The 72,089-nt window shown below is 48.5% G+C and overlaps 1 protein-coding gene and 1 long non-coding RNA gene across 2 annotated transcripts; one reads left to right on the top strand and one right to left on the bottom strand.

Moving 5' to 3' along the window:
- Window positions 1-21,945: 21,945 nt before the first annotated feature.
- On the bottom strand, window positions 21,946-51,442 carry ENC1 (ectodermal-neural cortex 1). The gene is made up of 3 exons (XM_085632323.1): window positions 51,145-51,442; window positions 36,186-37,985; window positions 21,946-24,975 (listed from the first exon to the last, which is right to left on the bottom strand). The coding sequence occupies exon 2, from the start codon at window positions 37,971-37,973 to the stop codon at window positions 36,204-36,206; it is 1,770 nt and encodes a 589-aa protein (XP_085488449.1). The 5' UTR covers window positions 37,974-37,985; window positions 51,145-51,442; the 3' UTR covers window positions 21,946-24,975; window positions 36,186-36,203.
- Window positions 31,678-32,224, top strand: LOC146865511 (uncharacterized). The gene is made up of 3 exons (XR_014970321.1): window positions 31,678-31,733; window positions 31,819-31,878; window positions 32,188-32,224. It is a non-coding gene; the product is annotated as an uncharacterized LOC146865511 (long non-coding RNA).
- Window positions 51,443-72,089: the final 20,647 nt, after the last annotated feature.

Here is a 72,089-nt window from a genome sequence, read left to right as displayed (position 1 = left end):
GGGGTGTGTGCAGAGTCCTCCCAGCAGTGCCCTGAGACAGGAGGGGTGGGTGCCTATCACTCCCAGCAGTGCCCTGAGACAGGAGGGGTGTGTGCAGAGTCCTCCCAGCAGTGCCCTGAGACAGGAGGGGTGGGTGCCTATCACTCCCAGCAGTGCCCTGAGACAGGAGGGGTGTGTGCAGAGTCCTCCCAGCAGTGCCCTGAGACAGGAGGGGTGGGTGCCTATCACTCCCAGCAGTGCCCTGAGACAGGAGGGGTGGGTGTGGAGTCCTCCCAGCAGTGCCCTGAGACAGGAGGGGTGGGTGTGGAGTCCTCCCAGCAGTGCCCTGAGACAGGAGGGGTGGGTGCCTATCACTCCCAGCAGTGCCCTGAGACAGGAGGGGTGTGTGCAGAGTCCTCCCAGCAGTGCCCTGAGACAGGAGGGGTGGGTGCCTATCACTCCCAGCAGTGCCCTGAGACAGGAGGGGTGGGTGTGGAGTCCTCCCACCAGTGCCCTGAGACAGGAGGGGTGTAACACATGTGTGTGAGGCCAGAATTATCCACATGCATACTGGCTACAAGGGAACATGTCCCCATGAACTCATGTCAACAGACTCCACACACAAGTACAGTGATCATCAAGGATGCCACGATTGTTGCAGGTGGAGACATGGCCCTGCATGCATGGCCAAAGTAGAAGGGCTCCGTCACACACACAGCTCATGTAGACACAGCTCTGCGCTAAACATTGGGAACACCCTGCAGGGAAGAAAGCTGGGTACACAGAGGAAGGAATACACCCTGGGACAAGTGCACCATGCAGTAACTGCTTACATGAACAAAGAAAGTTAGCCAACACCTTGTGATGGCACACAGATCCCAGGGTCCCACCAATGAGCAGTACACTACTACATATCCCACACACCCAAACCCTTACACACCACCAAAAACCATGTAGCAGCCCCACCAACACCAATACCAGCATAGCAGTAGTGTGATAATGAAAACAAAATTAAGCTTTATTCAGCATGAGCACAATGTCCGTGGATCGCAGGCAGTTCAATCTTCACAAAGCCCATAGGGCAGTCAATGATTCTCAGCTGGATGGGGGACACAGTGGGATGCGTGTCCCCTACCTTGCCTGCACAGTCAAATGGCATCGTCTTCCACACTGGTGAGGGCATCAGGGGGGGGGAAGCAACAGGCACCGCAGGGACATCAGGGCAAAGGGGCGGCGTTGTGGGTGCAGGGATGGAGGACTCCACCACAGGGGGTGGGTCAGTGCCAAAGGCGGAGGCCAGGATGGCACTACACACCTTTGCAAGGTCCTCCAGGGAGTCCCCTGCACCCGAAGGGACCTCAGGCCCCAAGGAGGGGGGGGGGTCAGAGGGATGGGTCGCAGCGCCACCGGGGGAGGGTGGAGACAGGGGGGGAGACTCAACCACCCTGACCGGGGACCTCCTTGACTGCTTGCGTGGTGGTGTAACTGTGGGGCTCAGGGACAGAGCGGCCATGAAGGAGTCCTTGGGGGAGATGTGGCCAGGAGAGCTGAGGGGAGGGGATTTGGAGGGAGTGGACTGGGTGGAATGCGGACTCCCACTATGGCTGCGTGTCACACGTTTGCCCCCCGACCCAGTGGGTGTGCCTACCTCACCCTGTGTGTGCGTGTCAGGAGGAGTGCGGTGGACCTTCCCTGCTGGTGTGGTGCCCGTGTCCGTTGATGTGGGTGCATGCCGACGTCTGGGTGTACGTGGGACAGGCATGGGAGTGGGAAGTGTGGATGGGGCAGGGGTAGGTGGGGGGAGGTCGCGCTGCAGGAGACCCACTGCTGCAGTCAGTGTGGAGTCGATGGACCTCAGCAAGTTGCGTTGGTCAGCCTGCGATGAATGAATGCCCTCCAAGAAAGCCTCGATGTTGGTGAGGGTTTTGCCGTGGGCATGGAGGACATTAAGGATCGCAGCCTGACCAACCTGCAGTTGCCGCTGGATGTCCACAGACTCTGCATTGGCGGCAGCAGTGGAGACAGGGGCAGGGGGTGCGGTGCCTGGCAGGAAGGAGACATGCTGTGACCGGGCACGCTGGGAAGGGACACGAGCAAGTGGGAGGCGGCTGGTGGGAATTGAGGGGGCGGTGCGAGGTGTTGTTCCGCTGTCAGCTGCTGGTGCAGCCACCGCCCACTTGGAGACATCCTCCTCGGACCTGTCAGCTTCGTATTCTGACGTGCCAGTCGACAGGTCCTCGGCCGCACTATCCTCCACCTCTGTCCCACTCGATGTGCCAGCCCCGATGTCACGGCTGGCACTGGTGCTCGGTCCCTCCGCCTTGCCTGTGTCCATGTCTCCCTCTGTGTCCCCCGACGATGCTGTGGGCAGGGTGGAGAGACAGAAATTAATCAGACAGCTGTACACATCAGTCACATGAGTCCAATCGACATAGGTAACACTGCATAGCCTGAAAAGGAAGATCCCTAACATCTACTAAACAAGGTACCGATGTAGGGCATGAAACACACAGTTGGTTGAGCCACCATGCCACTGAAATACCATGGAGAGCATGAGACAATAGCTAAACACAGGAAACGGAGTCTGACATAGCACCCAGGCCCTGGGGACAATCCAGCACTGCATCTGCACCACACAGCGTTGGCGAAAATACCGATGACCAGGGACCATATCCATGAACTTGAGACACATGCTGCATAGGTAATGCTGAAAACATGCCCAACATGACTCGGTCACTGCACATTGCGTGTGTGTCCAGACACATCACACACTGCCCAGACCCAGCAAGTAGAAATCAGGATTTGACACATAGGCATTGCCCGCACCAACAAGACCCTACACGAGGCAAATTGTTGAGACACAGGTGGCACCAACATCTCATAGTCTGGCTGATACACACAGGGGCAGGCAAAAAGCAAGAGTGTACGCCAAACAGCCAAGGTGCGCCTGTACAAATAATGAGGTACCAGTGCCCATCCTCAGATGAGTATAACAAGACACACAGGCACTGGCAACTGTGAGTATGAAGAAGGACAATCAGGTCAGGCTGCACAGTGGACACCTGTACAAAATAGCACGTCTATATACATGGTGACAGGGGACAATGGCACAGAGCACAACCTACGCTGTAGACACTGAGATTGTCCACGTTTATGATGACACATACACCACTGAGGAAAAGGTGCCCCAGGGGACAGTAGTGGGCACGCAACTACATGCTACTGAATGGTAATGACTGCAACACACGTCACCATCCCTGCACTATGTGTATCGCACACTCATGCACATCATGTCACAGGCCACTACATAGGACATGCGCGCTGTAAGGCATGACACATGAGAGACCAACTCCCATGTCTGGAGTCAGCATCAGTGCCAACTGACATGGAACCCACATGCAGTGAACTTGACAGTGCACAGGCAAGGTCCCACAACCTGTTACACACCACCCCCACACATGATGCTACAGTCATTGTTCTCGTGGACAAAGCGCCAGCCTACATCACCTTGTGAAGGAGTGACTACACACAGACCAGGGAACACATTGCAAGGAGGGGAAGGGTGGCAGGGGCACAGCGCTATACTGGGGCAAACAGGATCTGCACAGCACCTTTAAACCCTGCCAGTGAATTCATGCTACTGTGCCCTTACAAATGCCGGTGACACACAACAAACACACATGTACCTACCCCCTTCCGGCTGCTGCATCGCCTGTAAGCGCCTCTCCAGGTCTGGAAAGACCACCGGCAGCACACGCCTGTGGAGGTGGCTCAGACGGCGGCGGCCGCGGTTCTTGTGGCTCTCAGGTGAGTCCCCCAGCAGGAGCCGTGCAATCCTCCGCGTCCAGCACCGGATATCCTGCCAGCGTTTTCTCACCTGGGGCAGGCTCCGCCTCCGACCATCCACACCCCTCACGGCACTGACGGCGGTCAGCCAGATCTGCTCCTTGGCAGTGGCGCCTACCTGTGAGGAGGAACAAGTGACACCACATCAATACACCAGCCACATGTCACAGAGAGACATATGGGTACAAATTAGCTGGTTACAACAAGGCATGTCATGCAGCCAACGCATTGCACCTTTGTCATAGGGACATCATCCCCTGGTGAGGGAAAAAGCAGTACGTGCCACAGTGGGTACACAGGTGGAATGATGGCAATGTCACAATCAATGATCAAGGCTCACACTGTGCATCACACCCACCCCTCCTGTCTCAGGGCACTGCGGTGAGTGATAGGCCCCCACCCCTCCTGTCTCAGGGCACTGCTGTGAGTGATAGGCCCCCACCCCTCCTGTCTCAGGGCACTGCTGTGAGTGATAGTCCTCCACCCCTCCTGTCTCAGGGCACTGCTGGGAGGACTCTGCACACACCCCTCCTGTCTCAGGGCACTGCTGTGAGTGATAGGCCCCCACCCCTCCTGTCTCAGGGCACTGCTGTGAGTGATAGGCCCCCACCCCTCCTGTCTCAGGGCACTGCTGGGAGACATCTGGCACCCCCCCCTGGGATCCCCCCGACAGTACATGGCATGTGTGTTACACCTGGACGCAATGGCAGAAGTCACAGTCACAACATAGGGACAGTCTGTGGCAGTGGCCTATGCACTCACCTGATACCCTGGTCGCCCATACAGCATGGAGTACTGTGGGAGGATCACATCCAGCAGAGCCATGTTCTCCTCCAGGGTGAATGGCTGTGTCCTCTCCACAGCCCTTGACATGGTGCCAGGGAATCAGTAGCAGCAGCTGGGTCGACGAATGCAAAGATGTGCAGGCAAGTGCTCCCTCATGGGACCTGGCTGCCTTATATGTGCCCTTCTGCCCAGTCTCATGCACAGGAGTACAGAGTGATTGGTCACTCACATTTGCATCCTATGTTTCCACCAATCCCTTCAAACCTAGCAGTCTGTGGGTTCTCTATCGGTTTCATTCTCCTGCATGATGTCAGCCCCACAAACACATTGCAACAAAGTAGAAGAATTCCAACTGACTTCTGCTGTGCACCTTCCAGAACAATTTCGAAATTTGAACTTGGTCTCCATGACAACCAGCATGCATGTAGGCCTTAATACTTGTCCCCTATGTAATTTGGAGCATCACACACAGGTACGGTGCGTTTCGGGGCCCTAGGGCACCCCAAATGCATGGCAACGGCCCGTACATGCATGCCTACGTTCACTATCACTATGGGTCTGCACGCGTATGCGTACCCGTAGTGTTACGGACCGTACACACGCATGTACGCTCTCTATCACTATGGGTCTGCACGCGTATGCGTACTCGTAGTGATAGTGAGCGTACATGCGAGTGTACGGTCCGTACCACTACGGGTACGCATACGCGTGCAGACCCATAGTGATAGTGAGCGTAGATGCGAGTGTACGGTCCGTACCACTACGGGTACGCATACGCGTGCAGACCCATAGTGATAGGGCCGTACACACGCATCTACGCTCACTATCACTATGGGTCTGCACGCGTATGCGTACCCGTAGTGGTACGGAACGTACACACGCATCTACGCTCACTATCACTATGGGTCTGCACGCGTATGCGTACCCGTAGTGTTACGGACCGTACACACGCATCTACGCTCACTATCACTATGGGTCTGCACGCGTATGCGTACCCGTAGTGCTACGGACCGTACAAATGCCTGTACGCTCGCCATCACGATGGGTACACATACGGCAGCACTCCCACAGTGATTTGGGAACATGCACAGGCCCTCTCAGCAGCAGTACGGCGGTTTTTACACATCACTGTGGTGATAGGCGACACACATGTAGGAATAGGGCGGACATACTTGTCCATGGATGGACATACTTGTCCAGGAATGGACATCAAGGCATCGTCTGTGCATTACTACATGTGTGGGGCACAGGTGTCACAGGCTGTGATGTGGAACATGCCTCCTGAGTGGAGAAGGCACCAGATGTATGATGAGATGTGTACATGTGTACTGTGTGAGGGTGCAATGTGTGCCAGGCATGCCCTTGACTCCTTTGACATGTGTGCATGTGGGACTGCGCACTTGGGGTGAGCGTCACTGGCATGGCACGGACACCAACACACGGAAGTGTCCCATGATGCCCGGTACAGGGGTCATGACACATGACTTGTCACTACCCACAGTGCACAATGTGACTATGTCATATATGTGTCCGGGATTTACATCAGGTTGATGTTGTAGCACCCTCAAAAGCTGCAGCCGTTGCAGCAACCAACATGTGGCTGTGTGTAGATTGTCATTGCACACTGTTCCGCACACCATGCCACATGTGTTATCGGATGTGAGGTGCACATGTATGCATGGGACACGGAGTAGCGTGACAAGGCCATGTCAGCATCCTCACAAGGAATGTGTGGTGAGTCATGACATGTGCACCTTCATGGCAAGGTGTGTGGGCTGGACTAGTGTAATGTCATGTGACCTGTGGCTCCAGTGTTCCACTACCAGTCTCTGCAATCGACATCCCACTTCTGCTGATGTGTGGGTGTATGTCACTCCTGTCTTGCGTTGGGCTGTGCACTTGCACTGGGACACAGCTATTTCCATGGCGTGGCATGGGGAGGTTCTCAATCACCGTGTGTAGCTGGGTCTTGGAAGGAGTGTCACCTTGCATCCATACGTGTCCTGGGCATGTAGCACATGCCTGACTCCCTATGTGGCATGTGTGTATTGCCAGATTTACATGTGCTCAGTAGACATGAGTTGTTCTCGTAGTGCACTCACTCTTCCTTGTCACTTCCAAATTACTGCAGAGCGCCTCCTGTTGCCCGAAGAATTCCAGACTTGGCTACCATGCAGGAGAATGACAGGATCCGGCTCTACCGCTCCACCCAACCGCTGATTCTGGAGCTGACGGCGAGACTGGCACCACACCTGCAACCGCAGCACAGGTATCCTACGGCACTGACACCCCAGCTGAAGGTAATGGCTGCCCTACATTTTCTTGCCACGGGTACCTTCCAAAATACCATAGCTCATGTTGGTGGCATGTCCCAGAGCATGTTCAGCGGTGTGCTGCATGATTTCTTGGAGGCCATGTTGATTCACCTGGATGACTTCATCAAGTTCCCAACCCCTGAACAGATGACTGAGGTCAAGCGTGGATTCTATGCCCTGGGAGGGATGCCCCATGTCATTGGGTCCATAGATGGGACACATGTAGGTTTGGTACCACCACACGCACGGGAGGTGGCGTACTGCAATCGGAAGCACTACCACTCCATCAATGCCCTTGTGGTGTGTCTGTCCAATATGGTGATTTCACATGTCTGTGCTCGTTTCCCAGGATCAGCACACGATGCCTACATCATGAGGCGTAGCGGGATGCCTGATATGATGATGCAGCTGCGCAACGAACGGGCATGTGTTGTTGGTGGGTACAGTCTGTCTGTCCTGTATTCTGTATAGCCGACCAGCACGACCGCTACACCAGTTCTAACGATGTCCATGTGCTTCCCATGTAGGGGACGCTGGCTATCCCAACATGCCTTGGCTGCTGACACCTCTCCGCAACCCCATCACGCCGGCCCAGCTCCGCTATAACACCGCCCATGGCCGGACAAGGCGAGTGATAGAGAGGACGTTTGGCATGCTGAAGAGCCGATTCCGGTGCCTCCACAAGACCGGCGGTGCACTCCCTTATGCCCCGGCGAAGGTCTGCAAGATCTTCATGGTCTGCTGCATGCTGCACAACATGGCAGTTGAAAGAGCTGTGCCACTCATCCTGAATCAACATGACGAGGACCATCCACCCGTGGAGGACGAAGGGCTTGGCAATGGGGCTAGTGATGTGGAGGATGTGGAGCCGCAAGAGGACATCCGGACTCGGCTCATACGCGACTTCTTTGCTTAGTGGTGAGTACCAGGATCTGAGTGTGCACGCATTGGTCCCCGTGTGGCATGCGTTGTGATGTGTGTCTCCACCTGCATGTATGGCACGTGGGTCAGAGGTGTGTGTGGGTGTGTCACTGGAGTGATGGTGGCAGTGATGGTAGTATTTCCCCAGTTATAATTGTGACCTAGCATGTTGTCATCCATACATGTGTCGAGTAACTGCACATGCAAGTGGCTGTGCTTTTTGTGGCTGACTTCTTGTGTGTCTCTCTTCCCCAGGTACCTGCGCATGCCGTTTGCTGGTTGCATTGTTGTGGCACTGCTATTCCTCATGGACATGACATCGTGGGCTGACTCAGCGTTACAGGCACGGACACGTTTGGAAGTCTCCATGGGGTAAGGGATGCATCTGGGGTGTATTGGGTGTGGCAGTTGTTCACGATGTGTGCACACTGCCCCGGTCGGGGTTTGGTTCCTCTGCAGACATGTGGCATCCCCATGGGACACGACATGCAGCTGGGTACACCTGAATAGATGGGCTGCCTGGTTGTCAGTCATCAGTGATGGGATAGTGGATTGTGATGATGGCATCAATGTGTGTGACACTGCCCTCGGACACATACGGTTAACATTGTCTTGACATGGCGTGGGACTTCCACATCAGCGGATCTATGGTGTATGGCAGGCTCTCCGTGAGCAGCTGTGGGTGTTTAGCTGTTAGCCGACGCTTGTGTGCCAGTTCCATGGCTATCACGCATTTGTGCTGCAGAAGGGGGGTGCCAGTGTTGGAGCCACATGTTACTCCACATGATGTGTTCATGTGTCCTTCAAGTTGCCTCTGCAATCCCAAAAACATGACTAATAAAGGTGTCCCTATGCCTCCAAGGTGCCTCTTCTCAGTCAATGCTGGTGTGTTGGCATGGTGCATCCTGCATGTCTGGCATGGTATTCCCTGATTGTGGCTATGTGTCAATGTGTCGAGTGGCAAGATGCAAGCTGTGTGTGTGTGCTGAGACTGTGTATTGGGCATGATGTCCATGACTGTGTGGGTATTGTGACATGTGCCATCCCCATGCATCCAACGTTGTCCATGACCCCATTCTCTGCATCCACCGGACTCAAGCTTGCAGGACATGGTTCTGCCACCTGTCTACACATACCTGGGTGCCCCCCAGGACACTGGCCAGGATCCCTGACCTCTGCGCATGACTGTTGCTGTACTCAATGTGTCTGTCAGCACGGTTGTTCGGCCACCCCCTCAGCTGGTTCTGACCATCACGGGTGTGTATGGTGCTCCATGTCTGTCTTGCCTAATAAACTGTGACCCATGTGTCCTGTGCCAGACTCAGGCCCCAGGGTGTGGATGGTTGAAGTGAACAGATGACTCAGGCATGTTTAGACTGTACAAGACACATATTAGGTAATAATGCTACCAGCAGGCATCTACTCTTAATAGTGTGATTTATTATTGGGGGGGGGGGGGACAAAGTGAGGGGCTTTCCGGGATTAGGGAATCCAAAGTTCAGTAGGGGAGTTGGTGTCCTTGCCATTGGAAATCCTCAGAGTCCATGCCACAGTCTTTGTCAACATTGGTCAGCCAGTGACCAGCAGGGCCATGTGGCAGAGAATGTCTCTTGATGCTGTGATGCTGTTGCTCCAGTGGGCCAGGTGCCAGGCCAGGTGTCCTGGGAGATGGTGATGTAGCAGCCACCCTCACGGTCCTTTCCGTGGACGACCCGGCTTCCTGCGGGGAACCTCAGCAGCAGGCCGTGACGACGTCTGGGATGCTCCGTCGGATGTTTCCTCCTCCTCCTCCTGATCCCTCCCTGTGGGTGGTGATGTTCTCCGCCTTCTGGCACAGGGAGGGTCGGCCATGGTGTCGGCCATCCGACGGAGTGTAGCGTGAATCCCCTGGGACGCCGTCACTTGCTCAGCCTGTCTGTCCTCCATCCTCCGTTGGTGTACCTGTAGACAGGCTATTAGCTCCGCATGTTGCTGGGCCTGCTGGACCTTGATCCCCTCGAGGACGGACACAACCTGGGCCATGCCCGTGGTGTCCTGCCGGTATGAGTCCAGGATGTTACGGACATGGGAAAATACCGGATCCCCAGCCAACTGGTCAGGCTCGCGCCTCCGCCGTCCTCCACTCCCACCACCCCTGCCCACTTGCGTCTGGCCTGCACTTGTGGGCACATCGGGTCTCCGGGACCCCTGAGGGGTGGCATTGGCGTTGTCGCCTGCCTCCTCCTGGGTGCCCGGGACACCGTGTCCCTCCTGGCGAGCCTGGCTGCATTGTGGTGTTGGGGCAGGGATCCTGGGTGTCTCCTGGGATGTGGCAGGAGTGGGGGTGGTGGTTGGCACGGTTGTACCTGACGCAGGTGCTGCAGGTGGTTGGACACCAGAGGGGCCAGGTCGGTCGGGGTCGTCCGCAGAGGGGTGAGAGTGGTCGCTGCCGGTGGGATCGGTCTCCTGCAGATCCGGGTCCTGTGAGTGTTCCCCCCCAGTGTTGGGGGGTGCAGCACGACGTTGACCTGTGTGTGAGAGAGAAAATGTTAATTTTGGTCCATGCAACATCCATGTTTCATCCGTTTCAAAGTTGGCACATTTCCTCTTGGAATTAGGATCTGTCTTGCATTCCACTCACAGTGCACTTGTGCATGGGTGTGTCCCTTGGGCACCAATTTGGCCCCTTTAACTATGTGTGGCACAGTCTTACTTGCTGCGTCAAGTGTGACTGCAGTCAGCAGTGGAGTGTGCAGGTGTGGCGAGCCATGCATTTGCGCCTTCCTTGTAGCACTGTACATGTGCACATGGAGTGGATCCACACACTTATATGATGCAGGTGGCTGTCCTTGTGCTCGTGTACAGGTTGTGACATGGCCCTGCGTTTTGCCATGATGAAGAGGGGGGGTTCTGGCACTGGCCACCCTTGTCTACATGCACGCAGTCCACCTGCTGACGAGCAGACATTCCCACACACCAAAGGACTGATTTGCTCTCCCTGTGTCTCCCTCCTTCTCTGTCCCCCTCTCCCTCCCTCTCTGTCCCCTTCTCCCTCCCTCTCTGTCCCCCTCTCCCTCCCTCTCTGTCCCCCTCTCCCTCCCTCGCTGTCCCCCTCTCCCTCCCTCTCTGTCCCCCTCTCCCTCCCTCTCTGTCCCCCTCTCCCTCCCTCTCTGTCCCCCTCTCCCTTCCTCTCTGTCCCCCCTCTGTCCCCCTCTCCCTCCCTCTCTGTCCCCCTCTCCCTCCCTCGCTGTCCCCCTCTCCCTCCCTCTCTGTCCCCCTCTCCCTCCCTCTCTGTCCCCCTCTCCCTCCCTCTCTGTCCCCCTCTCCCTTCCTCTCTGTCCCCCTCTCCCTCCCTCTCTGTCCCCCTCTCCCTCCCTCTCTGTCCCCCTCTCCCTCCCTCTCTGTCCCCCTCTCCCTCCCTCTGTGTGTCAGCCTCCTCCCTCTGTCCGTCTTCCTGTGTCTCCCTCCTTCTCTGTCCCCCTCTCCCTCCCTCTCTGTCCCCCTCTCCCTCCCTCCGTGTGTCACCCTCTGTCACCTTGGCCCAGCTTCCTGGGCACACACTGTTGGCAGATCTTTGAGTGGCCCTTGGCCTGTTGATGTGAGTTTGTTTCTGATCTCCAGGCACCCATTTTGTCTGCTGTGTGTCTGTGCGCTGCTGCTGTGGTGGTGTGTGCTGCCACTCTTTCACAATGTTGGCTGTTCATTAGCTGCTGTCATGTGCAAAACAGTGCCTTCACCCCCATGTGTTGATGCAAGGCGTCCGCCATTTGCTGGCAAGTCATTCCTGTGTTGGGACACAGTGTTTGTCTGGCTGTGACCTAGGCCATATGGGCAGAGGGCATTGTTGTCTGCTTTGGAGTCGCACTATGTGATTTTTGGTGCCCAGCCTCCCGCCATCCGGGTTACCGTGTCATGTGTTGTTGTCTTCTGTGGCCTGTGACTTGACATTGTCCAGCTGGGTGCATGGGGCATGGTGGCAGCAGTGGCATGTGCCTGCTCATGGAGTGTGGTTGAGTCATGCGATGGCTTGTGGTGGTTGCGTGCCTGTTAGTAATTTTGGTTGTGGTTGCAGTACCCCCATGTGAGGTGCGTTGTTTGTGTACTCACCCGGGTCTCGGAGTCCTTCTACTCCTTCAACTGCCTCCACCGGCAGTATGGCCATCACCCTCTCCTCCCAGGGATGGTACTGTACGGCTCTGCGGGAGGGCCCTCCTCCGGTGGCGTTGGCCTGGTCGTGTTCCTCCTGCCTCTTGGCTCTGACCCTCCTCCGCAGATCGTACCACCTGTTCTGGCAATCCTGCTTGGTCCTCCTGGTGTCCGCAACGGCATTCACAGCATCGACGATGGTCTGCCACATGGCTGTTTTGGCTGCCTGGCTGGTGCTTCTGACCAATGTTCCAAAGATCTGTGGCTCGACTCTGAGGATTTGATCAACAAGGACCTCCAACTCTCGGTGACTGAACTTTGGATTCTTGGTAGTGGGCATGGTGAGGGGTGTGGGTGGGGATGGTGTGGGTGTGGGGGGTGTGTGGATGTTGGGGGGGGTGTGGATGGTTGTGTGTGTGTGTGAATGTGATGAGAGGGTGTTTGTGAGGGTGGTCGTGTGAAGGTGTGCAAGTGTAAGGTGTGGTGTAGCTTGTAGTCTGGTTCTGTGGTGTCTGGCAGCAGTGAGTCTGTTGCAAAGGCTCATGGTTTGTGTGTGTGGGCCCTTTTCATTGGTCCATGGGTGGGTGTGGCAGTGTTTGAATTTTGGGTGGGTGTGTTATAAGGAGTGGTGGTGTATTGGGCCTCTGTTTGTTTTTGACAGTTGCAGGTCAGTGATTATGTTATTTTAGTGGTTGTTGGCCATGTTTAGTGGCTGTGTGCCTTTCGAATGGTGTATTCTTGTGTTGTTTTGTTTTGTCCTTGTTGTGTACGTGCGTTTTGAGCGTGTGTACGGTGTGTACATGGGCCATTTGGTTGTACGATTATGTCCTTGTGTGTGGCTTTGTACGACTCGTACATGCGGTTGTGATGTTGGGGCATGGGGTGCGCTCCGTACTTAGGAGGTTGTGTTGGGGGTGCGCCAGGAACTACTGGGGTGTACATGGACGGTGGTACGACACGTACAGGGGTGGGGGGGTGTACATTGACGTTGGTACGACACGTACAGGGGTGGGGGGGTGTACATTGACGGTGGTACGACACGTACAGGGGTGGGGGGGTGTACATTGACGGTGGTACGACACGTACTGGGGTGGGGGTGGGGCTCGAACGTACTGGGGTGTAGGTTCACGGTGGTACGACACGTACTGGGGTGGGGGTACGACTGGAACGTACTGGGGTGTGGGTAGACGGGGCTATGACACGTACTGGGGTGGGGGTGTGGCTCGAACGTACTGGGGTGTAGGTACACGGGGGGTACGACACGTACTGGGGTGGGGGTACGACTGGAACGTACTGGGGTGTGGGTAGACGGGGCTATGACACGTACTGGGGTGGGGGTGTGGCTCGAACGTACTGGGGTGTAGGTACACGGGGGGTACGACACGTACTGGGGTGGGGGTACGACTGGAACGTACTGGGGTGTGGGTAGACGGGGCTATGACACGTACTTAAGTGGGGGTGTGGCTCGAACGTACTGGGGTGTAGGTTCACGGTGGTACGACACGTACTGGGGTGGGGGTACGACTGGAACGTACTGGGGTGTACATGGACGGTGGTACGACACGTACAGGGGTGGGGGGGTGTACATTGACGGTGGTACGACACGTACAGGGGTGGGGGGGTGTACATTGACGGTGGTACGACACGTACTGGGGTGGGGGTACGACTGGAACGTACTGGGGTGTAGGTACACGGTGGTACGACACGTACTGGGGTGGGGGTACGACTGGAACGTACTGGGGTGTGGGTAGACGGGGCTATGACATGTACTGGGGTGGGGGTGTGGCTCGAACGTACTGGGGTGTAGGTTCACGGTGGTACGACACGTACTGGGGTGGGGGTACGACTGGAACGTACTGGGGTGTACATGGACGGTGGTACGACACGTACAGGGGTGGGGGGGTGTACATTGACGGTGGTACGACACGTACAGGGGTGGGGGGGTGTACATTGACGGTGGTACGACACGTACTGGGGTGGGGGTACGACTGGAACGTACTGGGGTGTAGGTACACGGTGGTACGACACGTACTGGGGTGGGGGTACGACTGGAACGTACTGGGGTGTGGGTAGACGGGGCTATGACACGTACTGGGGTGGGGGTGTGGCTCGAACGTACTGGGGTGTAGGTACACGGGGGGTACGACACGTACTGGGGTGGGGGTACGACTGGAACGTACTGGGGTGTGGGTAGACGGGGCTATGACACGTACTGGGGTGGGGGTGTGGCTCGAACGTACTGGGGTGTAGGTTCACGGTGGTACGACACGTACTGGGGTGGGGGTACGACTGGAACGTACTGGGGTGTAGGTACACGGTGGTACGACACGTACTGGGGTGGGGGTACGACTGGAACGTACTGGGGTGTGGGTAGACGGGGCTATGACACGTACTGGGGTGGGGGTGTGGCTCGAACGTACTGGGGTGTAGGTTCACGGTGGTACGACACGTACTGGGGTGGGGGTACGACTGGAACGTACTGGGGTGTACCTAGACGGGTGGGGGTATACATATACGGGGGGTACGTGTCGGACGTACGGGGGCTGGGGGGAGTGTTGGGCGCGTATGCGGGCACATGTCTCCATGGTTGCTATAGGTGTTCGGTGCGGACGGTGTTTTTTCCATACGGTTGTACGCTCGGACGCACGGGATGGATCGTGATTCCTCGGTCGGACTTGGATTTTCACGTTTGTAAGGTAAATCGTCCGAGGACGTGTCGGACACATTTTCCGACCCGAGGACGTGTGGGGAATGATTCCCAGTGCGGTTCGTATGGACTTTTTACCATGCGAATCGTGATTGCCAGTTCGTACGGCACTTGTATGATTCGTACGGTAAAAAGACCCGATACGAGTCGCACGGGGGAATTTTTTACCGGATCGTGATCGGCACCTTATAAGGTCCCAAAGGCGAGACCTATTGGCTATGCCAATGCTTGTTTGCTATTGTAGTGCATGCTGCATTTCAATGACAATTCTGCTGCATTGCCCCGGGACCATCCAGACCATGACAGGTTGTTCAAAATTCGGCCTGTCGTGGAACATTTGTCTGCCAGGTTTCCAGAGGTTTATACTCCTGGAAAGAATTTAGCCATTGATGAGTCCTTAATCTTGTATAAATGGGGGCTGCTGTTTAGGCAGTACATTCTGAGCAAACGTGCTCGCTATGGCATCCAGCTGTACATGCTGTGTGAGAGCTCCACTGGCTATGTGTACAGCTTGAGAGTGTATACAGGGAAGGACACAACTCTTCACCCTGTAGGTTGCCCTCCCACGCTAGGGGTCACAGGAAAGATCGTATGGGAGCTTGTCCAGCCACTTCTTCACAAAGGTTATAACCTTTATGTGGACAATTTCTATACAGGAGTAGAGCTGTTCAGTGAGCTCTACAAAGCTGGCACCGTGGCTTGCGTTACAATTTGTTGTCGCCGCAAAGGATTCCCACGGGAGGTTGTTTGCAAGAAGCTCCAGAAATCCCAGAGCACTGCGTTCCGTTCCAACAAACTGCTCGCAGTCAAGTTCTCACATAGGCGTGACATGTACGTGCTCACTACAATTCATGCTAAGAGCACTTCCCCTGTCACGGTTTGAGGTCAGATGGCTGAAGTCCATAAGCCCACCTGTATACTTTATTGCAACAAGTACATAGGCGGAGTGGACAAGAACGACCAGGTTCTTCAGTTATAAAATGCGAGCCATAAAACTCGCACTTGGTATAAGAAACTGTTTACGCACCTGATCCAGATGGCAACATACAATGCGTATGTTGTTTATCGTTAGGCCACCACCGGAAGACTCATGTATTTCCTTGACTTTCAGTTGTCTGTGATTGAAAGTCTCACTGCTACAGGAGCAGCAGCCTCCACTTCATGTGTTCTGGAGGACGTGGCAAGGCTGCAGGAGCGACACTTTGCCGATAAAATTCCTGCAACACCCAAAAGGAGCGACCATGTCGTTGTTGTAATGTGTACTCGATGCAGGGAAAGAGGCAGGAGACTCGTGTTTACTGTCCCCAGTGCCTAAGTAAGCCTTCCTTCTGTTTCCCTACTTGCTTTATGTTGTATCACACTAAAGCAAAATACTGGGAAATTGATTGTGGTGGAGCTGCCAATAGGTAAACCTTTCAATTGGTGTGAATAGATACCAACTGTCTGTGGGCCACTCCTTCACTATGAAAGCAGCTGCAGAATATTTCTTCCTCTACTTAAGGAAATCATGGACTTCTCAACACCTTTATCTGCTTTCAGAACGTGGTAGTTGTTCTGTTCGCCAATTGACAAGTGCATTATAGTCTCCACGCTGCACATACTGGTGGACAGAACATACGCCATGTTGTCACGGAGTACCCGTGTTTCACATTCAGCCGTTCTTCATAGTTTATGGTGTTCGCTTAAGAAAGCTTTTAAAAATTTCCAGGATGTTTGCCTTAGTTTGAAAGGTAGATATGCTTGCTCAGCTCGAGGAATGACTTTGCGCCATACTCGGGAACCCCCAACTTGCATCCACAAACTGGAAGGATTTGCATTTAGCATAGTGAGAGCATTGATAGCAATGTTTTCTCATGCTTCAAGTAGCTATAGATGGAAGGCATTACTATAGGGCCTCTTGACAATTCGAAAGGATTAGTTAGGACTCTGATGAGGACAGACACGCAAACGGGTTAGAACAGCTTATGGTAGATGCGCTTTCCCAGGAGTATTGCAAAGGTAGAAGGCAGATCGTAAAGGTAGTATAGATACACGTCATGATTTCATCTTCACCCATGGATTCAAATCTATTGCTGCCACACTCGCACTGAATTTACTACAGTACTTATGGGTCAATGCTGCTTGCCATGTTCATCCACCGTTAGAACTCAGTAGATGGTCAGTTTGCTGAATGATGAGTGCATTACAGTCACTGCACATAACGGTGGATTGGACATATGCTACAAATTCGTGTCTGCCTTATGATGCCACAACTTTCCCACACAAAATTGTGTGGAAAAAGTGATTTTTTTCAGCTAAATTTGAGGTTTGCAGGAGATTCTGGGTAAGAAAACGTTGGGGGATCCACGCAAGCCATACCTCCCTGGAACCCCCCGGGTGTCTAGTTTTCAGAAATGTGTGGGATTGATCGGTTTCCTTAGCTGGCCGCCGAGCACGGGGCCAAAAACCAAGGTGACCCCACATACAAAACCAGGTTGTTTTGTGATAGGCAATTTTGATGTCCCCTCAATACGTTTTGGGCCCTAGCCTGTTGCGGGTACTTGGCCTCCCAAACAAGTGAGGCACCATTTTTATCGGGAGACTTTGGGGAACGCTGGGTGGTAGGAAATTTGTGTCTGCCCAGTGATGCCACAACTTTCCCACACAAAAATGTGTGGGAAAAGATTTTTTCAGCTAAATTTGAGGTTTGCAGGGGATTCTAGGTAAGAAAACATTGGGGGATCAATGCAAGCCATACCTCCCTGGAACCCACCCGGGTGTCTAATTTTCAGAAATATGTGGGTTTGATAGGTTTCCCTAGCAAAACCAGGTTGTTTTGTGATAGGCAATTTTGATGTACCCTCAATACGTATTGGGCCGTTTCCTGTTGCGGGTTCTTCGGCCTTTCACACAAGTGAGGTACCATTTTTCTCGGAAGACTTTGGGGAACGCGGGGTGGGTGGAATTTTGTGGATCCATGCAGATTCCAGAACTTTCCACCACAGAAATGTGAGGAAAATTTGGTCTTTTTGACACATTTTTGAGTTTTCAAGGGATTCTGGGTAACAGAACCTGGTGAGAGCCAGCCAAGTCCCCCCATCCTGGATTTCCCTGGGTGTCTAGTTTTCAAAAATGTATAGGCTTACTAGGTTTCCCTAGGTGCTAGCAAAGCTAGGGTTCAAAATCTACAGCTAGGCACTTTGCAAAAAAACGGTCCGTTTTCACTGCGAAAATGTGGTGTGTGCACGTTGCGTTTTGGGCCTTTTCCTGTGCGGGTACTTGAGCCTCCCACACAAGTGAGGTACCATTTTTCTCGGGAGACTTTGGGGAACGCGGGATGGGTGGACTTTTGTGGATCCACGCAGATTCCAGAACTTTCCACCACAGAAATGTGAGGAAAATGTGGTTTTTCTGACAATTTTTAGGTTTGCAAGGGATTCTGGGTAACAGAACCTGGTGAGAGCCAGCCAAGTCAGCCCATCCTGGATTCCCCTGGGTGTCTAGTTTTCAAAAATGTATAGGCTTGCTAGGTTTCCCTAGGTGCTAGCAAAGCTAGGGTTCAAAATCTACAGCTAGGCACTTTGCAAAAAAACGGTCCGTTTTCACTGCGAAAATGTGGTGTGTGCACGTTGCGTTTTGGGCCTTTTCCTGTCGCGGGTACTTGAGCCTCCCACACAAGTGAGGTACCATTTTTCTTGGGAGACTTTGGGGAACGCGGGATGGGTGGACTTTTGTGGATCCACGCAGATTCCAGAACTTTCCACCACAGAAATGTGAGGAAAATGTGGTTTTTCTGACAATTTTTAGGTTTGCAAGGGGTTCTGGGTAACAGAACCTGGTGAGAGCCAGCCAAGTCACCCCATCCTGGATTCCCCTGGGTGTCTAGTTTTCAAAAATGTATAGGCTTGCTAGGTTTCCCTAGGTGCTAGCAAAGCTAGGGTTCAAAATCTACAGCTATGCACTTTGCAAAAAAACGGTCCGTTTTCACTGCGAAAATGTGGTGTGTCCACGTTGCGTTTTGGGCCGTTTCCTGTCGCGGGTACTTGGGCCTCCCACACAAGTAAGGTACCATTTTTATCGGGAGACTTAGGGTAACAGAATTGTAGAGCAACTGTTATTACCTATTGACTTTCAATGCATTTCTGCCTTCCAAATGAAAGACAATGTATAAAAAAGAAGCCATTTTGAAAAATGACCTATAATTCTCATGCTAGTATGGGTACTCACAATTTCGAAAATGTGCAAATATCTACTGTTTCTAATCTCTATATTTTGTTCCAATAGGTGTTTTGCATACAGATTTTTCCATGTATATATTTACCCAAATTAATTGCTATATACCTGGTACATAATTAAAAACAATTGCAAGCCGCTTCTCAGTTGTTGGCTCTGGGTTCGTCAGGTTCTTGGTGAGCCTACAAGTCCTATATATCCCCACAACCAGAAAGGTCGAGCAGATGTAACGGCATATTGCTTTCAAACAGCTGTCATAATTAGAAGAAGTTACAGGTGAAAACGTTGACACAAATGTCTGTTTTTTTCAACTAATTTTTACATTTTCCTATATTCAATGGTTAGTTTCTATAAAGAAACCTTGAAGGATCTACACAAATGACCCCTTGATGAATTCAGAGTTTTGTCTACTTTTCTAAAATGTACAGCTTTCCAGGATCCATTATTGCTTTCATACCCATTTCTACCATTAACTGGAAAGAGTTTGAAAGCACAAAAAATAGCAAAAATGGGCAACGTCCCAGAAAAATGCCAAACCTGTATAAAAAAAATTGGTTTTATGAAAAAAGTCTGCTTGTCCCTGAAAGCTGAGAAAATTGTGATTTCAGGACCACAGCCCCTTTTTTGATACCATTTGCAGGGAAAAAACTAGACGCTTTCATTTGTATTCCTTTTTTCCCAAAAAAAAACAAAATGTACCTGTATTTTGGCTAATTTCTGGATCCCCTCCAGGGAAATCCAAAAACCCTGGGTACCTTTAGAATCACGGTGATGTTGGAAGAAAAGGACGCAAATTTGGCGTGGATACCTTATGTGGTCAAAAAGTTAGAGGCCTAATCGCGAACTACCCCAAATAGCCAAAAAAGGGCTCAGCACTGGGGGGGAAAGGCCCAGCAGTTAAGGGGTTAATTGAAGAGATTTATATCTATATATGTGTATATATTTTGTAAAATTGGTAAGTTTTTGTTTAATAGAAGGGAAAATGTAGTGTCTTGCGAGTTAACAATGACAGAGCCCTTATGGCTCCTGATGAACTCCGTAGAGCTATGACGTAATGAACAGTGTATTGCAGTGCAGGTTGCTTTAGAATGTGGAGTTCACAAGCAGACGATTAAAGACGTGTGATACCAAGCTCCGTGTGTGGCATAGTCATTAGCGGGTACCCCTGCTGGGAAGACACTACATTCCCTTGCCTTCTTTGCATCACAGCCTTTACCCTTTTAATTTTCTTCTAGGAGACGTTGTGTTATCTCTGTAGCTCATCGCGCTGCTGGTGTATGCACTTGTTGAAAAGTGTATTTCAGTTAGCAATTCTCCATCGTCCTCTCTATAGCATTTAATCTTTTGCACTCTTTCTCTTGAGAGGGACATGTTATTGCTGGATCATTTGCACTTTTCAGATTAAACCTAATAGACAACTGAAGCGGTCTAGTTGCAAATAAACCTGTAAACAGTTTAACAAGAACTTAAAGCAAGCTTAAAACCCACCCAGTGCTTACCATTGGTTGGCTTTATTTTTCACTCTCATTTGCCTGCATATTCAACAACTTGCATTGTCCATATTGTGTTTTTCTCTCCACTGCATATGGCATCTTTACCTTTGTCTTCCTATTCCTCACTTTAAGGGACCTAGTTTTTTCGAGAGAGTGCATGTGTTTTCCAGCTGTTTAGCTTGTGTGCTTTTATTACCCCATGCGCCATGTTGCTCTCCTGTTTGTGTGCTTCTCACTCCTTGCACGCTCCTCATAATGCTCTTGCCCGGGTGTATCTCCCTTCAATCCCATACTGTTGTCTCCCTTGTGTGCTTTTCCCTTCCTCCCCCACCACATGCTAATCAGTTGCCTCCCTTTACGCGACCCAATATATATTTTTGTATATGTATTTGCTGCCAGCCATTTCACTTTACAAATAAAAATTTTTTCATGCTACTTCCTTTTATATTCTTTTTTTATTTACCGATCCATCTCGAATCAGTTTTCTGATCCCAGTATTCTAGACAGTCTTTCGTGGGATCAGTATTTTTCACAACTTTCATGTTTTTCTTGCCATTCGGACAAATTACCGCCAACAGTCCCATGCAATATTTTTCCAAGTTGTAGACTTTGGTGGTCTCAAACCTTGCAGTCCCTAGGATTGGGCCATTCTGTGCTGCGATTCAATGTGTTTAATTATGCAAAAGGGTTGTTCATTTCTGGAGCATTCCTACACAGTTATGTAGTAAGTAATTTTGGCAGATGCAATGTTGACTTACAATTTATGTTTGTTTACGCAAATTATAATAGCACTGATTCTGTGTGATAAATAGCAACCGTATGTCACCTGTGGTTGCGTGTTCTAGGGGTGAGGCTAATGCTTACCATATCCACAACTACACAATATATATCTCCACCACAGACAACTCGTCTACCAGGGCGTAGAACGGGTGCTATTTGTTGAAACTAGACTTCCCAAACATGGCAATGTAAAAAAATAAAAAAGAACGTAAACTATATATTAGCTTATTTCAAAAAAAATTCAACTACGTATCTGTGATGTGGGAATTTCCTTTCAATTTTGACTTTTGGAATAAATCTAAAATGTACATGTTTATGAAAATCCTGTAAATTACTAGCGGGCAAGGGAGCTTTGGGCAGTGTAAGCGCTGCCAAAACTGCCAACACGAAATGACAAAATGTTTGTATGAAGTGATCCGTTTTTGGTGTTCTGTTTTGCTAGCCGCTGCTGTAAAGTGTATTCACCTTGTCCATTTTGCACTGTCATCAAAGGTCTATCCTTTGGTCCAGATGCTTTTATAAGTCTTCTAAAATAAATAAACCCCTCTTTCTTATGAGCAAACAAGAAGCTTAAGTTGTTCACATAACACCAAGCACTCCTTTTCAGGTGCACCCATCTCAGGCTGCAGGTTTTACATACTGTTAAAGGATGCCTTCGATTTTGCATGCTCATATTTACATCATATTTGCTCATATTTACATTTGCATCGTCTCTCCAGTGCCTGTAGTAGAGTGCCAAATAAAATATTCAAATACGAAAAAGGACAAAGGGACGAGTCTCTTGAAGTTGACATTTTTTTATTAAAAGTAAGACACATGTGAAGTTTGTGGATCAGAAGTACTTTGCTGAAGGATACCAACGACCCGTCCAGCAGCAAAGAGACAACCTTTTGTAACCCACAGACCTGCAGCTGCAGACTGAGGGTACAAATACTTATTCAAAACTTAAAATGAGTCAGCAATGACGGAGAAACAAGCACCACGTTCCACTTCTTCACATACACAGATCTGTCGTCTGATAAATCAGGTGTTTATTAAACAAGGAGCAACATCATTTGTCGGTAGTAACTCCATCGCCGAATGTGGTGGGACGGTCAAAAGGACCTGCAGAGTGGAAGCCCACCCTTCATTATTTATCACTACAACAATCACTCTACAAAATAGCAAGAACCTTCCTCTCTAAGGCCTTCCTTTGTGGTGAGCTGCATGGGACCTCTTTACACGGGCCCTGCTGTGGCACATGGTAACGCCCTCCCCATGCACCATGGCATCAACTACGGGAGTCAGAGTTGCCAGGAGTTAGGTCTCAGGACCTTAAGGTCCCACAAGAAATTAGGAATCACCAGGGAAATCCCATCTGGAGATTTTCGTTCCTATCAGCAGCAGCCAACATCGCAGGGTAAAATACAGTGGGTCCGCGGCGTTCCAGCAGACCTTGTAATTCCGATGGGGCTGATAACTGGACTTTTACCAGCCCTGAATTACAACACTTCTACTTCAGGCCATGGTGTTTTGACTCCTCCAAGGGTCAAGCAACTAACTTGGCTCCTCCCCCCTAAAGAGTCACAATGAAGGGCTTCCAGGTTCTTCCCTTCATGGATTGAGGCCTAATCTGACATCAGTATTTGACAACACGATGGGATATGAGAAATCTAGCATTGGGATTGGATTACAATCTCTATTAGCATAGCCACATTCAAGTGAGTATACCTGCACCCGATGGTAACATGCAATTCTGAGAATTTTAAAGGCAGAACAGATTTTTGTGCCACGATTTACATTAACCCAGAGTAGAGGAATTCAATGTTATTGAGATTTGTACACAATATATAGCTATATAATCAATTTTCCTAACCCACTGTGCTTCTTTATGTGGGTATTGGCAATATCCCAAGAGATGATTTTGTGCTTGCAACCGAGGATTAATTTTTTTTGTACAGTTGACTCTTTAAAACAATTTACTTCAGGGCGTTTGCAGATGTTGACTTTGATTAGCTCCCCATGTCACAGGGTGCGGGGAAATTAAGGATATTTATTTCAGCAGCCGCCTGGTCTAATTTAAGGGACTATTGCCAATCTGGCACATGTGGAACTGTAAGTAAGGGGAATAGAAAAGTGATGCAAAACAATTTACAAAAATTGCCTTTTTGTTTTCTATCACCGATGCTTGTCAATTTTAGACCCACTCAACATGTACACTGCATTATTTCAGTATAGTTGATAAAGGCCTTGCAGTATGACACATGCCGTTTTGGAACAGCTGAGTAAACCGGCTGTTCCGGATTTAAGACGGTCTATTGTATCTCTGTGAAAGTATTGTGTACTTTTCTAGATTTCAGATACAAAGTTCTGATCATGTATATACATCTTGGTGCTTTTAATGTATACTACTGTTTTAACCTCAACACAACAAAAAATACAGGCGCCCAAACGCCTCTCCACTTGACTTAAGAAGACTCGAATAGTTTGAAAATACTTTGGTTTAATGAAACTATGGTCAACGCCATACAGAAACCAGCGTGTCTGATATCGGCTGCACTGTACAAAGGCATAGAGAACCTTATAACTATCAGGGGATGAAGGGTACCAGGCTTTGTTTAATTTTGTCTGTGTACTAATGATCACGAAAGCCCTCAAAAGGGTCTGACAAGCCGTGCATTCGCCAGGCCCTATTAAAACGCAAAAAAAGTAAGAAGGTAAGACATTCCAGTCAGTGCAAGTTGTAACTAATAGTCCACAGTAAAAAAATATAATAATAATAAAAATAATCAGCAAGACTTCATTCATTCGCTTAAATAAGGCTACATCAAAAGCTAGTTGCAACCCCAATAAATAAATAAATACCTTTGGATAATGCCGCTAGCCAGGGCTTATGCACAAACCTGCTCCTCTTTGTGCATAAGGAAGAGGGGGTGCAGGGTGAGACTAGGGAGCCGGGAGCCTGAAAAAGAGATATCCTCATGGCTTTTCCTTTAACTAGTGCGCCATCTGAGATCCTGTCAGGTAATACTTCCGTTCCTACCGCGGCGCACGCGCCCCGCCCCCAAGCTGCCACCTTCCGGCTCCTCACCCACTTGGCTGCTGATCAACTATTCATCAGTTTCCTTTCTTTGCGTTTGTGTGTGCAGTAAAAGACAACATAAGAAGGACACAGAGTAAACAAAATGTGCAAAACATACAAACCATTCACACAAGCCCTTACTTGTGAGGCAATGCTTCAGCATGCAAACAGCGAACAATATAGAGGTACAGCTACAAAAGAAATGCAAAGTAATATTAAGAGGAAAGCGCCTGAGTCACTTCTAAATACAGGACGCTGCAGCGGCAAAGCCCGGATGCACAGATCTGAGCTCCGGAAGCGGCGCTTCACATTCAGGAAGCAGTCTTCACATATTGGGTTCCAGAAAAGGGGCTCTGGCTGAAGACAGCGCCGTTGTGTAAGAGATCTCTGCATCAACCCCTGGTCCCGCCCACAATACAGTCCACCCTAGTCTTGGCTCCAATCCCACTGCTGCACGTGCAATGGGAGTAGCGCCTTGACTGTCGGTAACCTGCCACTTCCCGTGGCACTGCATGCTGTGCAGCTTCCAGCAAGGAATCCAGGGTTCCACGTGGGGAGGGATCTTCGTCAGGGGTGACGGCCTGACTTTCTTCGGCACAAGATGCGTTCCCGGTGCGCAGGTAAATGCACCTGCACGTAAACAGCCTGCTCTGCATCGACAGAGGTGTGCTGTCGGTATTTTACACCTGGCAGGCAACTTTGCTTCCGTCGCTGCTGACGTTCACATCTTTTCCCCAAATAATAAGATCACTAAAAGAAAAACAGACAAAAGATCAGTGATAAGCATTGGTATAGTCAATGAATCTTTGAACACAGTTACACCAAAAGACAATGTATATATGTATATTGCATTGCAGTGCATGACACACGCCCTCACAATAACGCGTTAACTTTTAATCCTGGGTAACAGCAATAACTTTTGCTAAAATGTAGAGCTCACAGCTTCCAAACTGCCATTGCTTGGTTTATTTTACGTCTTATGTGATGGTATGGGGGCAGGAAGAGAGGGGCGCACTCTATATGCCTCAGACTCCTGGGGTAGTGAACAGGGGGCACGTTACACAGTCACTGCTGAATAATGCAACAAGTCATGAAAATAACTTCTTGCGGTCTCAGGCCCTCTCATCGCGAGCCAGACGCTGCTTATTCACAGCCTGGCAGGCAGACTCAGAAGAGGGGGTGCGCCGCTGTTCTCTCGCTGGCTTTTCTAGCCAATAGCAGAGTTTGCTTGGTTTGACAGGGCATAGAACAGAGTTCTAAAGATTTCTTATTTCCGGCCTGAGTAACTCATCTACATCTAGCATGAATAATGGGTAAAGCAAAAATAAGTAACAGCAACATGCAAGAAAAATAAGCACTGGCAAATTCAATAGGTCTGGAGTTGGCTGTCATCCTTTTGGCTTTATCAATGCCTGTATTTTCTCTTGCCAGTCTTTTGCAAAATGTCATTGTTGAGGAAGCTGCCAGGTCCATCTCAACCTAAAAACATACATTGGCAAAAGCAAAGATGTGTTTTGGTTTAAAAAAGGCTCCCTGGCGGAGAACTACTTTTTGCGTGGATGTGCGCCTTGTGAAAGCCAATGGCTGACCCATTGCTGCTGTAACGAGCGGAATCAAAATGTGAATGACACATAAAAACACCAATGGGTGGTGGACGGGGAACAACCTTTACAACGCAACTTTTACAACGCACTACACTTACAACGCATTTTTTACAACGCACAATCCATTACAACGCATGACATTACAACGCATGACACTACAACGCATTTTTAAAAACTACCTTTACAATGCATTCCATTACAACGCATACTACCATTACAACGCATACCATTACAACGCATAATATAGTAATTTTTACCCCTATACTATCCAACACTTACCCTACTATTGCACCCCCTGGAGTTAGAATAGTAATTTTTACCCCTATACTATCCAACACTTACCCTACTGTTGCACCCCCTGGAGTTAGAATAGTAATTTTTACCCCTATACTATCCAACACTTTCCCTACTGTTGCACCCCCTGGAGTTAGAATAGTAATTTTTACCCCTATACTATCCAACACTTACCCTACTGTTGCACCCCCTGGAGTTAGAATAGTAATTGTTACCCCTATACTATCCAACACTTACCCTACTGTTGCACCCCTTGGAGTTAGAATACTAATTTTTACCCCTATACTATCCAACATTTACCCTACTGTTGCACCCCCTGGAGTTAGAATAGTAATTTTTACCCCTATACTATCCAACACTTACCCTACTGTTGCACCCCCTGGAGTTAGAATAGTAATTTTTACCCCTACACTATCCAACACTTACCCTACTGTTGCACCCCCTGGAGTTAGAATAGTAATTTTTACCCCTATACTATCCAACACTTACCCTACTGTTGCACCCCTTGGAGTTAGAATAGTAATTTTTACCCCTATACTATCCAACATTTACCCTACTGTTGCACCCCCTGGAGTTAGAATAGTAATTTTTAACCCTATACTATCCAACACTTACCCTACTGTTGCACCCCCTGGAGTTAGAATAGTAATTTTTACCCCTATACTATCTAATACTAACCTTAAATGCAATTTAATATTATGCGTTGTAATGGTATGCGTTGTAAAGGTAGTATGTGTTGTAATGGAAATGCGTTGTAAAGGTAGTTTTTAAAAATGCGTTGTAGTGTGCTGCGTTGTAATGTCATGCGTTGTAATGGATTGTGCGTTGTAAAAAATGCGTTGTAAGTGCATGCGTTGTAAAAGTGCGCGTTTTAACGACATACATCCGTGGTGGACAAGCCCGAATGTATAAGTATGTTGCGTATTAAAATGTCAAATTAGAAATATATGGGACAATCAGAGGAACTGAAAAAAAGAGTATTCTACCAAATATCAGTATGTTAAACCCTCACAGATCGCGACAAAAGTCCAGCAATATTTATATAATATTTGAAGAGAACAGTGTTAGTGGTGCCACAGCACCGCTGCGAGAATCGGATAGGGGAAACTTTGCCACAGTCAGCTAGCAGCTCACACGGCCGTGCACCGACTATAGAAAGGTTAAAAGAACACACGCTCTGCTACTTATAGTGCAGGACATTTCCAACAGCAGCCCTGACTCAGCAAAGAGGCGTACTGACGTCACTGCACGCAACGCACCCAACTAACTCTGGGAAGGGCCTTCACACAGATGGAGAACCGACCCTCTGATGTTTCTATCCGAGAAACCCTGCTTATTCCCAAGGATTATGGTTTAGAGTTAAAAAGAAACACATTTCCCAACACACTGGGCTGGGCGACTTGTTCATTATGTCTTCTATGCTGCATGTCTTGTTTTTCTTTGCCTGAAACAATATGCTCACTCTGTACGTGATCGTTTAACCAACACTTTTTGCGAAGTGCCTACATGCCCTTTGGTAAATAAGAGTTTTATCACTTCAAATAGGCCAGTAAATGCTGGGAACAAAACCAGGGCAGTCGCTTCCTGTTCCTGGTCAATTAGCAGTAATTTCCTTTTCATCTCCTCGCAGCTCAGCCACAAATATCACAGCTGGAGACGATAACGCCTCCTCTGTGGGGGAACACGCAGAACTACAAAGCGCCGGGCTGGCGAGCAGAGTTCAGTTATAATCCGCATTAACGGGTGTCGTGGAGGCATTGTCTTCCGCGGGACTACGCTGCCAGCGCGATAAACACTCGGATTTCCCGCATAAAGGCCGTTTCCTTTACAGAGAAAGCTTTGTTTTAGGGGAAGAATGCCCGATGTGTGTAATCTGTTAGTTTAGCCCGAGATGCATTCCTGGCGACGAGGAACAGACGTTTCTAAAGAAGAAACGTGTGACAGAGCGGGTTTGACCCGGGACCTATTTTTTGCTGTCAACACTAGAAATGGTTTTCTAGACATAGCAAAACCTGCAAACTGTTAAGCAACTGAAACCTGTAATGCCGAGTGCGTGGAGCAGGCCCAGCCTTCCCAGCAGCTGTTCGCCACTCTTGAGGAATGCGGAAGTGATCCTCGCGCCCATTAAACATCCAAAGAGTTCTGGTAAAATGTAAGCCCTTCTTATAAACACGCTGGACATTTCTAGTATCGGCAGCTAGGTGGATAGGGCCTCGGGCGTGGTGTATCTCATCTTTACAGACGAGGACGCGTACGTTGGGATTTCTTATAAAATACTGCATTTTCCTTGTATTTAGCAAGCGTCAAATTGCTGTGCCTTACAGTCTAATCTTACAGCCACACCAGGGGCAAAGGTATGTATGGCTCAGGGCTCGAGGTGCCCAACGCACCCAAATAATGGCTGTTTTTTTAACTACCAAACCAGGGGACTGGGGTCCAATATTCTTGATTGCATTCCGGCCTTGCACCCTCGCTGCTGCGCCACACATATTCTTAAAAAGATTCCCCTTTGAGAATGTGTTTGTGATTCCTTCGTGAAACCAGTGGCCACTCGCCCCTCTTGCTAATCTACGAATTGAAGAATATTGCAAAGGAGGTCACAGGCTCCTTTCCAAATGGCCCCATGTAAATAAGGTACGCCCCATTAAGATGGTGGCACCAGTGCACACTTAGCGCTGGCAGGATCTGTACTACAGAAAGGGCTGTGCAACGCCAGCATCTTTCGCCTACCACAGCCGTGTGCATGGAACAAAGCCACGCTGCCCCTAGTGCCCTCAGAGGGAACTGCAGGCTGGGAGAGAGCAACACTTTTGGCCCAGATCAAAAGCAACACCCACTTCAGAAACTTCATTCGGGAGCACTTACGTACAGGCCACTAGTGGGATGAATTTGTTTCCACTGTTGTGTGACCATCCCATCAAAGAATGACATCAGACCCTGGTCTGGTGTTTCACTACTGCCAAGGATGCATGCGGAACCACTAACGCTCCCAGGCCATGACCAGTTGACACACTATGCTGAAACCTCACCTGGGAGCACGTATGGTATAACATGTGCATTAAAGTAGAGATGTAACTATTTAATCCAAGGCACAGACTACTCACATCTGCAAAGGTGAATTCAAATGCAGGAGCAGCGCAGAGGGGATTGACGTGTTCATTTCCTGTACATTTCATCTACTTGTGCTGCTTTCGCATTACAATATCAGCATAGAAATCAACCTCCCATTCATTTGCACAGTGCTGCACCAAGAGAGCACACATGAACCGTGGCTCTTCCCTTTGCCTTCATCTCTGGATGCCATTACAGCGCAGAGCGCTTCAGCATCAAAAAAATAATGGTCCAAGACGAACTTTACTGCAGATCTCTCGGTCGCTGACAACACGAGCCCAACCTCAGAGGTGTGCCAGTCACAGAAAACAGAAACAGTTGCAAGGTTACCTGCACGCATAGACCCTGGCCGGGGAGAGGCCTTTCGCCATGTGTACCGGCCAGTGTTTGACTTGTTAATATTTGAAGTCTTCTACGTTTGCGCCAACCTCCTTGTTTGTGTAGTCAATGCACACACTGCTGAAGTCTAACCAGGTCATTAGTAATGCATCAGCAGAAAGAGTTTGCAAAGGGCAGTCTTGGGCAGTCATTGCCACTGCACCGGCTCTTATCCGGGTGGGGCAGTTATGAAGTTCCTGACAGCTCTCCTAATCCCTGGCCAGGGCAGGACCAGACGCTCAGGGGCATTTCTACTCCTTGATGGCCAGAAATATAATAACCCAGTGAGCGAGGCGCTTCTCTGTGTTGTGAGAGAAACATCCTCATGCAGCTCACCTAGGACCTGATTTAGAATTTAGCGGATGAGTGAGTGCTCTGCCACAAGCATGACAGATATCCAGTCTGCCTTAATGCAAGGGCCCTTGTATTAAGGCAGAAGGGATATCTGTCACGGTTGTGAAGGAGACCTTCCACCAAACTCTAAATCAACCCTTATTAATGAGTGTGAAAAACATATGTTTACTTTTTAATAGTACCCAAGTTCATGGACCATCTTTAAAAAGGACTTAAAAATTAGAGTTCCTGCTCACCTGCAAGAGTAAGTCCAGACAACCATGGAGTTTACTTTATCGGGCAGACTGAACTATTGTCATGGAAGTTGTTGAATCAAAGTTCAAGTGCTAATAATGACGAAAATAGAGATGGCAGTTTATAAATCATTGTTTGACGGCCATTCCCATGCAGGCAACATCTTGGCTGCAAAAAAACCCAAGCCCTGATAAAGCCAAATAGGACTGGGTTTAATGTGCTAGCGCATGTAGCCATAGCACATTAGAGTGAAAGATATGAGAGTGAGCCGGAAAGAGTGAACAGACAGGGTTGTATTTGTAAAGTAGTCCCTCGTGAGGTCCCGTGCAAGCACTCTGTTAAATACTTCATTCAGCCTACAGCAATAGGTGAGAGATGAATACTCCACTGGCCTGAGCAAAGATGTCATTGTCAAAGTTTCAAGCCAATGGTTGTTCGAAGAGGCTGATCAAAGAAAGCCAATGGTTGAAAGGGGTGGGCTCAAAGCCCACTCTTTGTGTATAGTTGGCAATAGGTGTGGTTGACAGCCGCACTGTCAAAATCCAGACCTAAAGAAAAATGCCCACCTAGCCAAGGACTGCCCACCTACAGCATTACTGAGCACAGAGGACCTTGGAAATGGAATAGCAAGAGTTTTTTTTTGTACAATCAAGCGGAAGGTGTCACCCGAAGGAAATTGCTGCTTACTACATTGGACTGGTTCAATTGATTTTATGTGGGTTCTAGGAATATCAAGTTAATGTATGGTTGAGTGGGCCTGCACACCTGTTATGTGTACTGATGTATTGTAACTAGGTTTGAAAAAAATCTTTCGTTTGTTTTAAGCGTGCTTTCACGTAAAGGGATGTGAGTCAACGTCCCTATCAGTAACAATGAATGGGGGAGGTTCTGGATAGACCAGAGCCTGCGTGAATCACAGCTAGGACCCTGAGGTCTCAACAGAAGTAAACAAAAGTAGAATTCGCAATAAGAACATGACCTCCTCCCTTGTCACACACTGGATAATACACCACACACCATTCCTCAACTACGGTTCACTATCCTGGAACGCCTCCCCACATTATTAGACAGAGACATGAATACAGTTTTATCATGCAGAGAAACACACTGGACAAAATTCTTAGGAACGGTGACCCCAGGTGGTCTTAATGACCACTACGAAATGTTATGTTTCATCTGAAAGTGCCAGATTATGTATTTTATTGTAAAGGATTTTGCACTCGCATTTCGACTTCATATTTATTTATTTCACACACTTTTCGTTTCATCCTTCCGGTATATAGACTTTTTGTTTTTGTTTTTATTTTGTTTGGTACAATCCATAGTATTATGGCTCACACCAGTTTACTGACGAACATAGAGTCCTCTTTCCATTACTATTACATGCACTGGACGTTTGTCCTTCGTTCATGTCTTTTACTCACCTCCGTTCCCGTTATAACTGACACAGTTTCACACACATACGCATGCGCTAGCAGAAGGCTTGCTGTTCCAGGAAGTTTCGCGGAGAGACAGGAATACTTTACTAGCACGGTAAGCTGCGGACACGGCCATTGGGCTGAGAGACGGTATTACAACCACTCGGTTGTTTGTTAACCCCAGGCTTCGTTCATTACAGACATTTATCGACCGGCAGACACTCTGACTTCGTTCCAAACACTGCAGGCGTTTCAGTAGGGTGAGTCGAGGTTTGACAGAGTTTCGTTTGAATGCCGGTGGCGGTTTAGTCTAAACACGCGCGTCCTTGACGTTTTTTAACGCACGTTTTTACTTTGGTGTTCACAAATTCCGCTTCTTTGAGCACATCTTCTTTAATAAACACCTCAATGAGACTTCACTTTATTTGCTTTTTTCTTTTCCTTTAACTCAGTCACTTTCTAACTTTCTGTTACGGTCTGACACCCTATGATCTTTCTACGAGTGCAAATCCTATTGACTCAATGTACATGTGATTTCCTTAATTGGATTTATGTGGCTTTTGTTGCAGCTCCGGTTGGAGGCTGAAAAGAAGTTAAAAAGGAACTACTACATTTACTGTGATGGTTTTGTGAATGTATATATCCCCTGACGAAGGGTTAGAGACTAACCCGAAATGCATTGGGACCTCATCTTTGTGATTGTTGAACAAAGTTATCTATTGTGAATTGGAACACTTATTCTTTAATGGATGTATTGCGATGACAACAATACTCATTGAACCTGTTTTTTGAAATACAAACAAACAGTGGCAAAACAGTACTTGCTTATTGTCCTTTATATTATTAGTATCTTGCTTCACTGTAAATTCATTGCACAGTTTATATATGTTTTTGTTTACTTCTGTTGAGACCTCAGGGTCCTAGCTGTGATTCACGCAGGCTCTGGTCTATCCAGAACCTCCCCCATTCATGGTTCTAGGAATATGACATGTTACAACGCATGCAATACATCGCATGCCTTTACAATGCAGTCGTTACAACGACGGCGTTGTTACATCGCATACTATTACAACGCAAGTCGTTACAACGACTTGCTGTAGGGGGCGATGGATGTTGGAATAGTATAATTTACTATTCCAACCCCAGTCTGTGCAACAGTAGGGAAGGTGTTGGATTTTAAATCCAACACCTTCTGCCCCCTACAGCAAGTCTTTGTAATGACTTGCATTGTAATGGTTTACGATATAACAACGCGGTCGTTGTAACGACCACGTTGTAATGGCATGCAATGTATCGCATGCGATGTAAACGATGTTTTCTGGTTTCTATGGCATCTCATTTTTGATAGCACTGGCATCTCAACGGGACGAGGTGGAGCAGTAAATCTCTTGTTTTCTGTCCAACAAATGTATCCTGTTGCCTACTGAGTAGGTTCTGAGATGTGCCTGGAATCAATACCACAAAAGTGGAGCACAGAATTCTTGTTGGCCATCTCACCAGAACGGAGGGAACCTAGAAACATCATAGGGAAATGATCAGACTATGGTTAAAGAACCCTCAAATGCAGCGAGATTCTTAAATGATGGCTATGGCCATCATTAATGGCATTGTCTGTATGGGCCTCCTCTCGGCTCTCGCCCCTCGCCCACTGGCCCACCTAGAGCAGGACTTCTCTTCAGCAGGCTAGGAATAGAGCAGGGGCCAGCAACACAATCATCCCATCTATCAGGTGCTCCTCCATTTTTATTATAGTTTGCTACACTGCGCAGCTGTCACCAGACAATTACGCGATCATCACTAGAGAGGGGCTTTGGCTCCACCCACATGTTTGGAGCCAGGAGAACATGTTTTGATTGGGCAGACGTTGTGTGCTTCCACACAAAAAAGTGCTTGCCCTCTAGCAGCTGTGTTCATTTTGTTATTTATCCAGCTAAACTTGAACATTCAGGGGCACACACTTGATATTGGAATGCTATTAAAGTGTATTAGATAACTAGATCATTTATGATGCATTGCTTTGGCAGCAGCACAGATGGGAGTGGAGCAGTTATTCACATAAAACGGATCTTTAGGTCGGTTTGATCTAAACCGTGTCACCATTGTAAAGTATGCCGGCATTCCACCATTGCTGAGTGTCCCATCCCGTCATCATGTTGTAGACCCACTGAGTGTGCCTCAGCTCAATCATGGTGATAAGTTAGCACCATCAAGCCTTTAACTGTTAAATCATGTTGTGAATTGAGAATCATCAAGTACACAAGGACACAACATGCCCTTGAAAGACAATCACCAAGTATGCCATGTGTCAACCACTTTTGGCGATAAGCACTACCAAGACTGGACTGGCTCTACCATGTTGTAATATACATATTGGGAAATGTTCTAAGTATCCAACATAACGTGAAAACAAATCCTCAGGTGTGCAAGGACCTAACCATGTAGTGACATAAGAGTCACCCAGTCACCTCAGCATGTTAAGTGACAAGAAGCATCAAATGCACCCAGGCATTTCATCAGATTGGAATCACAATATATACCATTGCTCGGCCATGTTGTTAGATGAGTATCACCACCATTTTGAGAGAAAAGGTTTGTCAAATGCGCCAAGACCCATCATGTAGTGGTTTAAGCATCGGCGAATAGGCCAGGACTCCCTGACATTGTGGGATAAGGATCACCATGAAGCGCACTAGGGTACCGCCATGATGTGGGCTAAGCATCGCCGAGTGTGGCAGAGCTGCACAATTTTGGGTTAAGCATCACCAAGGGTGCTAAGTCTGAGCCATGTTATGAGATGGGAGTCATGCAGGCTTCACTTGTTTGTTTGTTACGAATCCCCATGTGGGCCAGAGGTATATACCACCTTGTAGGACAAGCATCATTGAGCCTGCCAGGAGGGGACAATTTTACAAGATAGAAAATACCTGAGTGTGCCAGGCTTGCTCCTTCCCGAAAGATGACACTGCCTTCACAAAACCTGCCGGAGCCGCATCATGTTGAAAGTTAAAACCATTGCTAACAGGCACCGACTCTGTGTCCATTATATAAGAAGCACTGAGCAAAAAAAAGCTGACTAGAGACATAGTTTATGATAGAAGTAATAATAGCAAGTAAACTCCCAAAATAAACCAGTGATGCCGCCACTGAAACCGAGATCGTTTTTCACATAATTGTAGGAAGTGAATGTCTCTCCGTTCCTTGGTCTGGCAGTCGCGCGTTCATTTGTTGTGGGCATGAAGTACTTCGCGCTCCACAAGCAACAATGGTCATAGTGGAGTGATCGATGCCCACTTTGTAAGAAATTACGATCAGGTCAGCTTGACTCTTTGCCTTAGTATGTGCCCTTTTCCAGAATGTTGGCGTGGATTAAAAAGCTGTGTATTGTTTTTGAGGCACAAGCTTCTCTGCTCAGCAGCCTGTGACACATGTGCAAGGATCTTTCTCTTAATCCAGCAGCAGTGGTCATCCTGTACTACAGAACAGCTATAGTTCTTCGGAGTATTGTTGGGTGGAGTGCCCAGTGCTTTTAGGTTTGTCACCTCACACTATTAACCTTGTGTTTCTTTTAATTTCTTTAACTTGCTTGTGGACGGCATACAAATATCAATATGAGCGTCTCTGCACAATTGTTTGCAGTTCCTTCTTAATTATCTGTATCTGTTTCAATGTAACCTATCTTTACATTATCCTCTTTAGACTTAACATCTTTTCAATCTGAAGATTAAAGATGGAAAAGTAATTTAAAAAAAAAGATAATTAAAAAGGAACTTTTGAACAACTATGAAGAATCATTGAAGAATAAATTGAGCGCGTACCCCAAAAAATGTTGAGTCAGATTTGTCAATCTTTCACGCAACGCAAAGCATCAAGCCACCTTGCTACACTGCGTGCAAGGGCAGGAGTGCGCTGAATTTAACATTATATGGCGCATTTCTGTCCTTTCCTAGTGCAGGTGCATTTTTGGCTGACCAGCTCCAACACAGTCACCCTTGCATCATGTTGCCTGCGTAGTAGGCAGGATTGTTTTGGTGCAGGAAGGCACACCTTCATGCACGAAGACAACCCTGAGAGGCACTTTCCTCTTTCTAGGTGTGCAGTACGCCTAGAAAGAGGGGAAAAAAAGGGGAGAAATAAAGATATTTCTCCTTGTTATGCCAAACCAGGGGAGGCGTAGCATTTTGACGCATTCCAAGGTCTACCACTAATGATAAATCTGGGAATGCGCCATAATCCATCGGTGGATGCGTGGAAACACCCAGAGTAACACACGGTAGCAATATGCGCTGCCTCGCGTTATTCTAGATTTATCATGCCATGCATGGCCACGCAAGGTGGCCTTGCGTGGCTTGATAACTCTCACTTAGGTTTTGCATCCCCCTTGCGCCCCCTTGCGTGGCAAAAGGCCGACGCAAAACCTTGATAAATATGCCATGATGTTGCTAACATCGCTAAGGGATGGTGTAGGATCAATGGTTAGAAAAAGTTGAATCAAAAGTTGTCATATTTAGTCAAACTGCATTACACTTATATCACTCATGTTACAGGAAATGTGTTTGATTTTTCTTACCTAGTAATCTTTCAATATTTAGGCAGGAAGATGCTTCCAAGTGCTGACGAACGCCGTGGGAATCAGAGAATATGGCACGGTGGTAATGCTATTCCACACATCTAGTGTCGGATCGTAGCAGTCCAGAGTTTTGCACCTTTGAATTCCAAAATAGCCACCAACAACATAGAGTTTGTTTCCTGACGCCACGGCGTGGCAGCTCATTCGCTTAGCTGTCACATCTCCCACCTTTGTCCACTGGTATGTTTCGCTGTTGAATTTGTAGGCTGAGCATGCAGAGAATTCAGTGTCCCCACCCATGATGAAAATTTGATTGCCAAGCACGGCTGCAGCTGTGTAGCGCCAAGGTTGTGGGCACGTGGCTGGTACCGTCCATCTGTTTTCACATGGGTCATAACACTGAACCTTTGGCAACTTGTCATGGCTCACACTGGTGCCTCCAAATGCAAACAACTTCAGCTTTGCGCTAACCACTGCAGCATTGCTCACCCCTTCTCGCAGTGGGGCCACCATTGTCCATTTGTTGGTCGCAGGGTCATATTGTTCGACTTGTTTCAGGGAAACTGATGGAGAAGCCGGAAGACACCCTGTTGCTGCGGTGTGTCCCCCCACGACATACAAGCAGTGTTTTAGTTCTGCAGAACCGTGGCCAAACCTTGCGACAAGCATGGGGGCCGCTTTGGACCACTCCTCGTGAAGAGTGTCATACACCCACACATCTTTGGAGACACCATTTTCGGAACCCCGACCACCAGTGATATAGACTTTGCAGCCCACGGCACAAGCACTGAACTCTTTACGTGGACTCGGAATGTCGGCCTTTGGAATGATCTCTTTTGCCTTCTGATCAACCAGATAGAGTTTATCACACATAAATGTCTGACCCCCAAGGAGGAACAGGGCATGTCCAGTCTTCCGAGGCCTTGCACACAGGCTTGTAACCACGCCGTCGTTTTGCAGGATTTTCAGTTTGCACCGAATCGCTTCTTCCACCAGCTCCTTACTTTTCTTCTGCTTGATGATGAGTTCGTCCATGGCAACGTTCTCCATGAGATAAATAGCAGGCAAGAGGGCGAGTCTCACAGTCTGCAGCAGATCAGACAGGTAGCAATGTCGTTTGTTCAGGTCATAGTTAATCCAGTTGAGGGCCGACTCATACACCATGCGCTCATCTTCTGTTTCCAGCTCCTCGTTGGACAGAAGCTGCACCACAAGGTCTTTTGGCAAGTGGAGAAAGTCCTCAGTCTTACAGATGCTCTGGAAGTTGCTAAGGCACATGGCCCAGGAGAGCTCGTAGAGCTTGGTGCACTGGTGGGCGTCAGACAGCAGGAGCATCCCCAGACAGTTGGTGGGGTGAAGGTTCTTCTCTAGAAACTCCGCGCATGCGTCGCGGATGTCCTGGAACTCCAACATGTCGCCGGCCTCCAGGAGGGACTCCGCGTTCTCCTCGTTGATGATCACCCTGGACGAGTAGGCGTAGTCGAGGAGAAGCTCAAGAACCTCTGGGTGGATGGAGTTGTGGAAGTTGACCTCACTCGCCTGGCTCTCTTTCAGGCCACCGCTGAACATGGCCTCGAAGTAGCGGCTGCAGGCGGCCAGCACCGCGCGGTGGCATGGGAAGGCCCTGCTTCCAGCGTGGAGGAGCACATCTGTGAACAGGCACTGCTGCCGCAAGAGGTTCAGGTGGGTCAGGACGCTGTCCGCGTACGACGATTTGTGGAACAGGTAGATGTTCATGGAGCCAGTGCTGGCCCTGGATTTGCGGTTCTCGTGCATGTTGACAGACATTTTCTTTCGCCCCTGTAAATAGAGAAACAGAGAAGAAGAATTAGGACTTTTCCACTGACAAGACCAAAATAAACAAGCGACATTTTATTGCAGAACCACAATGGGTGACTTCATGTTCTCAGGGATGGGAAAGTATCCGAGTGGCTTTCACGCCACTTGCAGGCCTGTGTTCAGCTCTGTACAGAAAGTCCCGCCGGGTGTCTGAAAACGAGTTTATGTTGAAAAACCAGTTCGCCTGCATTAGCCTTCAAGTACTTGTAAACTTAAGTCAGCAGAAGAGGCAGATTTTCTCACCCCTCCCCGCACCCGGCCAGCTGATCGACTCGATACACTAAAGCACTAAAGCACATGTCGCAACTGTAGCTCCCTGGATGCGGTGAGGTGCGCGTGCTCAGCAGCACCTACCAATTAACTGCGCCCTGATGAACAATTAGATGGCAACGCCAAAGGGAGCAAGCAGCGCGAGGCGAGGAGAAGCGCTGTGCGTGGCCTACATTTGTTCTAGGCGAGCCCTCCCCTGCAAGCCTCCAGGCCTGCACAGTGCACAGATATCAAACTATGCACGCCCTTCCCCCACCCACTCACGCTCACTCCCCTTTATCTGGCACTCCGACTCCTGCTCTGGGGGAGTCCGCACCTTTTCTACAAAACGATCAGGGCGATGACGACGTTTCGGCCGCCTGTGTTAGATTTGCACAATGGCAGGCAGAGGGCATTCTCCCTTGTAATCATGTTTTGTGATTTTATGTTGGGACTGGAACCAATCCCGATGGCCGGCACTGCAGAAAGATTTCACACTAAGGCAGGAATGGGGAACCATGGTTTTTCCCCTGTGTTTGCTGCTTAGGAAATGGGAAAACATATTTGGCCGCAAATTAAATTGACTATTTTACACTTTAAAAGTTAACTTTTTTCAGTGTGAGCACAGCCAGCTACACCGGTGGAACTAACCCAAATGACTATGCGGGAACCGGTTCACCTCACAGGGCGTGTAGTGGTGCAATGTTCACAGGAATGGTGACTCGTACAGCATAATCATACACCACTGGCACTTGTGTGCCGTCCACTGTACTTGTGCTGCAAGTGTTCAAAGAGTCCCTCAGAGCGACTCTGTGGGAACTGGAATCAAGCCTGCCTGCGATGACGACTGGGAGGGCGGTGAATGTGTAGTCACTGGGGGAGGGGAGAGATGTCCGCGAAAAGAAGGCTACGGAGACGCATTCGGGGGTGCGGGGGGAGGGGGGTGCTGGTGTGCAAAGAATAAGAAGCAGGGGTGATGGACATACAATGGAGAAGTTTGGTGTGTGCAACATGTATAGTGAGATGAGAAGACTATGACGTTTCTGATGTGCAGTGTGAGTTTTCTGAAATGTGGAGAGCTTGAGGGCTCTAAGATGTAGAGAGTGAGCTGTGGAAAGTATAATACTGAGATGCTGAGTGTGTGAGGGGTCTGAGGTGCTGAGTGTGTGAGGGGTCTGAGATGTGCATGGATCTGAGTGCAGTGTGTGAGGGGTCTGAGATGCTCAGTGTGTGAGGGTTCTGAGATGTGCAGTGTGTAAGGGGTCTGAGATGTGCAGTGTGGGAAGCGTCTGGATGCAGTGTGTGAGGGGTCAGAAATGTTCAGAGTGCGATGGCTCTGACACATGCAGGGAATGAGAAGCGGGGCTGATGGTCAAAGAACAGAAGAGGTTGTTGTTGGGTAGAGAATGGGAGTTTCAAGAAGTACAGACAATGAAAGAGGTAAAGGAGTTGTAAGGGTTCTATGGTGTGGAGCACAGATTTTCAAATGTGCAGTGTGAGAGGTCTGAGATGTGGATAAAGTAACGGTTCTGAGATGTAGATAGTGTGAGTTGTGCAAACTGTAACAATATGCGCGGTGTGAGGGTTCTGTGATGTACAGATAGTATGAGGGTTGAGTTGTCCAGTGTGAACATTCTGAGATATGCAGAGTGTGATGGTTCTGAGACGTGCAGTGTGGGGACTCAGATGTGCAGTGCGAGGGTTCTGAGATGTGCAGACTGTAAGGGCTCGGGTGTGCAGTGTGGGGGCAGTGCAGAGAATCAAAGACAGGGGGTGATGGCAGAGAAAGAAATAGTTTTGGGTTAGCTACAGAATTGGAGTTTCAAGATGTAAAGGCAATCGAAGAGTTAGAGGCATTGTGAGGGCTCCAAGATGTGCAGTGTGAGGGCACTGAGAGTTCTAGACAGAATGAGGGTTCTCAGATGTGCTGTATTCGGGTTCTGAGGAGTGGAGAGTGTGAGAGTTCTGGGAAGCAGAGTATGAGCTACGCAAAGTGTAAGCAACTGTGCAAGATGAGAGGTTCCTGAAATGAACAATGTGAGCTGTGCAGTGTACGCTTATATGCAAAGTGTGAAGGTTTTGAGACATGCAGATGCTGTGAGGTCCTTAGTTATGCAGAGTGAGAGAGCTCTGAGATGTGCAAAATGTGAGATTCTGAGATTTGCATTGTGTGGTTATACAGTGTGAGAACTTCCCGATGTGCAGTGTGAGGACTCTTGTGGTGTTCAGTGTGAGTGTTCTGATGTGCAGTGAGAGTATGAGGGATTTCAGATGTGCAGTGTGAGGTTCCGAAATGTGCAGTATATGATGGTTCTGAGATATGTAGTGTGAGGATTCTCAACTGTGTAGTGTTTGAGGGCTCTTAAATATGCAGAGGGTGAGGGTACTGGGATGTGCAGTGTGATAGGTCAGAGATGTGTACTGTGAGGACTTTGAGATGTGCAGTGCGTGAGGGTTGTTAAATGTGTAGATAGATCGTAAGGCCTCTGAAATGTGCAGTGTGCGGGTTCTGAGATGTGCAATGGGGAATATGTCTAAGATAGGCAGAGTGAGGGGAATCTGAGATGTGCAGTGTGAGGGCTCTGAGATGTGCACTGAGTGATAGTTTTGAGATGTAGAGTGTGAGAACTCTTAAGATGTGCAGAGGATGAGAGCTCTGAGATGTGTAGCGTGAGGACTCAGATGTGCAAAGTGTGAGTATTCTTAAATGTGCAGAGGCTGAGGACTCTGAGATGTGCAGTTTGTGATAGCTCTGAGATGTGCAGTGTGAGGACTTTGGGATGTGAGAGCGTGGCGCCTGTTAGATGTGTAGATCGTTGGGTCTCTACAATGTGCAGTGTGAGGGTTCTGAGATGTTAAGAGTGGAATAGGTCTAACGATGTGCAGAGTGAGAGGAAGTTGAGCTGTGCAAAGTGTGAGGCCTCTGAGATGTGCAGTGCAAGAACTCTTGAGATGTACAGTGTGCGAACTCTTGAGATGTGCAGTGTGACAGCTCTTGAGAAGTGCAGAGTATAAGCTGTGCAGTGCGAGAACTTTTGAGATATTCAGAGTGTGAGAGCTTTTGAGATGTGCAGAGTGTGAGAGCTTTTGAGATATTCAGAATGTGAGAGCTTTGGAGATATTCAGAGTGTGAGAGCTTTTGAGATATTCAGAGTGTGCGAGCTTTTGAGATATTCAGAGTGTGAGAGCTTTTGAGATATTCAGAGTGTGCGAGCTTTTGAGATGTGCAGAGAGTGAGAGCTTTTGAGATGTGCAGAGAGTGAGAGCTTTTGAGATATTCAGAATGTGAGAGCTTTTGAGATATTCAGAGTGTGAGAGCTTTTGAGATATTCAGAGTGTGCGAGCTTTTGAGATATTCAGAGTGTGCGAGCTTTTGAGATATTCAGAATGTGAGAGCTTTTGAGATGTGCAGAGTGTGAGAGCTTTTGAGATATTCAGAATGTGAGAGCTTTTGAGATATTCAGAGTGTGAGAGCTTTTGAGATATTCAGAGTGTGCGAGCTTTTGAGATGTGCAGAGTGTGAGAGCTTTTGAGATGTGCAGAGTGTGAGAGCTTTTGAGATGTGCAGAGTGTGAGAGCTTTTGAGATATTCAGTGTGAGAGCTTTTGAGATATTCAGAGTGTGAGAGCTTTTAAGATGTGCAGTTAGTTCTGAGATGTGGAGTGTGATAGTTCCGATAGGTGCAGTGTGAGAGGTCCAGAGATGTGCAGTGTGAGAACTCTGAGATATGTTTGCTGCAGTTTCCATCTCCGCTCTACAAAAGCAAAATTCATGCGCAGCCAATGAGCAGCAACGGGGGTAGAGAGGAAAAGGTGGGAGACAGCGGTGAAGTGAGGCAGTGCAGCAGAGAGTTATAGATAGGTGGGTTATTGCGAGCTGGTGGATCAATATACAGGGGGGGAGTGTTAAGGACGAGGGGAGAGAAAAAAATGAAAGAATGAGAGAAGGTGTGTGACAGACCTACACAGTAAGCGTCCTAGATCGAGATCCAGGAATACAAAAAAAAACAGAGATGGAAAGAGATACAAACATTAACGGAAACGATGCTGCCGAAGGAGCGTCCTTCCCCGCACAAAGAGAATTTTGCATTTAGGCATGGGGTCTTCACGCTGAATAGCTGGCGATGAGAACATGGTTTATCCTCTGTCTGTGTTACATATGGGACACCCCGTGTCTTTCTTCCATGTGTCCGTGTAGCACCAAGAAGCAAAGAAGCGCCTATAACCAACACAGGGGCTCACAATAGTCGCTCCTAGAACCAGTCACACGACGAGTCCTCAGGGGGGCCACGGGGACTGGGCACTGCTCTGGTGGGAAAGAGGCGCAGAACACAAGTCGGCTTGGAGGCCGTCAGAGACACACCAGTCCTTGTGTAAAACCGCTGTATGTTAGGAATGCGCACGAGCAGCCACACACGTGCAACCCCGCACCCCAGACTACTGAATGGAAAGGCGCATAGTTGTGTGGATGGACCCCACAAATGAAACAACTGGATAGACACATAAGACACACAAGAAACTAGAAAACGCTAGACAGCCACACAAGAACGAGGCATCCACACCTTCCCAGTTTCCTTCCCAGTATAAGAATTGGCTTGGTAGTTTGGTTTGTCCTGTTCCCATCATGCACTGGGACAGGTACAGACTAATTTGCATGTAGCCAGGTTCTGAGCTGGGATGGTGCAGTGAGCTAAAAAACGGTGATGGATTAAAACCATGATCTCTTGACTTGGTAAGAGTATTCTGCATCATTCAGAAACTCTGTCCATCACCACCCCCCTTTTTTCCCAAATCGATCCACACAGGACTGGACAGACACAATACGTTATAAACACTAGAAAAGCTAGAACAAACTGGTAAGAGGCACACGAATCTAGGAAGCACTTGCTAAACACTCAAGAACCTAGAAAACACTAGAAAGACACAAGAAACTAAAAATCACTGCACACACAAGAAGCTCTAAAACACTAGACAGACAAGAAGCTAGAAAACACCCAAAAGACTCACTAGAAGCCAGAAATGACTTGCAATTTAAATTAAGAGTAAAAGGTCGAATTTACATGAAGTTACAGACTCATTTATGTATTAGAATGTTAGTGTTGCGAGATATATTGTTGATAGGCAGAAATAGTAAGGCGAGAAGGCAGTAGTGTGACACGCCGGGACAGAGGTCACCACTGCAGACAAGACTGGTCAGGCACCAGTGGTCAGAGCTGCATATTCACAGCCGCATCACTGCACAGTCCAGTCCAGAGGTTGTGTATACACTTCCTGCACACCGAGACGAGCGCGGAAACATCTGGAGTGTGGGAACCGAAGCTCCATGTAACGGGCAGGCCCGTTCCCAGATGTTTTGTCTTTGCACTCATGCAGCACCCCGGGGCCCCACATCAGTCCCCGGTGCTCCCCGCCCGCCAGCGTCGCAGACTGTGCAGAGACCCGCCTGCTGCCCTCCGCTGCTCCCCAACGCGCGTCTCCATGGTTACCGCGGGAGCGTCCACGCTTCCCTTCCTTGGGAGGTTTCCATCTGAAAAGACTCCCGTGGCGACATTTCAGCTCCGTTTCTCACAACAACCCCCGCGACAGAGCAGACCAACGCTGCAGCTTTCACGCGTAGGGCTGGTTATTACTGTGACACCGGTAACCCTCTCGCCCCCAACAGACAAAAGACTGCAAGTTTCATCCATTGAGGGCATTGGGTAGAGCGGGGAAGAGTCCCAGGAGCAGCCGGGAGCTTCACAGGCTACATCCCACCCCGGAGTGTTCTGGAGGCCAACCTATAAAAGCAACACTGAGTACCGTGTACCTCCCTCCACCCCATGTACCTCTGATGAGGCCCTGACCTACAAATCCACTCTACCCTTGTGCGCCCTATATGTGCACCCCATATATCTGTGCATCTCTCCGTCTCATTGCTAACCCTCGACCCCTCCCCACACGCGCCACTCGCACCTTCGGTCGCGCCCTAGAAGTGCCCCTCCAGACTGGCAACATTTTACTGTAGCAGAAGCGCCCCTGGCACGAGGCGTTGTACATAGAACAATGGGGCGCGGGGCCGGCGCAGACAGCGCACACAGAACAGGACGTGTGGTAGGAAGGGTGGGGGGGAGTAATTGGGACACGCATCCCCTCTATTTACATTGCACACATTTCAGGCGACGGCATTGGTCAGTGGAACTCGATTCCTGCCCAGGGCTGAAGCTGGGGTACCGACTCGGGCGTGCAATGTCTAAGTCATGTACGGCAGCATCGTCTCCGTCCGTGCCTGCCAATGAACTCATCAGGGGTCGCATTCTAGGAAGTATCCGTTCCTCGAGAGTAGTCCTTGATTGGCACGCGTTTCAAGTCACAATGACTTCTACAGCAGACATTATCCTGACAATGGAGTCTCTGTGACTTCACACACATATGCAGTGTGTCCCCTCGGCATGCAAGCCATGGTTGGTTCAATCAAAGATACCAAGACCACTGTTAAGTGCGTGACGTCAAGTATACCGTGTTCCATAGCTCTTCGATACATTCTATATTTGAGAAGAGGGCATCCCTGAGCAAGTGGTACCACAGCGAGTGACGTCAGAGTCGCCACTAGAGGATTCACTGAGCTGAACGGACGACCTGCAATCCACACACTTAACGCAAGGCAGACAGCTCTGGTGTGCAATCAGGGTTATGTAGACAACGCCTAGCAGACCTAGATAGGCAACCTGTAAAGGTAACACCACGGGAACACCTAAAAAAAGCTGCCATTGGAACACTGCAGGTACAGTGCTGGGAACTCGTCATTAACTTGAGTTCAATAACAGAGAATACGGGCAGCACCTGTCCTGGCACATCCCTGGCATGTCATGCAAACAAGACATGCCCACAGTGGAGACGATAACAGCGTACAAAACATACCAGACTTGGAGACACCAACAGAATGCAAAACATACCCTACATGAACACATCATCAGCATGAAACATATCAATTTGGAGACACCAACAGAATGCAAAACGTACCCAAATTGGAGACACCAACTGCATGCAAAACATACCCAACGTGTGGGCAGTAACAGCATGCCAAACATGCCAGACTTGGAGACACCAACAGCATGCAAAACATACCAGACTTGGAGACACCAACACCATGCAAAACATACCAGACTTGGAGACACCAACACCATGCAAAACATACCCAACTTGGAGATGCTAACAGTATGCAAAACATATCAACTTGGAGACACCAACAGCATGCAAAACGTACCCAAATTGGAGACACCAACAGCATACAAACATACCCAATGTAGGGGCCTAACAGCATGCAAAACATACCAACTTGGAGAGACCAAATGCAGGCAAAACATACCAGACTTGGAGACACCCACAGCATGCAAAACATACCTAACTTGGAGAGACCAAATGCAGGAAAAACAAACCAACTCGGAGACACCAACAGTATGCAAAACATACCCAACTTGGAGAGACCAAATGCAGGCAAAACATACCCAACCTGAAGCACTAAGAGCATGCAAAGCATACCCAAATTCGATACACTACAATCATGCATAAACAGACCAAACATGGAGAAACTAACAGCACACCCAATTTGGAGACACAAGCAGCGTGCAAAAACCCAAGAACACTTCTTCAGCAAAGACCTGTTCTATACCCTGCCTACAATGACAACAAAAGTACACAACTACAGCTGTGGCCAGTTCTATAACCAGCCTAAGCAGAAGGGACACAGTACACACCTCCAGCCTAGGCAGAGGGGGCACAGTACACACCTCCAGCCTAGGTAGAGGGGACACAGTACGCAACTCCAGCCTAAGCAGAGGGGACACAGTACACACCTCCAGCGTAAGTAGAGGGGACACAGTACACACCTCCAGCCTAGGCAGAGGGGACACAGAACACACCTCCAGCCTAAGTAGAGGGGACAGAGTACACACCTCCAGCCTAGGCAGAGGGGACAGAGTACACACCTCCAGCGTAAGTAGAGGGGACACAGTACACACCTCCAGCCTAGGCAGAGGGGACACAGAACACACCTCCAGCCTAAGTAGAGGGGACAGAGTCTAGGCAGAGGGGACAGAGTACACACCTCCAGCGTAAGTAGTGAGTACACACCTCCAGCGTAAGTAATGGGGACACCGTACACACCTCCAGCCTAAGTAGAGGGGACACAGTACGCACCTCCTCTGGGGCAGGACTAAGTGGCTACTACGATGGTGGCACCTGTGAAACACGCACTGCGTCTGTTGTAGAGTAAGTTTGTTGAGACCTCTTCCATGGCCCCGCTATAGCAAATAAAAAACAATAAACAGAGCCTATAAAACCTGAAGTCAGGTCCAGGCTGGAGACAGAAGGCGGGACAGCGCCAAGGATGCACCTGGAGCTCTGGTGTCTGCAGTGCAGAACATGATCCCAGCGCGTGCACCCCAAACACCACCCGCCTGGAGACACTGACCTGATGCGTGCCGCTGGGGCCAGGTCAAGCCACGGTCCTCCCTACCGCTGTTAACCATTCTTGGTATGCATCAAGGGTGGCAGAGCAGGGCTGGCGACCGGCATCCTATCATTAATCATGCAATCTTAATTTTAACATTGAGTAACTGCACAAAAGCCGCTCCTGCTCCCCAGAGAGGAGTGAACGCGTCCCCGTGCGCAGGAGCCGGCAGAGGGTGGTGCTGCTGCTGGAGCTATCCGCAGGCACCATGGGCGTCCGCAGGGGGGGGCAAGGAGGGGCGCTTGCCCCCCCCTGGACTGCTCCTCCTTGCCCCCCCTGTGGCCACTTATGCTTTTACGGACGCATTTTGTCCGGATTACGGGCCCTGCAGGGAGCAGAGGTGTTCCCTGCCAGAGGCCTCAACTCCCTGATGGGGCTCCTTGCACTCCTCCTTGCTGCCCCTCCCGCCCATTGTCATTCTGTCTGCGGCTGATTGCCACAAACAGAATGACAATGGCCGGTTTGAGCTGCGCGCCACAAGCACGAGTGGTTAGGTCTGGACACAAAGACCTCCTTTTAACACTCTCAGGGCCGGCTTTAGGGCGGTGCAACTGGTGCCACCGCACTGGGTGCTGACTCTTGGAGGGGGCGCCTATTTGGAAGTATTTTATGGTTTTAAAAGCACCTGCTGCATTGCCGGCCTCCGAAATTGTCATACAAAAATAAAAATGTCAAGATAACTTGGTGATTAATGTTCTTCCTGGAGAGAAAAGGAGTTTTGTCAAGTGGAAGTTTTAACTCATTTTATATATCACAGAGGGTTAATGTGTGTGCTGCAAAGAATGTGTACCATGCAGATCACAAAATGCATATAGTTTAAATAGGTCAGTGCTTTTGTCAGAGAGATCCTTTCGGTAAAAAAAAAATCATCATTATGAAATGTAACCTCCAACCATCGGGTTCTGATTTACTTTCTGAGTCTGTGCTTCTCCAGACCAAGCACTCTTAAACTATACTGCCTACCAGTATGGATGACATGCAACTCCTACACCTTGTAGTCCTCTGTATTATGTAACATATCCTATACACTGATTTACACACCTATGATTGATTGCATCTGAGTAGTGTTTGCGATGTAAAGTGCTCTGACACCCTAAACTGGTACAGGTGGCACTATTAAATACATCTGAGAGAGAGTGGTTATGGAGACTTGAGGGGGTACTGTACTGTTAAAGGGTAGTAGTGTGGGAGTCCGTGGGGAGCGCCCGTGGGGGGCGCCAACAAACTTTGTCGCACAGGGCGCCACCAGCGCTAAAGCCGGCCCTGAACACTCTGTAGCCTGAGAGCAAGGGGTCTTCTGAATGAAGTTCGGGGGGGGGGGATGGGGGGGAGGGGGATGGGTCGATGCATTATTCTCCCAAGTCAAAAACTGAGGTGGCAGCATAGCCCGGATTTCAGATCCCACTAAAACATACACAGACTTGTGTCAATAACATATCTATCTGCCAGTATGCACCCTATCATGTCTGGCAGGACGTCCCGACCCTGTGTTTCACTACCTCATATCCTCCTGCACCCCACTCCCCACGCTCACTGCCTCATATCCCCCTGTATCCCACTCCCCGTGCTCAGGGCCGGCTCTAGGGCGGTGCGACCGGTGCCACCGCACCGGCTGCTGACTTCGTGTAGGGGGCCCTAATATGATGATTTTAAAAGCACCTGCTTCTTTCCTGGACTCCTAGAAACTTTCAGCCACCTATAAAAATGTCTAAATGACTGCAGTGATTAATGCACTTCTTTAGAGAGAGAGAGGGAGGGAGAGATCAAAGTTTTGTGTAATGGAAGTTTCTACTCATCCTAAGGTAGCGCAGAGGGTTACTATGCTTGCTGCAAAGAACGTGCAGCTCACAAAGTGCGTATAATGTAATGTAAATAGATCAGTGGGTCACACTTTTGTCAGAGAGACCATATTGTTGATAACTCTTTATGAGTTAAAATCCTAATGTGGAACAGTGAGCAAGTAACTGTTAGCAAAGATGCATGCCAACTGGGCTAGAGCGTTATGATTTCCCCCCAGTTTTTCATTATCCTAATGTGGCAAAATGGGTTAATTTGGGTAGAAATCAATTCTTATTAATAAAGAGAACCCCCCCATCCATGGTGCTAGGTTTTAAATTCTAGGTTTCTGATTCTCCTGACCAAGCACTCTTAAACTATCCTGCCTACCTGTATGGATGACATGTGACTCCTACACCTTCTTGTCCTCTCTCTTATGTAACATTTCCTATGCACTGATTTACACACCTATGATTGATTGTCTCTATGTAATCTGTGTGATGTAAAGTGTTGTGACACCTTACACTGATAGGAGCGGCGCTATAAAATGAATTAAATGCACCTGAGACTGAATGGTTACGGAGACTTGAGGGGCGCTGTGAAAGGATGGTTATGAAGAACCTGTAGTGGAGGTGGTCATTGGGGGTGCCAAAAAGCATTATCGCACTGGGCCCCACGAGCGCTAAAGTCGGTCCTGCCCACGCTCACTGCCTTATATCCCTCTGTACCCCACACCTCGCGCTAACTGCCACAACATATCCCTCTGTACCCCACACCTTGCGCTAACTGCCACAACATATCCCTCTGTACCCCGCACTTCGCGCTCACTGCCACATATGCCTCTGTATCCCACTCCTCACACTCACTGCCTGATCGCTCATTTTACCCTGCCATTCATCTTCTACGTGTTCTCTCCCCTTCCACTCGTTCTACCTCTGTTCACCCCTTACTTCTTTTTGTGCCTTACTTCTTTCTCAATATCTCTACTTCTTTTCCTCTTCAGTAACATCTGTGACACATCTCTGCACTTCCTTTATATCAACGCACCCCTCTACCTCGCCTGTCTACTTCAGTCGTTATTATTCCCTCTTCCTCAGCTGTCTCTACCTGTCTCTGACACACCTCTCCCTCTCTCTACCTGGCCCTCTCTGGTTCTACGACTACGTTATTCTCCCCTCTCCAGCTTTGATTTACCTGTCTCTGCTCCTGAATCTTTTACTTCTACACCTCACTTCTTTGTTTACCCGTCACCCCTCGCTACCCTTCTGTTTGCCTCACTACGGTCTTTACCCGACCCACCTTCAGTGCCTCTTCCCATTTCGCCTCACTCCCTCACAGCGCTCTCCTAGCATGCATCTGTTTTTCCCCTCACAACCATGCCTGCCTCTATCTACCCCTCCTTACCTTTCTAACCAGCCTAACTTTCTACTTTCCTGTTATTCCTGGTAGTGAACCTTTCATTTCACCCCTCCGGTTGTATTATCTCCGCATTCAAATTGAGTAGTTCATTGCTGTGCTCCCAACCTGACATCGAGACCCAGTCCCCTAGCCTCTCAACATGCCCAGATATAACAACAAGCATTGGCATAGCCAATTGGTCTCGCCTTTGGGACCTGCTGCAGAACTAAATACTTATACTGCCGGCATCATACTTACCCAGCGCCAAGACGCCTTGGCAGAAGTGCGCTATATAAGTTCTTCAGTCAGTGAGTCAGTCATAAGGTCCCAAAGGCGACACCTATTGGCTATGCCAATGCTTGTTTTTCTCAGGTTGGCCTGAACATTACCCGATCCGGATTGTCTGCCATTTTAGCCCCGCCCCCATTAACATTAGCCACGCCCCTTCATTTGCCAGGTTCGCCCCCCCCTGGAAAAATTTCTGCGGACGCCCATGGCAGGCACCCGGGCCGATTATGCCGACCCGCGGAGATATATCAGAAAATCCATCTCCTCACAGAAATCTGCAAAAAAGATACAGGCTTCGGATGAGGAAGGCAAGGATTTCAGACTTGTTTAAACGAATTCGGACCTTTAGAAAGAACATTCTTTGTAAAGTAAAAAAAATATTGGCGGGTGGTACTTTTTCTGCAGCGTCCGAAACACAGCAGTAGTAAGGTTGTGCATTGTACCGTGGCAGTGAATACCAATGAGGGAGGCAGTGTCTCGCGCGCCGCCAACCCTTGCATTCTGCTCTTTAGGGGCGCGAGGGGCCGACTCCTTCCCCTGCTGGGTAAAGCGAGGACATCCCTGGAAGAGCGAGTGCGAAGCGTGGCTCTTCAAAACAAAAACCTGCACAACGGGGACCAATGACAAGCAGGGTCCACGGAGCGCGCGGGGGCAGCAGCCGCCGCCTCCGGGTGCGCGAGGACGGGGGTGCACGGGTACAACAAGTGTCCCGGAGCAGTTCACGGGGCAAACGCTGCTCCCAGTGCAGAGCACCGCCGACAGTCACATACAACAAACAACACTGCCCCAACCGCAAACACCACCTGCGACCACACTACTCCAGCGCACTTAGCACCCCTGGCTCCACCGCAAGACACTATCTACACCGCAGGACTGCTGCCGACCACCACACACAGGCCCTCCACCGGGCTCGGGCACCTACCTTGCGGCTGCGGGCTGCCGGGCTCTCAGCGCGGTGTGCGGGGGCTCATAGTGCCCGGGGAGCGTGGCTGGGCACCGGCTCATGGGAGCAGCCAGCTGCCCGGAAGAGTCGCACTGGGTCCCGGCCTGCAGCCTCCCGCCTCAGCGGCACAAGTTGCACTGCCTCTGCTCCGGCGGGCGCGTCCTTCTCCCGGAGGCTGGCGGCGCTGGGTGCGGGCGCAGGAGCCTCCTCCAGCCGGCTGCGGTCTAGTCCTGCTGCCGCTGCCTCTTCCTCTTGTACTGAGGCTGCCGGCCCGCCGCAAGCAGCGCTTTTATCATGTAGGAGGGGGAGGAGGCGATGCAAGGCGGCCCAGGAGAGTGACACACTCCTTGAGGTGGGGGAGGGCGGGCCGGCTGCCAGACGCTGCTCCCAGACACCAATACACTCCCGGATGCACGGGGGCCGGAGGGGCGGCGGTGTGTGGCTCTCTTATGGGACCCAGGGTGTGAGCTGCGGCGGCCCTCAGCGTGGTGCGGTGTCCGGTGGCGATGTGTCCTGCACTCCAACGGGCATCAGAGCGCACCCTGATGAGACCCGTCCCTGCCGCCTCTCAGCAGGGCTGCTACACATTCAACCAGTAGCAAACGGTCACCTCTGCAGAGCTGGTATACACCACACACTAACACTCCCTTGCACTCCAGATATACATTCAAACCCCTCTGCAGGGATGCTATGCATTCAAATTCTAAGACATTGTCATCTCTGCAGGGCTGCTATGTATTCACACAGTGACAGACGGTCGCCCCTGCAGGGCTGGTATACATTCAAACATTTACAAACGGTCACCTCTGCACTGCTGGTATACAGACATACATTTGCAAACGGTGACCTCTGTAGGGTTGCTGTACATCAAACCTTAACAGACGGTCACCCCTGGACAAGGCACATTTGAGCTACGACCATTGAAAGCCACATCCTCACCGCAGTCCGTCAGTGGTCGTTGGAAGCGGGGTGAGTATTACACACTCATACTAACGGAAACCTATTGACTTTGACTCAGACGGTTACTGTATCAAAGTTGCAAGAATCGAGTTTCACTCACATTCCAAGTGCGAGTATCACTGAACCAAACTCATGGGAAGAGAGTGCCACCCCTTGGGACTGGCGCAGACTTATTGATAGTGACTCTGAGTGTTACTGTATCGAACTCGTTAGAAGTAAGTCTACCTCACTGGTACAGACTCAACCTTAATGAGTGTGACTCTAAGGGCTGATTCTTAATGGTAAACATAGCCATGTCTAACTTCAGGTCTCAAGTTAAACTTCAGGTCTAAGTTTACCTTTGTGAATCGGAAGTGTTAATGTACCAAACTCATTGCAAGTGAGTCTCACTCGTTGGGACTTAATCAGACTCACTGAGAGGGACTCTAAGAGTTGCTGTACCAAACTCATTGGAAGTGAGTTTTTTAGGGACTAACTGAAACTTATTGAGTGTGACAAAGTCGAGAACGGCGGGGCCGGCATCGGCCACGCCAAAAGTATGGCGGTCGAGCCGGCCCCCTCCAGATCAGGAGGCAATCCTGTTGCGCACTTTGGTGACGCGACAGACGTGCCTCCTCGCCCAATTGGTCCCGGCCCGGGGGCGTGACCCGGAAGTGATTGGAATCACTTCCGGGCCACACGACTGAGCAACGTCAGGCCGGTTAGAACCGGCCTGGCCATGCACATGGATAAAAGGCTGGGAAGCACAGGAGGCTGTCTCTTCACTCCTTGCTCCCCAGCCTGCCACCCCAGCCTCGCTAGGAGGCTGTAACTTGATGTGCACAACAGCGCCAGTAAATGGCACACAACTGCAAGGGCCCTTTTTACGGAGATAATGTACAGAGTGTACGGGGGTAACCGGGGGGGGGGGGAAGTACCCTCACGGTGAACGGGCCCTCTGCGCACGCGCACTCCGGCTGGAGGGCGTGGTTAAATTGATAAGGATCTGACACCAGTTAGTGACCTTGCCGTAGGCCCAATTAGGTAGGCAGAAAATAAATACTGTAATGATTATTAAAGATATGTTAGCTATGGATAGGAAACCTTTGTATTAGAATTATGTTAAGGTTAGCCATCTGACATCTGTACTTATCAATTGTAATCAATGTAATGTATATTTTCTGCAAAATTATGTGAATATTGTACATTTTGATAAATGTTTATTAATCTTTGTTTAATAAATACGGCCGTGGGGGTTCACGCTCCCCACATCCAAACTTCTCTCCTGTCACTTTCTTGGCCTTGGTAGGGGAGGAGGGGGTGTGGGTAGTACCTGGCCATATTACTCTGCCAAACCCAGTGGAAGTGAGCCTCGCTCTTTGGGAGGCTGTCTCGTAATTTGCCGGTCTAGTACCAGCATTTAATCAACTGATTCGGTAATTTTCATTAGTGATCATTTAAGCCTCGTACAAAAGAATGTACACATTTCCCTTCACACTTAATATTCTAGCTAAAAACTCCCACTGTGCCCTAATTTGTGCAGGTGAGGTTTGTGATTTCTTTATCATTAACCCAAACATCCAAAGCAGTGTTTCTCTTTCTTCACCCTCTGGGCCTTTGAAGTAATCTCCTTCCTTTTGTGCTCACCATATCCTGTGTCTCTTCCCAGATGTATAGATTGCATTCCCAAACCCTATTGCCGTAGCTAAAGAAGGAACGCAGATGTGCTTAAAATGTTGTTCAAACATGAACATCAAGCACAACACACACCTACATTCTTTGATGTGCAATGTGGTTACACTGATCCTTGTGTTCGCTTTAATTTTATGTTATATATATATTTTTATTTTTTATCTTCCTTAACAGATCACATTCAAGGGATGCACGGGTGTAATGGCTGATGCGTTGTGTGGTTGGTAGTGGAGTCTGTCTCAAGTAACTGGGTGTTCATGTCATCTAAGGTATTTGAAAAGATAGGTCTGGCATAGTTATGTGTACAAGAAGGGAGCTCGCCCTGAACCAGATGTCCATTGTAAATTGGCTCCAGAGTTCTAGATTGGGTTCTCGGAAGGATCTACTGGTAAGTGTGTGTTTGGGAATAGCTAATTTAGTACTGGCGGGTGAGTCTTGCAGAATGAGGTAAGTAGGCTGTACCTAATTTGTAAAAAAAAAAAATAAGTGCAATGGTCAAACGTTTCTCTCAGGAGCTTGCCACCTGTGCTCCTGAGTGAACGGGGGTGGTAAATGCCAAGGATTTCTAGTCTTCATTCCAGATTATACTAGTGAATATCACCACCAGCAATATCACAGCACACTAATATGAAGGACAGAATATCGCGGGACAAAATACCAAAGGTAAGTGCACATTATTATTATACTTATTATTATACTAATTTGTAGGGCGCAGCGAATCATCCCCAGCGGGTTCTCTCGGTGCCAGAGAAGAAGAAACCAATGAGCAGAATAATCTTAAAACAACCAGGTCTTGAGCAAGACTGGTCGGCGCAGGCCCAGATTTCCTCAGGGAGACTATTCCAGTGGCAGGGGGCTAGATGTGAAAAAGCCCGACCACCCATTTTAACCTTATTTATTCTCCGCGTGAAGAGCAGATTGCGATTACTAGATCTTAGCTGACACACGGGTCGATATAATTCCAGTGGCCCTGATTATAGTTGTTGCGAGTTGTGTTTCCAGAATTTTTTATCTGTCGTTTGGCTCCTCATCATTCCGGTAGCGTGCTACTCGCCGAAAAAGAGCTTTGACGCCTCGTCAGGGGTAGTAAGGGCTATATAAATGCAATTACAATACAATACAATAGTCACATGCTTATAGATACATATTTCCTCCTCCTTTTGTAATACCCTCCACCCTCTTTCTCATAACTGGTTATCTGTTAAAATCCACCTCTAACTTCCTTTGTACAGTTTTATTTGTATGTATGCAATACGATCAGCAAATTCCTGAATGCAGATGTTGGCCGGATTCATGTTGGCTCGGAAGTGGTAAAGTTGATAAGAGAGGAGAGGACGAGGGGTTGGGGCCACTGCTTTCGCCCGCATAGCTGTAGACATGGCTTTAGTTCTCTCAGTGGGCTTCACGTTGCAGTTGAAGGTGAGTGTCAGTTTTCTTAATTTTTGTGCAACAGAAGAGTTGGAGTGTAAATTTGAATGCATTGGACTTAGAGGAGGCTTATGTGTAAAAGTGGGACAAATTGAAGAGATTCCTAATTGAGTGTACTTTATTTCCCAGCCTAACTACATAAACATTATGATGTAATTTTGGATGCGTTTAAGGTCAACATGACAAGAGGCAGATGGTTCGAACCTGCGGGATTTGGTATTGCTTGATCTGTAGGGATAGCTGTCAATTCACAGGCATTATACGCTAGATATCTGCTGCCTCAGACCCGAACACTCGGGGGAGTTTGAGAGAAAGAGAGAAGCTTTTGCATTGGTGGGAATCGGTCCTTGGACTACAGCACTTATCGTTGGGTGTGATCTAAACATATGAGGCCTAAAACAACTGCTGCTGCTCCATTGCCAGGACAGAGTTAGCAAAGTTATAATAATATGGGGTGGGTGAAGTTTGTGGAGTTGCACTACGGGGAATTCCCCGGAGTTCACAAAATCTTTGTGGAATTAAACGGAGTTCCGCTCCACCCTATCCTCCAATTCCCCTAACTGTCCCACAGCGTTCTGTATCTGGCCCTAGGCCGCGGCTGTGAGTCTCATGTCATCCTATAATGGCAGTGCTGCCCCTGAAGCCCTTGTGAGCTTGCTGCTCTGCGAGCGCCTCAGTGACCCCTCCCATCTCTTCCATCATGACTAGCAGGGCCCGCCGACACGGGCACGCAGATCAAAGGGTACACCCGCATAGACACGCCAGTGCCTCAGCAGCAGCACTACAAGTGACCTCGGACAGCATTCTTCACACAACCTCACTCTTACCGCAATGATGCGCTCTTCAAAAAGTCTGCAGCAACACTCTCCGCTGCAGAATTTCCCCAAACAACCTGCAATTGGTCCATGAAGAAACATCGCCCAAAGTATGCCCCGGAGAAACCAGAACCGATGCATCAGAAGTGACTGCCTAGCCGTACTTGGATCGGTACAATGGGATCCCGCTACTCATGCACCATGTGGGTTCTAGTGCGTGGGCTGGCGATCGGAGCCCTGGCTAACAGGGGTGGCTGGTGACATTTGAAAGGGGTGGGGCGTAAAATGATTGGCATACTGCACCGTTGCGAGCGAGCGTAGCGAGCGAGCCCGAACCACCATAAGGGGGGTTCGTTGCGATTCTCTTCCCGTGAAAATTTTGAAAAAAGAGAAGAAAAATGGTGCATTTTCAAGCAAATTTGAGAAAGCAGGAAGGTTAGTAAAGCAATTGTGAAAGTGCCTCTGTGAACTATCACTTTTCTCTTTACCTATCTCTCTCCCAGAATTCACCACCTTCACCTGTAAGTGGCTGCGAGCTGCTCTATCGGCGTCACTCTCTTCCAGTGACACTCTCACTTTCCCATCATCTAAGTATCCCTTCCTACCTTATCTCTTTCACTATCTCAGCATCTCCCCTCCTCTGTCACTGGCTGGGTGCTGCTGACACTGCCCGGTGACTGTCTCTTGCTGCCCCTTCCAGTGTCTCGCAACCCCCCATGCTCTCCTCTCTCCCTATCTTGCTATCTCTTTCTATCTTGTTGCTGTCACATCCATCTTACTTGCTATCCCTCCCTGCATCTCAGTATCCCTTCCTCCCTCGTCTCTTTCTTTGTCTCCGCACCTCCATTCCCCCGACATAGCAAATGACAAGTAGTTACGACAGAGCACATCTCACACAAGAATCGGATGAACTATCTCTAGACTCTACTATAGCGCCTAATATGTACCGGTGATTGCAGGTGGTGGGCGCTTAGCGCTGCCACTCTTTTAAGCTCCGGCGTCCGGTCCGGGGCGTATTTCTCATCATCGGCCTTCACCCCCAGAGCAAGAGAGAAAAGTCAGTTAACCGGGGAATAGAAAGAGAAGGAAACAGTGACATAAGGGAACGAGGGTGCAGAAAGGAATGTGTGAGAGTAACGGAGCTCACCTAATGCCCATTGCTTATATCATTACAAAACGAAAGCAGAATGATTTAAAAAGACCACGTTTGTGAATACAGAGCCGCAGTATGCATTTTGTTTTCCAATGCACGCACCCAACAAGCAGGTGTTTCAGTACCTCCAGGAACAGTGTGCTTTCCCACCCAGGGAAAACATGGTTGTTCAAAGAGCGAGGAGGCGACAAAAGTAGGGCTTCACTGGCAAACCCTAATGTGGCGCTAATGTGTTTAGGTGTGAATAAATCAATATGGCCACCTTGCTTTAGTTAGTTAGTTTTCATATTTTGAATGTTTTATTTCTCTCTACCCTGAGGCTGCACTTAGAAATTGAAAAATGTCAGCAAAAGACTACGTTTCCAGCAAGTGTTTTTCTTTTTTGGATCCATTTCACAAGGAAGCAAAGAATCGAAAGGAGGAAAGAGAAGGTAATACCTGTTTAGGCTGTTTCTTGAAGTCACCTGCTCTTCCTATCCTGGCTGAGACAGAAAAGCCTAGTTCTTGAGTTAATGAATTTATCATTTAAAGACAATGGTCTTTGCTAATGCAAGTACAATGCACTTCTGTAAGATTAATCATTTGCAGGTTGGGATGGCATTATTCATGTGTGCTTTAATTGCATTGTACGATTTTAATGATGTGGCGAAGCCCTGATGTATTATTGATTGATCCATACTCAGATCTCTGGATGCACAGTGGGCTGATTCCGGCGATAGCGATTTTTGATGGTCTCTTATGAGCTGGTCTTGGTTCTAATCTGTCTGGGCTATGATTTCCACCTCTCTCAGGTGCTAGACCCCTCTGACACGCCACTCATTTCCTGTAACATTGTTACAGTGTTGTTGAACATTCCTGAAAGCCTCTCTTCCTTAATCTGGCAACAGATACACGTGTGACACTCGATGCTACACAAAGATACATTTCCTGAATTTCCAATACACTATATCGCTATGTGTCATATTTCTGTGAATGGAACACCATCTTTACAGATCTCTGTTGTATCAGGGTGATGTGTGTGTCTCTGCTTTCTGTCTTGCTTTCTGTCTAGCAATAAAACAACATGTTTCGTGGCACTCTGCCTCATCGTTGTACTGATGGCTCCGGAGACGCGCAGATGGAAAGCCACGAGTGTCCTTCAGCGATCAACTAGGCCACTTGTTCCCTTTTAGAACAGAAGGTGTGTATCATCCTTTACAGGTGTGGCCTCAGTTTGTAATAATATCCTCCCTAGAACTACTCCTCTCGTTCCTATGTGTCGGCACAGGTTCTGTGGATGCGCCTTTCACAAACATATCCTCAGTTCAGATCACGGATGGTGGAGGGTGGTGGACAGAGAGGAATTCTGAAACTTAGAAAATGGATTCCTTGAGAATTCAAGACCATTGACTTTGGTTGACTTTGGTTGACCCAGCCATTCCTGGTTTGTCGGGTTTCTGATTTACTGCCCTGGTTTGCAGGCTCCAGAGCCTTGAAGAGGATGTGAATGGTCTGTATTTAAACTGTTCAGATTCTGCATCACGCTCTGCAGGAAGGACATTAAAAAGACTAGCTGAGAGGGGACTTTTCAAGCTGCACATGCCTTAATGAGATGTTTGTGATGAGACATGCATGGAGGGGCATGATATATCACCATTGGAACACAGTGAGGAACAGATTTCCACCAGAAAGTGGCACTGCTCGGCTATTAATTCAGGGTGGGCGGGCTGTTAGAGCTACAGTTAGGTGTCGTCTTGTGTGTGGGCCGCCCAGTAAGGTCAGTGGGGCAGCTGCCCCCTATGATATCTGCATCAGAAGTAAGGTCTATTGCTGCAGTTATTAGCAAAATTAGAGAAGCACTGTTATAGCAATGTTAGCAATATGAGGCCCAACAAAATGACACAGATATTTTATTTTAAATGGCTCTTACTACCCCTGACCAGGCGATATGACAAACGGTTATTATAAATGTATTAACATAGAATGGGAAATGTAAATATATTTAAAAAACTATAATATAGCCCTAGAGCAAATCTGAACAGGAAGGAACATATTTCATAACGACGGGACTGGGAACATTTGAAAACTGTGGCATGCATAATTCCAGGAATAATGATATAATTCAGTTTGCAAACTGGTAACACCCAGATCCAGCTCTGCTTAGACAATGGAAGATTACGCCAGAACAACATCACAAACTGCCAAGATCATGTCTGCTGCGGAATGAAGGAAAGTATTTGTGTCGCAGGAGTGCCAACACAAACATTTTAGTGCTGGGTGGCGCAGCTCACAAGGATATACAGTTTGTGCCACCCAAAGCTCCAGATGCAGCAGGACTAAAAGTCACAGGGCATCCAAATAATTGTATATGAAATATGAAATAAAGCAGTGGAAGACTGAAAAGACCCAGGATATGGAACCTATAGGTAGTAGAATTCCAGAAGCGGTGCCGGCATGGTGCACAGAGCGGCTCTATACCACAGCGCATGGAGCATTAGGCAGGATCGGGTATTTACTGTTGGATGGAAGGAAGTCTAAGACATTAAGGCCCTTGTTCCAAATTGCTTGTCATTTATGCTGGGTCTCGTAACATTAGTTAGCAGGTCCATCGAGAGTATAAGTAACGCAATAACCCCATAAGCTTTTCCCCCAGGGACTCAAGTGGATAAAAAGAGCTGGAATCCCGTGGTGAAAATCCAGCCACGAATGAGGGCCGGCCTTAGGGATCTGGGACCGTATTACGTATTTTCATTGTTGGCGCCAGGCACACCTTTTAAAAGGTGCACGGGGCGCAAACAATGAAAATGCGCCCTATTACGATGAATGCGCAGCCCCAGGGCAGCAGCAGGGCAGCAGCGCATTCATGCAAAAACACACAGGGGGCAACCCGCCTGCACTTTTGAAGGGGATTAGATATTTCCTTGCAGGCGGGTGCAGTCAGTGACTGCACCCGTCTGCAAGGGGTTGTCTGAGGGGTCCATAGGATCCCCTTTAGCCCCTGCAGAGGGCTGCTCTCAGGAGGAGCACTGACAGTGCGCCACCTTTTAAATGGCGCACTGTCAGTGCGCCTACTGAGGGTTTCTTTGCCTCTGTGCCCGCGTCAGTAATACAGCACAGGTGCTGAGGCAGAGGGATTCCCTCATTTGCATTGGGCTCCCATGCAAAGGAGGGAATGCCCCCTTGAAGATAGCGCTGGTGCTTTATGTGCACTAGCGCTATCGGTATTACAGAGGGGGCCGCACAAGTGTCTGCGGTCCCTTCTGTAATACCAAAGTGCCCTGGGGGTCCGTAAAGCAGGCGCAAACACCCGTTGCGCACTGGGGCACTTTATGTAATACGGCTCCCTGATGTGTTAAACCTATTCCTCCAGTTATTCCCCATTAACAAGTCGATACTCAGGCTATGTATTGTAATTAGCCGTTTTTCCGACCTACAAAATCACAGTTCCAGCTGATAACAGTATCTCCAGGGGTCAGAATTACCATATCCATTAACAGGCCACTCCTAATCAGAAACTGTGTGCAGCTTTGAAATAGTAGGTGACATTTTAATTTATTTTGTTTCTTAATTGCAGAGAATGCAGTGAAGTGATAAAGTGTTTAGAAACAGGGCACAACAGAACTCCTGAAGAAGGGAAAAGATGTGCTTGAAAGCTGTGAAGAAAGGATAGTTTAAATATCCTGTAATTAAGTTATCCTCTGAAGTGAGATTAGAGTTTATGGTTAAGGAACCAAAGTATTAACTTTGTAACTCAAGAAGCCCCTCCTTGGAAGGCTGAATACATATTGCAATTGAGACAAAGGAGAAATTTTTGAATTTCAATGAAGGAAGACTGTGATTGATGCATCCCTACCTAGGTAATGTAGAGTACTTTTAATTTACACTAGGCCCCTTACAGGAGGGTTAGCACCGCTGTATGGCAAAAACCCAAGAAACATTGGAAAGAAACCACAGATGTCCTGAATTTGGGTATACACAACAATGGCGAACTTGGCATTGAGGAATCTTTCAGACACACCTACATAGAAAGGGGCCGGACATGGGAAGGACACAACAAGTGTCCCTGCAGGACTCTGAACCCTATTTCAATGGAAGGGGGAAAGCACAGGAAGTGATGTGGAGTACATGGAGGGAGATCACTCTTTTAAACGTGGACATGGAAAGAAGACCAGAGGCAAGCTATAGTCATTAGAAAGATGCTTGCGATAGGGCAGGGGAATAAAGATGTCACCAAACACCATGACGTCCTGTAATGGCTTGCATCCCTGTATCAACATCACAATTAGGAACCAAGCAAGAAAGCACAACAAACATGACCCTACTAGGCACCCTTCAGGACGATCAACTCATAATTGGATAAATACCAGGCAAAAACTAGGCTTCAACTTTAAATCCAGGCTCCGCTCAAAGGGTCCGCCAGCTGCCTTCTAAAGCCTTGTGTGTATGACCAGCCGGACCCCATGAACTTGACCCTATCTTGCTACTCTTCCTATGTCTTTCCCCAGCTCACAAAAACATATAGTGCAGTAACAGTAATGAGCCAATAACTAAGATGTTGTGTACATGAAGGCACCATAGGGCCCGCACATATGGAAGCTACCCATGGCAGCCCCTCCAAACACCTCTCATCTAGCTCTCTCCGAACAATCCCTTTGCTCTGCCACCCTCCCCGTTTATCTGAACCAAACTCCTGTCTGCCGATCGAGGTTCAGGTCCTCAGAGCTGCTTGGACCTTGGCTACGGACCACCCCGCATTACCACGCCAAAGGGACCTCCTGCTTCGTGGAATATAAAAAATCTTAAAAGCACACCTACTCACGATACGGTGCCTTGCCAAAGCATGGGACAACCAGGTCCCTCCACTCTCTGGCCACCCTCAAGCCCAACCAAACATGTCCAGTCCAGAACGTCATTGCGTAGTAAACATGCATATGTGTTACAAATCAATATGAACATTGGGGCAGATTTATGTTGCACTTGCGCCACTTTTGCGCCGCCGTTGCGTCACTTTTGTGACGCAGCAGCAGCTCAAATCCTGCGCCATGGTGCGGGGTATTTACAACGTGACGCATCTGGGAGATGCGTCACGTTGTAAAGCCCTGCGCCACATGTAGGCGTTCCAGGGCAGGTGGGGGCGTTCCGGCGCAGGAACGCCTCCTAAAAGTGGCTGAGTGAAATCTACAAGATTTCACTCAGTCACTTTTGAGCCCATGCTGCGTCAAAACCCTGCGCCTGCTTGAAGCAGGCGTAAGGATTGACGCAGCATTGTGCAGATAGGGCCCCCCCAGAGCATTGCTGGAGCTGCGTCACGCTTGCGACGCAACTCCAGCAATGCGCCACTTTTACGGCACAGATGCGTGACGCATCTGTGCCGTATTTTGCCCCATGGTGCGCCGCATTATAAATACGGCGCATTCATGATGGCGGAGCTGGGGCGCAAAATAACTGGCGCATCCCTGCTGATATGCAGGGATGTGCTAGTTATTATAAATCTGCCCCATTGCATTTAATGTGTCTGCCTGTGGCCTCCACGATACCACAGCCCGCCATCACTTCTTGATGTCATGGCCTCTTCTCAGTGTTTAATGTGTAAATCACCACCAGATACTCAAAGAATGAGTGCCGGGGCCCACACCTCTGCTCAGAAGCCTGCGGCAAGAGCCAGTACGCAGAATACCAAGGCTGTGTAGTCTTCAATCCACCTCACGCCTCGTTAATCCACCACCAGCTACTCCTTGCCCATTTAACTCACTTTTGCAGGTTCCTCTTACTTTCTCCTTTTGTGACAATTTTTACTTCTATCTCTTCCTCATTTTTACACCTTGTCTGCTTTTCACTCTCTTAAGTGCTGGTCCCCAAAAATGAGTGTTGTTGGTCCCGACGGCTGCCAGTGGCTCAAATTAAGCACTGACTCTTCTGCAAGTCTGTTAATTTCTGATGCTCTCTGCAGCACACCTGTTAGAAAAGATGCTCAAATTACAATAAATACGGTAAAAGTGAATATAGAGCAGCTTCCTTTCACTCTCACAAGTAGCAACCGTCCTCACAGAAATAAACGTAAAAAAGTAACGATCTTTTTCTATTGTAAAGCGCTCTAGCACTTCGAGTAATCCCACCCTACATAAAAATGCATAAATAAATAAGTAAAGGGCACGCAGATTACACCACCCCAGACCTCTTCCCAACAACGAACATTCTCAACGACGCACTGATTCTAACACGCAATATAGGAGGACCGTGGCCTTCTATCTCTTGCTAGAAAGTCCTTTTATGGCGCAATCGCCGACCCACGTTCTCTGTTGCCCCCTGCTGGACAAATGCAGGACGGCACCGCATTTAAGGGAAAAGGCACCAAGGGCTAAACGTTGAAGTCATAGTGCAGTTAAATAATGCCTTTTTCATCCTCTTACACAGAATGAAAACAAAAAAACTACATCAAAATTCTGAACCCTTGCCCATCAAATTACAAAGTTTTCTGTGTCTGGTTCTCAACCTATCTCACTAATTGTTGTATCACGATTCATGAACAATTGTTTTTGTGTCACGGACAATAGATGTTGTAGGACAACCAAACTCACCTGGACTGTCTAGCGCCCTCTCTGAAGCGGAAGTCGTGACACTTCACAACATATAAGACACGACGGTAAATAGGAAACATAAATAAATAGTCGACAAGGCTGACACATCTTGTCAGCTGACGTGGCCCCAGGGGAGAAAAGCAAGTCTAAGAGATGAAGCATAGCAGAATTATGAGAAACAGTAATTTTCCTCTTGCGGAAATTAATTATTGTACTAAAGTGAAACTTGAAAAAAGAATCAACAGGCATTGCCAAAGACCACCATGCCGAAATGTAATGCTCCGAAAGAGGAAGCAAGAAAGAGTTGTTTGCCTCTAATTTCAAAAGCACTAATGCAATCTTAATTAGCAATATTTTCAATGAGAACATCTCAAAATTGTGAATTATGTGCGTTATTGTCTTTGTTCAGTTGTAACTGTGTTCAGTTTGTTTAAGAATCACATTAATTGCCAATGGTTTAAAAAAAAAAAAAAACGAGACCGCTGCCAATGTTTGCTTCCAGTTACAACTGTTTACGTGAGCAGAGAACGGAATCAGCCCGCGGGCAGACAGCATGTGACTCCGAAGATGAGAGAGGTCTGTGGCGCCTCGTTTCTCTGTGCTTCGAGTGGGAAATCCTAGACAGCCGATAACACGAGCGCAGGCCGCCACCTACAGGCAACTATATGTCACCGCACCGAAGTCCGTTCACGCATCCTTCTAAAGAAACGATGAAAACAAACTTTAATGTACATACGTAGGACCGTGACCGATCAAACCTAAGGTTCATTTCTTCCTGATAGAAATAGTGCTTTAAATGTACAGGTCCTGTAAGGTACTGAGTACCTGCACTTATTTAATGTGAAAGGTAGAGTGCCTGCACTTCTCAGCACAGCTCAGCACTGTGATACATTTAATCGGAGTACCAGCACTTCTCAGGAACAAGCAGGTACTCTAAAGAGTGAGTGCCTGCATCCTCTATTTCCATCCCGAGTGTAATAGTTTGACAGTTCTAGTGTTTCATATCACGGTGACCGCACGTCATAGAACTTTACACCGAGCACTGGATAGAAACGCTTGAAAGTTGTGCCTAGGAACCCCAGGAAGGACCCTCAGTTTGTTTGCCTCAGCGCAGTCATTAGCAGTGAGGTGGGTTTGGGACAAAAATAGGACTGGGGAATCAAATCAAATATATTCTTTATTCTATCCCGTCAAAAAAGGAGATGATAAAAGATGCATAATTAAAACACATATTGCATTAAGCATAAAACATGTAACCATTAACTACACTCACAGAGATATAATAAACACATCAATCAAATATGGTCGACACACATTGGTTTAAAAGAGAGCCGTTCTAGTCACTTAATGAAAATAATACTAAAAATAAGATGACAAAGTGCACTAGAGAGCAACCTGCAAGCACCGTATTAAAATTAAAAATCCAGAATAAAAAAATGGGCTACAGGGATGAGTATTAAAACATGATAGATTTACGCAGGAAAAGTGAATTCTTTAGGAAGGACCCGACTGCCTTGCAGGTATGATGACCTTCTACTTGTTGGAAAGAAATCAACGCTACTCTGCACCTACTGAACTTATATTTACGTAGGATGGGGAGCAGGAACCGTTCAGTGAGAGAGAGGTAAAACTTACAAAAAAAGACAAAGTGCAGCAGGGTCTGAAGAGACGTCTCGTCACAAGGGCACATTTGTACATCTGAGGGAGGATTGACCTTGAAGGAAGCACAGGAGCCGTCTAATGGAGCCCACTCTGCAGCGGGTCAGTAGCATAGGGAGCAGTTTGGAGGAGGCAATATTCTCTGACGGCATCTTTCATTACTTTCCTGCCCTCCACCTGGGCCCATCTTTGGGATAGAAAGCAGTCTTTGACCCACCTCTTATCCCTCTTTTTGATGCTTTGTGGCTTTTCAAATATATACGCCAGCCTAGGGCGAGGGTTGTTTCCTTGATGTACTCAAGCCTGGGAATATTGGGGCCCTGCAACCAAGAGAGGCAATCTGATATAGTTGCGTGCTTAACACCAGCCTCTTCCTTTAACCAAATTGAGCCTCATAACATCAGTGGTGCAGGATTTAGTAGGTCCTCCACATATTCCAGACGTAGCTCCTGGTGAACTTCAAAACGTGGGGTTGAAGGAGGGACTGTCAGTACCCGCCTGCGTACTCTATTTTCCTTTGCTTGCATCCTGCTTGTATCCCTATAGCCCTGGACCCCGGAGCCATAGGTCAGAGTAGGGAGGTACTTTCTCCTATAGATATCAAGAATGGGGGCAATTGTCCCCCCCCCCTATTGAGCTGACTAGTGAGAAGATTGAACCCACTGCTCTAGAGAAATGGCTTATCCTGCTCCCGACGCAAGGAGTCCAGGTGCATGCATCATCAAACATCATGCCTAAGTAAGGGACCTGACTACATTTCTCAATGGATCTGCCCCCAATGCATATAGGGCGTGTTTCTGTATTCATAGGGCCACACACCATAATAAAGGTTTTTGAAAAGTTAGTTTCTAGGTCGAGTTTTTTCATAAAGGCCACAAAGCTAGGGATTAACAACTTTAGACCAATAGCAGTCCCAGCAAGTAGCACAGCATCGTCTTCATACAAGAGTGCCAGCATAGGTTTTTTATTAACCAGGGGAACGTCATCCTCCAAATTTACAAGAGCAGATTCCAAATCATTTATGTATAACAAAAATAATATTGGGGCAAGCACGAAACCCATTGTCCCCAAACCTTACAGACCCCATTAGATCCCAATGAAGATGTCGTAAAAAGGCAAGCAGGCCTGCCTCAAGGCCCATGGAACTTAACATGTCCCTCAATTTAGAAGGATTTGCACAGTCAAAGTCCATAAACACCAGCTGCAGGGAGCTGCCCATGGCACACTTATATCTGGAAACAAGGAGCTGGAGATTTAGACACTGTTCAATGGCGTCGAAGCCTTTCCTGAATCCATATTGAGTTGGGGAGATGATGATTCTCTCAAACGTCCACAGGAGTAAACTATCCAGTATTATATGCCCAATTATTTTAGTAACAGAGTCACGGAGCGAAATTGGACAGTAGCACTTGGGATTGTGCTTATTTTCCTTTTTAAATATTAGGACAATTATGGATTTATGCCAGGATGGGGGGGGACACCAGCCTTACACACAGAGTTAATGACGTTGGCAAGTAAAGGTGACCACAACCCTGGGTTTAACTTGAATATATCCATGGGTACCCTGTCTGGCCCAGGAGCCTTTTTAGAGGGGCTGTTCAGTATGGCTTTAGACACCTCATTGACAGAGAAGTTAATACTCAGGGGTAATGGGGCATCAAATAAACCTTCCCCAGTGCAAGGGATGCTGGGGGGATACATTTGACTAAAGTGCTCTATCCAACTTTCAGAGCCAATATGGATGGTCACTATGTCAGGGCAAAACCCGCACAGACTGCCTTCCAGAATGCCTGGGTGCCCTCAGTCTGGCAGGCAGCTACTTGGATATCCCACTTCGAGTCCCTAAAGTCTGCCTTCCTGTTTTTTAGGGCCAGGTTCTCAGCCTTTCTACGTGCGCTAATTGCCTCCTGAACCCTGGGAAATTGCTTAAGTGCCCAACGTAACTTAACATTGGCCGACCTTCAGGCTTTGCCGAACCATGATTTACTGTGTCTTACCTTGATCTGCATGGGCTTTAATAGCACAGTCCTAATACACAGGGGTAAATCTGTGAAGCTATAATACTTCAGAGGGCCCAGACACCTCAGATGTGCACACACTCACCTGATCTGCACTCTCGTTAATCAGCTGGCCTTTACTATAGTCATAGCCGCAGAGTGCCAGACTAGCCTGCACCCTGCATCTTTAGTGGTCAGCATCTGGCTACTCCCCGTGCAGGTTCTCGTGCGCTTTGTAATGGCAATAGTGAGGGCCAGAGGGCTATGATCACTTTATACTGGAGGGAGAAACATCCCATCCAGGACATGAGGTTGTATACTCCGAGGGACAAAAAGTAATCTATTAGAACCACTCCCCTTCCCAATATAAGTTGAAATAGTTGCGCTTACCAGAGTAGGGACGGCGCTCTCCGGATCATATAATAACAAGAAAGCATACAATAGATGCCCTCTGGTGCAAAGGTAGCGGGTGAAAGGGAAGGCACAGTATCTACCTTTGCATTGAAGTCACCAGCCAGTATTAGGGTAAATAGCCCACGTGGGAGTGCATGTTTCGCAGCTACATTTTGTATACAGGAAAATAGCCGGTACCAAATCCGGTTGTCCATACTAGAAAAACCATGGTTATCAAAATTTACCATTTTAATACCAAGATTTGCACTCCACCTTAATTCGAGGGCCTGACTGGATTCCCCTTTAGTCAATATTGGGGTTATTTTACAGCCAATGCCTACTTTAAACTACACCGACAGACCTCCCTTCACCCTTCACTTGTCCTACGATGGAGGGGGTTTCAGGGATGTTAAAGCAGGTGTATCCATTGAAGCAAATATCAACCCGCACCCAAGTCTCCTGCAAAAAAACAATGTCATAAGCCGTGACCAGGGGGATTCATTCCTCACCATGTATTTTGGAGGACAGGCTAGTGAAGTTCCCGCTGAGAAATCTCAGGTTAATGTTGTCATTGTTGACGCAATGTGATGCCTGACCATTCATGCTAGCCACCGGTACAGACTAGCTAAGGTCTAGATCGTGGCTATCCCATGGGCACAGTGATCGTGGAGCATTGGGCAAGCAAGACACAAAGAGGGCTCTGGGAGTATGCCAGAAGGTCCAGGACTGCCCCGGCTTGTCAGGGGAGGGGATGTGAGCATGTGCTTCAGATGTGGGCTATCTACGTATGTGGAGCCCCCACTGGCTGAGGCCTTGTTGTAGACACACTCACTCTCTTTTTGTCAGTCATTATCCTCAAGACTGGAAAGGACCGCAACTCTGTTTCCATGGGAAATCAAAAACAGTGGCCAACGTTTGCATATCGCACCTTTGTGCAAAAGATTGCTTGTATCGATGCTCATTTTTGAAAAAAAAGGTGCTTAATGAAGCGTTTTAAAGGCTGCAGGGTCAGTAACATTGAAGAAGGCTGGAACCCCCTTATTACACAGCAGTTCACCTAGGTGTCTACTGACACTAATTTTAAAGTTTCTATATGTCCATCTCACCTTCAAGTACCCAAGTCTGCTTCTCACCGTTAGGTCCCGTAGCCCATGCTCACGCTGCGATCCCTGAAAGCTCTTCCTGGTATCCGGTTTCTCCTTGGGAGTCCACACTTCCCACTGACCAATGTGAGTCCTAAAGGCCATGCTCATCCCAGAGTCTGGAGCTTTCCATATGAAGGGACCCATGTGCCTCGCTCATATTAAGGCCTTGATGCCCAAGTTGTTCATCATCAGACCAGGGGCGCAACTTCCATTGGGGCCGCAGGTGCAGTGCATAAGGGCCCAGAGGCCGGAGGGGCCCGTTCAACCCTGATTATTGCTGTATTTTACAATGCAAGCAGCAGTAAGGCAGCCCTGTTCCTTCCTTGCACTAGGGCCCATGACACACTGGCTACGTTACGACATCAGATGATGACCAAACGACCCGCTCACTCTCAGGGCTCTTAAGCACATTTTCAGTGTCAGCTTCCCCGAGGCGCCTGCTCCATTTCGGTGGCATTGGAATCCTTCTCGCTCTTAGATCCTCTGGCATTCCTGGCCTCCTTTAGGCTGTGTCACTCCCGCTCTGGGACTGCGTCAGGCTAGTAAGGACCCTGTTGACTTTGAGACCCCTTGAAGCTTATGTTTACGTCAGCTTCACTGGTATTCTCCTCACCCTAACACCATAAGGCTCCTGGTCACCCCTAGAACTCTGCATTTCCTACTCACGCCCAATGTTCTAGATGCTTTTTCTCATTCACAGTTTCCCATCAAGGGCCCGATCAATGTAGGACCCTCAGGCTCCAGGCAGCCCGCCCCCCTTGGGTAAAACCACAGGAGGATTAGGAGGATTCTTGCTATGGAACACCGCATCCCCATCTGTTAGGGGAGGTTTATTCTGCCACTGGAACTCAGTCATTGTTTATGTGCCAAGGGACACCCGATCATATCTCACCTGGGGCAAATTAGGGTGCTGGGTTTATTTGTATATCGGTGGGAACAATGCACCCTGGACCAGCAAAGAGAGGGATTCATGATCGGCTGAAGATTGAGTAAAGTCAGCAGGGACTATAGGAGCGAACCCACTGGGAGAACACACATCCCAGAGCTTTCCTACGGATTTGGGGATTGCCTCTTTGTAAATTCTCAATAAAATATTTTTAAATATAAAGCTGAACTGATATCCTAATCCTTATCTCTCATTTATATGCACTTGTGGGCCAGTTGGTTTTAGGCCGGCCAATCCTTCAGATCTTGCACTACACTTGAACATGTCATGGGAGGTAAACAAATGCAAGTGCATCTCCTCTTGTGTGCTGTTCGGTTGTGTCACTCCACATTCCCAAGCAATTACAGGATCTCAGACTCCACATTCCCAAATAATTACAGGATCTCAGACTCCATGGTGTACTGTGCTGAAGATATACATTAACTTTAGAAAAGCCCCAGTCAATCCGGGGCTGTTGCTGGGCTTCACCCCTCCTGCTAAGGCTCAATACATAGCATGGGGGGCATGCAAGGGGTATAACACGTGTCACTGGTGAGAGTGAGTGGCTTCACCCTTGTCCTCTTCCTTGCTTTGCTTCTTGAAAGTCCCATGTTCATCTATAGGAGCTTACTCACAACAGTGGGGGAAACACAGAGTTCCTCTCTGATCCTTTCTGGATTTTGTTGATCCAAACAAGGCACACAGTTGCCTTGCCCACACCTGCTTGTGAAGGCAATGGTGTGGGGGGTGGGGAGGGGATATAGGGGCATGCAGTGGAACAAAAGAAAAGATCTGTCAGCAAGGTTTGCTACTATTTACAACGACAACCCACCATCTTGGAGCTTCAAATACTCATGAAGGGTGTCATGGTTTGGTGCCTCAAACCCTTGTGCGCTCGCGCACACACTACAACACACACATTATACTCAGAGAGGGGAGTGGCAGATTATTCAGATTTATCAGGGGGTGCCAAAAGACACCACCCTACTACTTGGGGTACTGTTAAATAGGACTATATCCTATGACAATAGAACCATTTCCCACAATTATTAGTTGTGTCATGCCTATTCAGGGTGATAGCAGTCACCCATGTTAAAAGGAGTTTTACTGGGGTGAACTCCAGCAGAGTTGAGTACTCTTTTAGGGAACATCTTCTCCAAAAATGTATGGCGCACCATCGGAGGGGCTTCTAACATCAGCCTTGTGTGCAAAGAAACATACAGAGCCTACGGGAGTATACAGTGTGCCTGCAGGTTAAGTTTACGGTGCACCGGCAGTGCTGTTTTTATATACAGGATGTACAGGTTAGGAATCATGTACAATGGCAGAGTTGAGTAAGCTCACGGTATAGAGCAAGGTGAGGTTTGAGGTGCACTGGCAGAGTTGTGATTACATTCAAATCATGATGATGGTTCTTTTCAAGCATAAGTGTAGCTACAGATTAAGATTCAGGCACATTGGAAGAACTGTGAGGGCACAGGTACATACGGTTTGAGGAGCACTCACAGAGCTGTTTGTCTACAGTGATATGCGTAGATCATGTTTGAGATTAATAGGAAAAGCACAGAGCGCCTGCAGGTCAGATGATTGAGGTTTACTTGCAGGGCAGTAGTTGCACAAATTATGGGTAAGTCAGGATTGAGGTGTAATGACAGTGCTGTTACGGCAATTGATATGAACAAATGTACAGGTGAAGAATGAAGGGCAATTGATGCATTTCTCCAAGTCACACTCAGCCAATATATATAAGAATCATGCATAGACTGGAGTCGCAGACTCTCCTCCGCACCCAAGCATGAATATATGTCATTTTACTCCGCTCGCGTTTTCAACGCGTGCCATTAGCCCACATTTTTTACTCTGCAAAATGTTTTTCAATGCAGGGCTTTACAACGCATTTCATTACAACTCATTATCCATTACAACGCAATTTACTATTCTAATTTCCCCTGAGCGTTGTAATGGGGAATGCGTTCTATTGGTTTGCGGTGTAAAGCCCTGAGTTGTAAAAGATTGTGCTAAGTAAAAAAATGTGAGGTAATGGACTGCATTATAACGCATTCGTTGTAAAGGATGTTTACCCCAAGCACTGGTGGTAGTTATGACAAAACTGGAACCACAGCTCCCAAGATCCATAATCACAGCTAACATACTAATTACTTTTGGCGGGTTGGACCTGCTGCCCTTCACAAGTCATGCCTGGAGCACTTGCCAGTAATCC

The sequence above is a fragment of the Triturus cristatus genome, chromosome 2_1, assembly GCF_964204655.1.
Source record: "Triturus cristatus chromosome 2_1, aTriCri1.1, whole genome shotgun sequence".
In the NCBI taxonomy this organism is placed as follows: Eukaryota; Metazoa; Chordata; class Amphibia; order Caudata; family Salamandridae; genus Triturus; species Triturus cristatus.
This window is presented reverse-complemented; position numbering and strand designations above follow the sequence as displayed.

Excerpts from the sequence above, each read along its gene's own strand:
- ENC1 (XM_085632323.1), bottom strand. The coding sequence starts at position 37,973 with ATGTCTGTCAACATGCACGAGAACCGCAAATCCAGGGCCAGCACTGGC.